At 39.7% G+C, this 72,089-nt stretch overlaps 1 long non-coding RNA gene across 1 annotated transcript; it reads right to left on the minus strand.

Moving 5' to 3' along the window:
* Positions 1 to 29,579: 29,579 nt before the first annotated feature.
* On the minus strand, positions 29,580 to 38,037 carry LOC114678663 (uncharacterized). The gene is made up of 2 exons (XR_003730121.2): positions 37,930 to 38,037; positions 29,580 to 29,903 (listed from the first exon to the last, which is right to left on the minus strand). It is a non-coding gene; the product is annotated as an uncharacterized LOC114678663 (long non-coding RNA).
* Between the last annotated feature and the right edge of the window lie 34,052 nt (positions 38,038 to 72,089).

Here is a 72,089-nt window from a genome sequence, read left to right on the forward strand (position 1 = left end):
GGGGATTATGGGAACTACAATTCAGAATGGGATTTGGGTGGGGGGTTTTGGCCAAACCACATCACCAGGGTAGGCTTTATTTTCAAAAAGAAGGACATTTTGAAAACTCTTAAAGGGGATGAGAAAATTAGTAACATCGGTATTTAGGGCAAGGGCTTTCTCAGCAGAAAGAGCATCTGGACAAAGGCCTTGAGGCTGGAGGAAGCCGATGGAATGGAAGACCTGGTGACAGGCACATCTGGAGTAAAGAGAACAGGGAGAAATTTGGTAGTGAGGGAAATAATGTGGGGTTAGGTTATGTGGAGTCTAGCAAGCCATTTTAGAAGAAGAAAAGTTTTCAGCAGGGATACCAGGAACAGACATTTACAATGAGCCACTCTGGCTTCTGTATCTAGGACAGACTCCAGAGGACGTGGGGTAGAGTCAGGGTCAGGAACGTGGAGACCAAATCCAAGGCCACTGGGAAACAGGGACATGAGATTGTGGTCCCTCAGAATAGAGTGGTAGTCCCGGAGATGGTAAGAAATAATTAGATTGCTGGACAAGTTTCAAAATAAAGCCAAAGCAATTCCCTCACTCAAAGGATTTGGGATGTGCAAAAGTGATAACAGTTGAGAATGACCCCAGGTTTGGGGGAGGAAAAAGTCGGTAGAGCAGGGTAGCTATCAGCTGAGAAGGGAAGGTTGGGAATGGGCTCAGTGTTGAATGTGTGGAGAGTCCAGTGTGAATAAAGCACCAGTGGAGATGTCGAAAAGACAGCTGGACAAAGGAGGCAATGGCAGGAGGCTGCAGCGTAGACTATGAACTTGAACATCAGTGTGTGAATGGTATTTGAAGCCGTGAGACTGCATAAGGTCACAAGAGGAATGTGTGTGGACAGAGAGGAGAGGAAGACTGAGCTCTGGGCCATAAAAAGTAAAAAGTCAGAGGGGAAAGAAAGGAAAACTTGTTTTGAGAAAAACCACAGGAGTGTGTATTGTGGAATCTAAGAGAAGACATGAATCAAGAGAGAGGAAGGGGTCAGCTGAGTGGAATGTAACTGGTCCCATTGGGTTTAGCATCACAAAGATCTTCCACAATGTGTTTGTGGAGTATAGGGGACAGAAGCTGGTGGAATGAGGTTAAAAGACAAGAGGGGGAGAGGAAATGGAGTTAGTGAGTATAGATAACTCTTGACAGCTTTATTGAAAAAGGGAGCAAAGAAATGGGTGACTGCAGGCAGAAGAAATGGGGTTACGAGAAGGGTCATCAAAAATGGGAGAAATGACAGCATGCTTTTGCATAGATGGTGATAATCCAGTGAAGAGGAGAAACTTGGCAATGTGGGAGAAAGTGGAGAAAGCTCTGGGAGCCGTGCTCTGGAGTCAGGGGAAAACGGGGGCAGCACACATTGCTGGAGAAGCTTGCTTCGGCGGGAGTATGGAGAGGGCGTCCAAGGAAGATGTACAAAGGGGAAGAAAGTGGAGACGGGTGCTGGCAGATGAAGAGCTAAGAGGAGGGAGTCTGGAGCATTATTTTCTTATTGTTTCCATTTCTCAGAGAGGGGGAAGCCAGGTCACATGGGGAGGAGGTGGACAGCAGTGGCCAGTGCTCAGCAAGCCTCCAGGGTACTGATGCTTCTCCAAGCCACAGGTTTGAACCCTAGAAGGCAAGCAAAGCTGTCTGCTGAATTATTGAAGAAATGCATATGATACATTTTATTTGTGAGGACCGAAATACTAATTTTTATAGTTCTATGAGCTTCAGCCAAATTTTTTGTTAAGTTATGGTCACAATAATGTGTTTTGTGTTTCATTTCAATGCACATTGTAAAGAATTGTGATAGCACACAATCAGGCCTATTTTAGCAGGAAAATCTAAGTGGTAAGTATGCTAATAGTCTCAAAAAAAGAACACGTGAACTTTTCTCTGAACTGTATTATAATAAAGATGAGGAAAGGAAAGTTCTCTCTTGTGACTAAAAGAGGCATGAATTTGGTGTCTATACTAAAACCTGGACACTTCTTGCCCAAATTATTCCTGAAAATAGATAAAGTATAATAAAAAGAGAAAAATAAGAGGACAGAAATAGAGAGATCATAATTTTAAAACAAAGCAACTTTCAGCATGAGCAAGGCAGGCTGAGAATAAATAAAAAGAAGCTACTTCAGAGTAGAAAATCAGATTACAGAGTTCATGACTCCAAGATTTTTACCAGTAAGAAGGGCAAAAAAGAAAAACTGGTTTGAGTAAAAAATAAAAAGCAGTTCCATAAATGAACCTCAGAGGTCAATGTCAGGACAAGTAAAAAGGCTATTTCATAGAATATCCCAGGAAACTATTGTTGGCAACAGAATGGTGGGCTTCACGGACCCGGCTTCTGACTAGAAAGGCAACTTCTCTCTCTTGGTTTAAACCTCAGCTATCTAGATTATAGAACTGGTGTCAGAGAGTACGGGTCATGCACTTGATATTAATAATGAATGTATAGATGGGATTGGTTTTTAACCGTGAAAATATGAAATTCATTTTCTCACCTTGCTTGAAAGTTCTGAGTACTTTAAACCCAATAACCGGCTGATCTCTGGATTGTCTTCATGGGATTCTTACTCAGAGCTTCTCTGAGCTGACAAACAGATGCTTCAACAATGGATGTCTGAGGAATTATAGAATTCTACCTTGTGAATGGAAAATTGAATAACTCAGGGTTCTGAACTTGAACTTGAAACACCCTTGAGAAAAGTGACCAGTCTGAAAAAGAATGTAATCTAAATTCCCATACTTCCATGGAAATATGCCCTCTGGGAAAGTTCAAAGAGGACCAACTGGTTTTCTACAATGAACTTCGGTTTATAAATGCATTCTAAATTTGTCTATCACCCTGGGATTCTTGTAATACAAGACAGCAAAACAGCAGGATGCCTTCTGCCTCTCTCCTCTGTGGTGGTTGTAAAGGACAACTGACATCCCTTACCACTACTTGGGATCAGGCCAGGAAGGGTCCAGAAATAGCATTTATGCTAAAGGCAATGGCTCTGAATTCATCAGCCCAGCTTGGACTTGCAATCCTTCTGCACATTTGGAGAAACAACTACCTTATTCACATGCATATATATGTTTGATGGATGTAAATAGATGACATAGATATAGACATAAACAGGTATCTGTGTGTTTATTTATTAACTTTAAAAGAAACATTTTATTGCATACTTGTAATTTGCCAAGAAAGTAGATTTTAAATACTCTTACCACAAAAAGAAGAAAAGGAGAAAGAAAAAAAAAGAAAGAAAGAAAGAAAGAAAGAAAGAAAGAAAGAGAGAGAGAGAAAGAAAGGAACGAAGGAAGGAAGGAAGGAAGGAAGGAGAAGGGAAGGAGGGAGGGAAGGAGGGAGGGAAGGAAGGAGGAAGGAAGGAAGGAAGGAAAGAAGGAAGGAAAGAAGGAAGGAAGGGGAAGGGAAGGAGGGAAGAGAAAGATGGAAGGAGGGAGGGAGGATATACTTATCTTGATGTATATATATCAAGATATGTATATCAAAATATATATATATCAAGATAATTATATCAGAACATCATGATGTACACCTTAAATATATATCATTTTAAAAACATAAAAAGATAAATATTTAATTGTTATTTCATTTATTAACTTTTAAGTACAGGGTACACGTGCAGTTTTGTGACGCAGGTAAACCTGTGTCATGGGGGTTTATTCTATAGATTATTTCATGACCCAGGTATTAAGCCTAATATCCATTAGCTATTTTTCCTGATCCTCTCCCTCCTCCCGCCCTCCACCCTCTGATAGGCTCCAGTGTGTGTTGTTCCCCTTTATGTGTTCATGTGTTCTCATCATTTAGCTCTCACTTATAAATGAGAACATGCAGTATTTGGTTTTCTGTTCTTGCATTAGTTGGCTAAAGATAATGGCCTCTAGCTCCATCCATGTTCCGGCAAAGGGCATGATCTCATTCCTTTCATGGCCTCATAGTATTCCATGTATTCCATAGTATTCCGTGTATATGTACCACTTTCTTTATCCAGTCTATCATTGATGGACGTTTAAGTTGATTCTATGTCTTTCCTATTGTGAACAGTGCTGCAATGAACATACACATGCATGTGTCTTGATAATAGAATAATTTGGATTTATTTGGGTTTATACCTGGTAATGGGACTTCTGGATCAAGTGGTATTTCTGTCTTTAGGTCTTTGAGGAATAGCCACACTGTCTTCCACAATGGTTGAACTAATTTACGTTCCCACCAACAGTATATATGCATTCTGTTTTCTCCACAACGTCACCAGCATCTGTTATTTTTTTACTTTTAATACAGCCATTCTAACTGGTGTGAAATGGTTCTCATTGTGGTTTTGATTTGCATTTCTCTAATGGTCAGTGATGTTAAGCATTTTTTCATGTGATTGTTGGCCATATGTATGTCTTCTTTAGATAGTTCAAATAGTTGGTGAGGATTACCTAGGAATTCAAAATATGCTTGCTATCTCTTTCCAAACCTGCTAAAATATTTATTTTCAAATGGCAGGTTTCCATGTCACCGCATGGGCATCTGGTCCTGCTCTCTGGGCTCATGTGTATCTGGCTACACACCAGTGAGAAGCATGAGTGACCCGAGTTCTGCATTAGAACATTTTTCTTATCTTTTAACAGCTTTGCTACCATTTTCTAAACATAACTCAGTGATCCTCTATTCAGAGTTTAATTTTATCACTGGATTTAGAATCTAGAGAAATAAATGCTCCCTAATCATTACAGTATCCCATGTTCCTGATAGAATAAAGAAAACAGCTCACATGACAGCAATGATATTGCTAAAATTTAAATGAACTTTCAGAGGTTCATGGTATGATTATAGGAATGAGTGGAGGATTATATATACAATTATCTATGCATTAATTTTTCATCCATCCAACTAACCACACCAAGCCAAGGATCAAGAATCAAAGATGTGTGTGTGTGTGTGGGGGGTGTATGCATACACATATATACAAATACATATTTATGCATATATACATATGTATCTGTGCCTGTATGTTGGTAAATATACATGTTTCTGTCCTTTGTTCTGTCTCTCTTTCTGTCATTTTATTTTGCTTAATAATCACATGATAAAATTTCTATATAGCTGCTCAAAGAGATCAGGTTAGTCAAAAATCTCTAAGCAGTTGTGAAACCCAAGGGACGTGAACAGAATCCTGCACCGCGAAACCAAGTAATCTCTGTATTGAGGTTATTCGGAACAGCCCTGCAAACTAAAGTAGATTTCACAGGAAAAGCCTATTGAGGCTAATTACCTTGATGGAAACTGAAAAGTAATTGCTCATCTCATATGATCAGTTCATTTCATTTCAGTTCATCTCATTTATTCTTCATGAAAACCGACACTTGAAGATATCGGGTTTGAGACTGTGCTCCTCTACCTCTGAGCCTTGGTTTCCTCATCTACAAAACAGCAGTAGCAATCATTCTGTTGCCAAGATAAGAGAGGGGACACAATGAGGTGATGAGAGCAGAGTACCTTTTTTCGTACCGTCAATGATACTAGTGCTGCTTGCTAATAGTCAACAGCTGTGTGGGATCTCCACAAAACATCCTTGGCCTGGACCCCTGTTTTCTACCTTTGGCTGGGCTTTAGATCAGGAACAAACACGGCAGGAATTCCTGCCATTGGCTTTGACCCAGAAAGAATCCTTAGAGCAGGGGTCCAAGCCAAGCCCTTGAAGAAGAGCTCAGCATCAGCCAAAGACCAAGCAACCAGGCCACGTGGGCAAGACGTGAGCTGCAATAAGGGTCAGAGCCAAGGCTCACAGGAGGTAAGCAGAGCCTGGTGGAACGTGGTGGGCTTGGAAGCATGCGGAGGGCACAGTAGTCAGGAGAATGAAGCTGGTGCTGACCTTCCCCAGTAGGAGAGTGGACAGTGGGTACCTCAGACTGACTCAAAGTAACCAAGTCAGGGGCAAGTTTTCTTCCAGTAAATAACGACAGTTAATCCTCAATCGCAGGCTCAGCTCCCCCTATCTACACAATCAAGTCTTATGTACCCACGACAGAGGCAAGAATTCTAGTCTAGGGCACTGGGGTGCAGGCTTCATCTGAACTCATTCTGACAGCTCCACTGTTTGGTCAGAGGACACTCACCCATGCCTGTCTGCAAAAGTAGACTTTCCACCACTGCAATGAGTTTTCTCTTTCCTATTTCCTGTCTTCCAGGGAGTCTAGATTCATGTGTTGGCACATCTTAATCTATCCTTTACTGAGTTCTGTCCTGTGTCATGATACAGGATATTTGAAACAAAATTTCTCAGATGTGCCTGAAAAAGTATTTGCCCACTTATTCTCTTCTTTGATTTAAATTGAAGTTGGCAGTTTTTTGTTTGTTTTTTGATTGTTTGTTTTTGCTCTTTTATTATGACAAGATATCTTTTAGAATATAATAAGTTTTTGTGACTGTTTTATAATGTTTCACTTTGGATTTCCTGGTCCCATTTGTATAACTGGATTCATCTACAATAACATTTTGTATCTATGCAATTAGAAGCAAAGCATCTAAGAAAAAGATGGCAGATACTATAGCTGGTCCTTGAGGGCTGATGCACTTTGCAGATCTGTTTAGACCTTAGATCCAATATTTATTCTGCTTTTCTACTCTGTCCTTGTTCTCAACATAAAGAGACAAACTTCTTGAAGCTGGAAGCCACATGTTGATAGACATGGTGATTTTTGTCAAACTCTGCAGAAAACTTAAGTTTTCCACATCCAGTTTTTTTCCCTTGTTTTTTTTTTCTTGGGGGCTGTTACACAGTCTCAACTAAAACCATGAACTCTCATTTTTAAATATTCTGACTACGAGCAGGTGATAGCAACTTCACATCTCAGATAGAAACATTATGAGTAAGAACCTGGGTCAGGCACATGCATTTTGTTCAATCGTTTGATTGTGGATGATGAACCAAGCCAGGGGGGACCTTGAAAATACTGACTGATTTTTTTTTTTTTTTCTAGGGTTTTGGTCAAACATGGAACTTTTAATGAAGTTCCATGAGCACTTTTAATGAGCACTTCTCTTGTGCTCCTGACTGAAATTGCATTATCAGAAGCAGCTATGAGGTGAGTTTGGAATCATGGTGAGTCCAACACCAGCTACTTCTGATTTTTAGGATGAAAGTTCAGTTTCATATAGGACAATTGAGCTCAGTCCATGGGACTTCCCATGTTAACAAAGAACTGCCCAAATTTTAATAATGTTTTAATCAGTCCTGGCTCAAGCATAACCAGGTGATTTGGGTGTAGTTTTTACAGAAAACTCTAGTGAAGGAGGGTAATGTGTTTCAGTTTCAGTGATGGAGAAGAGCTGAGAAGAATTACTAACCAGGATATATGCCTTTGAAATCCACTCTTTTTATTTTTTTTCCCCTGAAAAGAGATCTTTTCAATCCTCTTGGTTTGTGTCTGAAAATCTCAGTGGCCTGAGAACACAAAGGAAATTGATTCAAAGACTTTGAAAAACTTTGCAAAGGGGCTGTCATTCGACTGGCTTCCTTTGTCAGGAGCCCGAATCTGATACTGCCCCATGGAAAGGGTATGAGGGAGACGGAACTCGCCTCTGACCCAGTTCCTTTTCAGCCCTGCCTCAGAGTGATTGTGCAAAGAACAATCCCCACCATAGTCAAATCCATAATTGTTCTGGAAAGTGTTTTCCCTATGGTTTCTCATAAGTTATTTGAAGGTGAACTTTCCTCACCAGCCAAGGAACTGTCCAAGCTCCATGAGGTTAAATGATTTCCCCAAAGACTATTACATCTTAATCCAATTACGAAGCAATCTCATTTTGCTGAATGCATTACCAAAATGTTTTCAAGCCTCCATTGTATTTGTCTTTAGAGGAATAGTTTTATGTTCATCGAATTGAAAGAAAACTTTTTAAATGCCAAAATGATAGGACACATTGATATTCCTCAGGTCAAGCTCAAAAATGCAATTTAGGTTTACCTGGAAACTGAAAATATTGTTAAAACAGATAAATGCACTCCAAGAATTCAAATTATCCACATGGAAAAAATACAGAAATCTGTGCTGTAGGTTTAGAAAATAGATGGGCTTATAAAGTATAACCTTTCAAAATTGATCAGCAAAGCCCCTCTTTATTAATCCTAGTTAAAATATAACAGCCTAGGGAAGTTGTAGGGCCACAGACATATCGAATAGAGATTTTTCCTGTAGGAGCTGAAAGAAGACTACAAGTTTAAAAGAGCTCCACAGCTCTTGGAAGTCACCCTCCTGAACACACGTGGGCAGCAACCTTAGGCGCCTACACATAAACAAAGGTTGGTGAGCAAGCCTGACGCTAACTGGACCCCTCTTTGTATCAAGGGAAAGGCAACCACCTGGAGCTTTCACCAAGAGGCGCACATTGCCAGTGCCTGAAAGGAAATCACAGGTGACTAGTCCATGCGTGTTACTTTTCTTGCCCACTCAAGTAGATTGTCCTGGCTTGCGTCTCCGAATTTCTACTAAAGGAGTGAGCCCTGGGAGGTGACCTCCTTTATACACACTTGGTTTACAGTTCCCAACACTGACCCACACTGAGATGTGACCTTGGACCAACTACTTAAACACCTCAGTGTTTTAAAAACAGTTTGCACAGCACACATTTTACTGTTTCCAAACCAGAAAGGGTATCTTTCCAACAGGATGTCCTTCTTCCTATTCCCAATGGACTTCTTTTGGGGTTCCACCTCCTCACCTGAAAGACCCATCCAGGCAGCTGGTCAGCCTCTCTTCTGATCCTCTCCGGGTCCACTGCCCACCTTCCAGGGTCTCATTGTCTACTGCAGCACTGCCCAACAGAGAAATAATTCCAGCTACACAGGCAGCTTAAAGTTATTTTAGGCCGGGCAAGGTGGATCACGCCTGTAATCTCAGCACTTTGGGAGGCCAAGGCGGGTGGATCACCTCAGGTGGGGAGTTCGAGACCAGCCTGACATGGAGAAACCCCGTCTCTACTAAAAATACAAAATTAGCCGGGTGTGGTGCCGCATGCCTGTAATCCCAGCTACTCGGGAGGCTGAGGCAGGAGAATTGATTGAACCCGAGAGGTGGAGGTTGCAGTGAGCCGAGATCGCGCCATTGCACTCCAGCCTGGGCAACAAGAGGGAAACTCTGTCTCAAAAAAAAAAAAAAAAAAAAAAAGAAAGAAAGAAAAAAAAAGTTATTTTAGTAATCTTAGTAACCACCTTGAAAAATAAAAAGAAACAGTTGAACCTTATTTCAATAATATATTTTGTATTTTGTTTAACCCAATATATTAAAAATATTATCACTTCAAAATGTAATCAATGTTAAAACGTAGGTGAGATGTTTACTTCTTTTTGTACTAAATCTTTTAAATACAGTGTGCTTTATACTTACAGCACATTTCAATTCAGACTAGTCTACTTTCAACTGCTCAGTGGCTGTGTTCAGTCAGTGACTAGCACAGGAAAAAGCACTGGTCTGGAGTAGAGCAGCAATGTCTGGCTGTGCCTGCTGACCCATAGTCAGTGTCCTGTCCTATCTATATTTTGCTGTTGTTGTTGCTGTTTGTTTGTTTGTTTCGAGACAGAGTCTCACTCTGTCACCCAGGCTGGAGTGCAGTGGCATAATCTCGGCTCACTGCAACCTCTGCCACCTGGGTTCAAGCAATACTCCTGCCTCAGCCTCCTGAGTAGCTGGGATTACAGGTGTGCACCACCGTGCCCCGCAAATTTTTTGTATTTTTAGTAGAGACAGGGTTTCACCATGTTGGCCAGGCTGGTCTCGAACTCCTGACCTCAGGTGATCCACCCGCCTCACTTTCCCAAAGTGCTGGGATTACAGATGCGAGCCACTGCGCCCAGCCCCTGTCCTATCTGTTTTAACTTCAGTGTGCCATGATGATATTTTGAAACCTAATAATGCCCTCTATCTACAGCTGAACTAGTAAAATAAATGTCTCTTAGATTGATGTGAAATGTCCTTTGTAATATTAGTAAGCATTTTCCTCTTTTTCTCCTCTCTGGTTTCCTAATCTCTGGTCAAGCTTTAGCCCTAACTCACCTTAGAACATACTGCCCTCCACCCACCTGCACACCATTCCCAGAAAGAAATGCAACCAGATCCCCCTGCCTGCCAAGACCCTTAATGACCCGCATCCAGCATCCCTCCTTCACTGGACGCATCATCCCTTTACTGATGAACTCTCATCCAGTCCCTTAATGGCAGCAGGAGCAGCGTGTCGCCTTGTATTGTAGTTACTCATCTGAAACATCACAACACCGTGTACAGAGCCATTTCTGTGAAACCCTCCTAGAATGCCTAGTGCAGGAGTCATGTGAAGGTGGACCCTGAATCAAAACCCTTTCCCTTTTCTCTTCTTATGCTATGTAGAAGGGATCCTAGTGCCCTATCAGTAGACTGTCACCTAATTAGAGCTTGTTGAGCTAGCTTAGGGCACACATGGAGACCATGAGCATTTGCAGCGAGTTTTAGCATAGTAGCATATACCTGGACCTATCTGTGGAAGGGGCAAGGATATGCAGAATGGCTGCCTCATTAAAGACCTCTGGACTTCTCCAGCTAAAGGCAGAAAACTGTTGGGTTTGATTCTATCTCTTTGGTTGCCTTGATAATCCAAAGTAATCTCAACTCATTTTATTTAGTCTCTAAGAAGCCTGTCATTGTTCTGAAATCACTTGTAAGTTTTCACTGAAACTGGAGAGTTTTTCTTTGTTTGGCAGGATACATTTATAATTTCTTCTCCTACAATGAAAGCCCAGGCGAGAGGGGTCCAAGCAAGCAGATGGCACAGAAGCGTTTGTTGGGTGAGACACACCTGAAATCACCTGCATCTCCTTGCTGGCCTATAGAATGTCTGGGCTGCAGGGGTCTCTGGATGGGAGTTGTGCCTTGTTGGCCTCTGGAATGTCTGGGCTGCATGGGCCTCTGGATGGGGGTGTGGGTGCTGGGTCTGGCCTCAGTCTTCCAGATGCAGGCTGTGGTCGTCAGTCTGGTTCTCCTCCTCTGCCTCTTTCCTCTGTTTTGAAGCTTAAGACAGAACTTGACACAGTAATTCCTGGCCTGACCCTGGGTGACTCAGTACTCATTTTCATCTTTCCCTCTCCCTCATGACGGGAATCAGGAGCAGATCTCACCCCCACCTTTATTAGCTTTACTGTAAGCAGATAAAGAGCTTTCTCTGGTGCAGATGGCTAAGTTTTCCTTCTTGTTTTTTCTTCTCAATGACACGTGCTGTTTTATTCTTGTTACGAGCATATCTGAACCTTTTGCACCATTCAGGAAAGAGAAAAGGGGAGCTCAGGCGAGAAATATAGTTTTACTATTTATTAATTAATTTCTTATTAAGTTCAAGTTTTGTCAATTCCTTACCTAAAGTCTAACAACTCTCCCCATGTTGCATCCAAGCATCCTCCATATTTGCTTTAGATGGCAACAGCAGGATGACGAATGGACCCTAGATTCCCACTGCTGGGTCAAACGATGGCCCACTAAGCAAGTACTCAATACTTATTAACAATAATTGAGAGAAAGATGGAATATGGAGTATTTGCCTTTTAGGAAATAGAGTGCTCAGGTTAATATTTTTCTAAAGGAAAGAAAAAGCCTGACAGAGCTATTCCCAGACTTCCACAGTTTAAATTTGGGCCAGAGGTCTAGGAGGTCTTAGGGGTTTGGTGGAGGGAGATTCCTGAGAGTAGCCCCTGCTCAAATATAAACTCTTTGCCAAGGATTCCATGCAAGTAGTTTGTGTCACTCTCTTGCTTCAGGTATTTTTCTATGCAGACTAGGCTTTTCTTGCATCCTGATCTATTCTCAGAATGAGGAATAAAGGGACCTTAAACAAACACAGGTATCTCTCACCTCACAAGAAATCAGAAGTTCAGTAAAATAATGGGAATGTCCTCTAACTTCAGAAGTTGGAGTAACTGGACTCGTAACAAACTGGGTTCAGATTTTATCAAAGCACTTGGCTTGTTTGCTCTGAGTCATTCAACAAGGTTACCAAGTTTGTTTCCTTTAGAAGGTAATGCCAAAGCAAGTTCTATTTGGTTGATTAATTGATTGGTTGATTACATGTTAATCACAGTGATCCTAAAGTTACTTCCTGCCTTTGGGATAACTGCTGGGAGCCGGAGGAGTGATCAAGATGTTTCAGAGTCACTTAAGTCCCTGGGCACATGTTCAGCCTCAGCAGCTTCTGTTCTGCTCAGGGTCTGTGCAAAGTCCTTCAGGATGACAGAGCAAAGCCACCGGAGGATGGTTGACTTCAGGCTCTCTGCACTCCCTCCCAACAGGGGGCTCTGACACTGGACACCTCATGATCAGGCCCTCAGGGCATGTGCTTCTCCCCATGGGCAGCAGCATCTGACTGGTCATCCCCGTACCTTGGCTCCATTGCTTCATTGGTCCCAGTAGGAAGCCGAGCAGAAGCACCTGGTTTCTAGGAGCTGATGAGGGCTGCTGGCAAATGAGCAGATAGTTTCCCAGAAAAGTAGTGGTCAGCGATCATAACATGGTACTTAATGCTTGGAGGCAGGGGGCACACCGTTATTCCAGTGAGCTCCACGACCTCAGCAAAGCTGATGCAAGCAGCGGAGTGTTGGCGGTTTGACAGTGAAGGGAAGCAACACTAGCACCGGCCCATCCCGAACAACTACAAGTTGTAGCTGCTCATCCCTGGGGAGGGCTCCCCCTTCACCAGGCGCTGTGCCAAGTTCTTTGTGTGTTCTACCTGGTGTACTCCTCACAATAAGCCAGCTGAGGCAGATACTGTCATTAACCCATGCTGCAAATAAGGAAACAGAACCTTACAGTAATCACTAAGTGACTTGTTAAATTCACAGCCAGTCAAAGGCAAACCTGGGGTTTGAATTCAATTGATCTTTCTGTCTGCTGCTTATGCTAAAACTCCGCCACTGTTTCCTTTCCCTTATTTGCCTGTCTTAAAGCTCCAATTCAATCATCACCTCTTCTGTAGAGTTTCTCTGATTTATAGAGAGGTCTTGGAGTTGAGCCGCTCCAGTCTCACTTCCACACTGGTACCGCAGTCAACTTGCTATGGTTAGAATCACCATAGCTCTGCGGCTCTAGAGACTCTGAAGTCCTGGGATACCTGGACTATATGTTTCTGATGTGATGATTGCCAGCAGTTAGTACCATACAGGTAACATATATATGATGAAAGGAGGAAAAAGAAAAACAGACAGAGGAAGGAAAGAAATAAGAAGGGGAAGAAGAACAAAGGAAGGAAAAAAGCAGACCCTGTCATTCTTTTCATATGATTTAACCATAGCCATTTATCTGAAAAGTATTAATTACTTCTATTGTAGAAATTAAAAAAACTAAAAGACAACTGAAGGTGGCCTGAATTTTTTCATTGTATAAAAGTTAATGGGGCTCTTATCATTAAATGACCACAGGAAGGAAGTATCATACACCTATTCACAGGGAATAAGATGTCAGAGAGGAAAAAAACCTCTGTTTTCTATCAATAGCCAATTTCTGGAATTTAAATTTAACACATTTTAAGAACGATATCCTGAGACTTATGTTATCAGTGATCACGTTTTCCTTATCTTGAACTAAGATAATAAAAATATGTAAAAAAACAAAAAAGTCCATTTTCTAACCTAAAATCTTTGGAATATTCACCCCCAGCATAGAGCACGGGGCAATAATACTCAATGAATTCTTGTTGAAAGCATGCGTAAATGCGTGAATGTACGAATCCATAAGAAAATGAATCTCTCTGAACCTTTGTGATAAAACAACAAACATTTAGGCAGTCAAACTGGAGATGGGAGTGGAGAACAAGATATAGTTGAGCTCCCCAAACAATTTCCACATAGTAAGATAGCACTGAGAAAGACAACAAGAAGGGAGTTTATTTTTAAAATACGGAAAACTAAGAGATACAGAAGATAGACTGAGAGACTCCAAACACTCTTAGTGGCAACTCTAGAAGAAAAGACGATGACGCAGAAGTGAATAGTCTAAAAGTTAATGGTTATTTTCCAACTTAAAAGCTCTGCGTCTTCTGTACGACACTTAATCTGAGTTCAGAGTGAGTTAAGGAAAAAATCCATACTGGGACATAATCTAGTACGATTAGAATAGCAAATTAAAGAAAAAAAAGTAAAAGTTATAAAAAATGTTTTGAAAAGAAATATCTGCAAGAATAACCACAGACACATCACTGGCAAATTGATGAAGAAACCAATGAAGTATCCTCAGGGTACTGAGGGAGGAAAATCAATATTGAATTATGTTCTAATCCATGACCATTCGAATTTATGATGCAATAAAGACATTTTAAGTCTTATTTAAGATAGTTTACAAGCTTTCTGCATTGAAAGGAAGGACTACGTATTAAAAAAAAAAAAAAAAAGCAAAGTGCCTATGGAGGCATGGCGGGGATTATGAAACTATGCCCAGTAAAGAGCCTACTAACATCTATGTGTTCATATAACCAATTCTGTGTCTAAATTTGATTTCTGTGTATTAAACAGTTGTGGTTAAAATTCTAGACAACAGGTTGAGTGGTCCTCTAGTTAACAGCTAACGAATACCATGCCGCTTGTCCTATTGTGGAAGGAGAATACAGGACCTAAATAATTTTTGACACTGTTGAAAAAATTTAGAATAAGTCCCATTTATTTAACTATGAATAAACTTAAAGAAAGTAAAAGAGAATAAAATGGCTGTTTTAATATCATAAAAGGTAATATCAGAAAACATAAGGAAAGAAATAAAAAGAAGAAAGAAGAGGGAAGAAAGAGAAAAGCTTTACAGCTAAAAATTATGAAGTTTTTAAATCTTCCTAACATTTCTCTCCAGTGGCTGTGAATTCCTCATGTTGTGAGCTGGTACTCTGCCCTCATAAGGAAGAAGTCAGCTCTCACTTTGCATCCTCCCTTGCAGCTAAGGTGCAAGCATGTGACCTTGGCTCTAACAGTAAGCATATTTGAATAGGCATGAGTGAGGCTTCTGTTCAGGGACCAAAGAATCTCAAAAGCAGGTGCTTTGCAGCATCCTTTGTGGTGAGGGTAAGGGAGGAAACCTCCTCTGCCAGGCCAGCCATAGCACCCAGGCCCAGCACTGTCAGTGCTGTCTATAGGGGTTATGCCCACAGCTCCGTGTTCCTCTGCTGGGGCAGTCCTGCTGGGCCACGTGGGTGTTCTACCAAAGGATGGTTCTCTGGCCTTCTGTGACACACTCTGAGAGTCTCTAGTATGCCTAAATAAGTCTCTTTCCTGCTTAAACTAGAATTGATGTGTAATGTATAGCCAACAACTCTGAATGGCATTATGCATGTTGAGGAAAATACAGTTTCACCATGGTACTACAACAATTCATCCAAGCAGCCTTCTTCAGTGGACACAAAAACTAATGAATGTAAGTTTGCTAAATAATAATATTTACATAGACTCAATGTTATTTGCTTTTTTACAACAGGAATAAAAACTTTGGGATGGGTTAACTTAACACAGCCTTAACCAAGTGATCCAAGTTAATATCCTCAATAATAGGACAAATGGACATCATCTGCCTACAGTTATGATGCCCTGTGAAGGAAACATCACTTCTTTAATATTTCTGCCAAAAGAAAAGAAAAGCATGACCTCATAACCTGAATTCAATCAGGAGGAAACATGCAACAAACCCAAACTGAGGAACATTCTCCAAAGTAATTGGGCTGAATTCTTAAAGTCAAAATCATAAAAGATGAAAGCTGAGTAAATTTCCTGGATTAAAGGAGACAAACTGGACATGGCAATTAAATTTAATGTCAAATTCTGAATTGGATCCTGGCATGTAACAAAGAAAGGTAGCTACAGAAAACATTATTGGGAAAATTAATAAAATTTGAATATGAAATATGGATTAAAAATAGTATTGAGTCAATGTTACATTTTCAATTTTGATTACTGTACTGATATGTAAAATCCCTTTGTCTAGCTGAGAGGATGTATTGAGGTCATCAGAAAAGATCTTACAAATATATTGTTAATTTAGTCTCCACTCATAGATGATAATTTTATCCTGAGGACCTTTTTAACCTAATGGAAATATTGGAGATGAGAAACAAGTTTCTCTCTCGAATTTGAAAATTCTGGCACTTCCATATTCCCTCTAAATTTTGATTGCAAAATGCTCCATTCTTCCTCTAGCTCATCTCTTTCTTGCAATACCTTATTACACTTAGCTCTAAGAGCCAGCTGAACATTCAACATTCTGCTTCAAAATTTAATTTTTGAATTTAATTGTTCAAATTTAATTGTTCAAATCCAAAAGTTTATTAAGTACATTTGCTGTCTCCCAAGTTAGCATGCATGAGGGCTTTACAATTTGTTCCACCACCACATGACATGGGTCACTGTAACTCCAGACTCCTGATTTTCCTCCACTTCCTCCAACCTTGACCACAATGCAATGACACAAATTTCAGATTTTTGTTATAGCAGCACCAGCACCCCAATTCTGCATAGCATTTCTGCCTTAATTACCTATTGTCATGATAATGATGTTTTAGAAACTATCCTCAGATGCCTTAAAACAATGTAAATTTGTTATTTCTCATGCATTAGTGGTCAGCTGGGCAGTTTTACTACTCTCACCTGGGATCTGTGGTCAACTGCAGGTCTCATCTGTGGTTAGCTGCAGGTTGGGTGAGTGCCTCTGCTGATGGAAGCTGGGCTGTCTGACATGTTTGGGGTCAGTGGCTGTGACTGGTTTATGATGGTTTCAGTTGCAATGGCTGAGATGACTGAGCTCTCATCCATGGGCCTCTCACATCCCTCAATCCCTCCACACATGTCATCATGGTAAATGCAGACAGCCAAATCCCAGCAAGCCCAATTATGCAAAAAGGCACATGGAAATGTAGTGTACGTTGAAATTATTTTCTCCACATCCAATTGGTCCATATAAGTCACATGGATGAGTCCAAGGCAGAGGTGGAGAGAAGTAAAAATTATAGAACTGAAGCAGCGGATATGGGGAGACTTATTAAGATCTTTCTACAACCAACCTACCACATGGTTACCTGGTTTGTGATGAAGAAACTACTGATAATCAGCGGGATAAGTCTTAGAATCGCCATAAGTAGCACTAGGTGAATCTGATATCTACATTGAAAAAATGAATTTTGACCTCTAACTTACATCAAAGAAGAAAATTGATTTAGTTGGACCACAGAACTCAATGTGCAAAATAAAACAATAAAGCTTCCAGACATGTCCCTGCTGATTTATTACCAGTCTTATGATGGGAGTTGCCTTTTGAAAACACAGATCAGTTCACAAAGTCCCCGTCTCAGAAATGTGACATGGCCCCACTCTCTTCAAAATAAATGTCAATCCTTTTATCGTTGCCCTTAAAATCCTTCTAAATCTTACCTCAAGCTACATCCCAAAAAGGACCTACTCCCCCAGACATGCCAGGAGCTGCTCACCCCGGAAACCAGCTGTGTTTGCAAAACCGTGCACTGGCTCTGCACACTCCCACTCGCTTTTCTGGTTGCTCAGCTTTCTGCTCCCTCTTTATTGGTAAAATATAAATTGCAATTTCAGGACACATTTTTTGAAGTATTAGGCTCTTGAAACTTTCCAGAGTACACAGGCAAAAAAAACTCCCTTTCTTCTGTGTGCTCTCAGAATTTTACTCAGTCACGTTGCTCGCTGCTGTGCACTCCTGCAGGCACGTCTCAGTGGACTCTGCACTGCATCCCCAGAGTACAGTGTGTTTCCCACCTCCCGTTAGAGATCCAATACATATTTTGTTTGAAAGATGAAACTGACGGAAGAGAGGAAGGAAAAAAGAGAAGAAGGAAAGGGATAGGAAGAAGGGGAAGGAAAGGGACAGGAAGGAGGAAAAGGAAAAGGAAAGGAAGGAAGAGAAAGGAAAGGGAACTTGAAATCCTACAAGGTCTCAAAGTCAAAAAACATGTAAGTCAATTATCACAGACAATAAAAGAACTGCTGCAAGGGCAGGTTACTGGGCCAAATCCGTCACTATTACAACATAGTATGAGTGTGTTCATTTTTGGTCATTGTAATCATTGTTGCTTTGGTTATGTTCATCTATTTTATAATTTGTGGTGTCCATTTAGTTATCTTTTGAAAAATATATATATATATTGTGCATGTGTATGTGTGTGAGAGAGAGAGAGCGAGTTTTTCACAAATGGAAAGTAAAGATACAATTTGGATTTGGGAGGAATGGAAATTTATTTTAATGTCTGTTGACATTTGTTTCACAATGATAACCACATTATCTCCCACTATTAATTTTAGAGATTGCTAGGAAGAAAGATGTTGCATTCTTAATAGATCAAGTATTTTAACTTCCAATAATTGTTTAAGCTAGATTTTCCACTCTGCTGTTGTTTAAATGTTTGTGTCTCTCAAAAATTCATGTTAATACTTAATTCGCAATGCAGTAGTATTAAGTTGTGGGGTCTTTATAAGGTGATTAGGTCATGAGGACTCTGGCCCCATGAATGGCATTACTGCCCTTATAAAAGGGTTTGTGGGAGTCTGTTCATCTCTTTTGCCATGTGAAGACGTAGCTAGAAGGTGCCATCTTTGAAGGAGAGTACACTTTCACCAGACAATGATTCTGCTGGTACCTTGGTCTTGGATTTCCCAGCCCCTGGAACTATGGTCAATAAATTTCTATTAGTTATAAATTTTTCAATCTAAAGTATTTTGCTATAGTAGTGTGAAAAGGCTGAGACACACTGATTCTTTTACTTTTCATTGTCATCAAGGGGTAAAATATCTTTTAAAGGTAGCGGAGAGTAACCATCCAGTGATCTTTCTAGACCTCATGACTGATGTTGGCTTGATGACCCAGAAGAAATGCTTTGAACCAACATTAGTTTTATGCTTAGAGCACACCCATAGGTTCTTATTATATTTGCAACTGGTTACACTTTAATCAATCCCAGGCAGCTGAAGTAAGTCACACAGTTTATGTCTCTTGCTTAACATAAGCTGAGATATATTTCCTGGAATATTATTAGTCCTGAAGTGATTTTCCAGGCAGCCAATGCCAAGTTTTATTTATTTTTAAAGAAGTCTGAATGCTATCAATATTTGGCTTTGCTAAAAAGACATTTGAAGAATTTCTTTATTTTTTTCTTTGCTTATGATTTAAATAGAGTAAAAGCTTAATATTTTAGAATAACATGATAATTTACATACAAATTAGATTGAGGTTACCTTACCAAATTCATTTGTTATGATTCAAATACATACCGTTTTAGTGGTCAAAGGTTTAGATTCTGTTCCTTCTAATTGATCAGTTGATTGCTTTGCTGGTACAGAAGCTACCTCTGCATGAGTGTCTGCATTATAGATTTCTGCAGAGGAGCAGATGAGCTGTAGATTCGGAGAGTAAGATCTGACAATTTGGCTTATAGATCTCCACCCCTCCCGCCATACCAGCTCCTTCTTTACTTTTAGGTGCACTTCAAACACAGCATAAAGATGGTTTGGAATGTAAATAAAACAGAACTTTGATGAAGGTGTTAGTGGAAAAGGCAATACTTAATAATTATCTTTAATATATTAATTATATTAAGTTATATAAGTTAATATAAGTTGTTATATAAGTTGTTATATTAATTATACTTAATAATAATAATTTGGGCATAGACTCAATGTCAATTTCCCAAAAATTGTAGCAAAATTCTACTTATTAAATGTGATCAATAATTGCCTAAAAACATTCTGTTGTACTTGGAGAATGTATCCGTCTTCTAAAATGGTGTTTTAATTTTTAGGATTGCCGTTTTAGAGAATTGAAGATCTTTCATCTTCAAGAATTTGAAATCTACCATGGTCTTCACATGTAGCAAAACACAATGGGATGTAGTCATTTGAGAGTGCTATGAAGGCAGTATATGTGTGCACAGAAGCCCAAAAGGCTAAAATTGGGTGGAAAAGGAGAGAAAGTTGTGTAAAACATGAAATCGTCATAGTTGTGTGGACAGATACTTGACCAGTGAGCCAGACACATCACCACATGACCATGACAAAGCGGCAGACATCACTCCATCCTCAGTCCCATATTTTAAGAGAGAAATAGTAATAACTGCTCCAATTTTATCTCCTGCATATTTGTTAAGGGATAATCCTACAAAACATTCACAGCAACTTGGGAGTCGTAGATGAAAGCTAACTAACTATAGAGCACTAAATGTTTAAACTCCAACCCAAAGACAAATAGACTTTGTACTTTACATTACTGTGATGTGGGATGAGAAAAGAGTTCAAGTGACATTTCAATTTATCATAGCTAATCATATGAACATTATTTTATAAATGGGGATTCTAAAGTGCTAGGTTTTAAAAAACTTTAAAGGATAATTTTAAAATACCCTCAAAAATGTATAAAGCCATGCATGCAAATCCTTAACGTCTCCCAATTTCTTACAAAATGTCAAAACCAATGCAATATGAAAAGAGATTATCAAATTTGTAAAGTATAAAGAGCATCTGGTTACGTGCCTGATACATGGAACAGCTTTGGTAGAAGACTGAGCAGGCACAACCTACTCACTATTGGGAAGCCTCTGTAGAAATAGGGGCAGTGCCTCTCAGCCCCCGAATTTCCAGGGCCCATGAGAAACTCTTGGGTCCAGGTGTCTGAGGACCGAAAACGAGCTGAGTGAGCAGAAATTCTTCTTGGTCATATTCACCCAGAGTTGGGGGAGGGTACACTCAGTCCATTACCAAAGGAGTGATGTCAATTCTTAATGTCTTCATCAATGAATGTAAGCAAACTAAAATACTAGAAATACAAAAACACTAAATACCCTATTAAAAATAGAAATATTAGGGGGGCTGTGGTGTGCACCTGTAATCCCAGCTACTCAGCATGCTGAGGCTGGATGATCTCTTGAACCTGCGAAGTGGAGGCTGCAATGAGCCTAGATCATGCCAGTGCACTCCCACCTGAATGACAGGAGTGAGACCCTATAAATTGAGAGGGAAAATAGAAAAACTTAAATCATCAAAACCACCATACTAAGCCTGCCACAAGCACAAAACAGTATGGAAGAAACAAAGCATTCTGGGAAATAAAAAGCTGACTTCCAAATTTTGAAATGTAATAGAAGTAACATACAAGCTACCACAGAAAATCTAATTAATGAATTAGAAAGTTAGTTTAAAAACCTCCTATTATTTAGAGAAGAGGTAGAAAATAGCTTTCATCTTGTGCACCAATTATTACCGATTGATAGTGGTTGCCTATGTTAAAAAAGATTCTGAGGTACTGCTTTGGTACAATTCCAATTCCATGGTTTGACTTCTAAATTTCAATTAAAAATCATTGAAAGACCATTTAATATAAAGAAAATATATTTAATATAAAGAAATTTAATTTGATATAAATTTAATATAAACAAATTAATTTAATTTATTTTATTTAATATAAAGAAAATAAAACATACATCTACTTGGAATGGACAATTTTCTTGCAAAGAAACCAGAATCAGATTGGTTTAGATGTCTGCAGTCATATTTACCTAGTTTGAAGGGAAAATGATTATGACTGTTGAGTTCAACACTCAGCTAACCCTCATACATGTGCAACAGCCAAAATAAATTAATTAAAAGTTAAATAAATAACATAGGAAATATATCATTTAATACCTCTTTTAACACACGAATTTTTTAAATTTTTTTTATTATTATACTTTAAGCTCTAGGGTACATGTGCACAACGTGCAGGTTTGTTACATATGTACACGTGCCATGTTGGTTTGCTGCACCCATTAACTTGTCATTTACATTAGGTATTTCTCCTAATGCTCTCTCTCTCCCATTCCCTCACCCCACAACAGGTCCCGGTGTGTGATGTTCCCTGCCCTGTAACACACGAATTTTTTTTTTTTTTTTTTTTTGTATTTTTTAGTAGAGATGGGGTTTCACCATGTTAGCCAGGATGGTAACACACGATTTTTTTAAGTGAACCAGGATAAAGAAATCAATAAAGAGGAAAGGATGGTACAGAAGAAAGATATCTGAGAAACGGACAACATTAAAGCATTTATTTAAACAGAAACAATTGCCATGCATGTATTTTTGAAGCTTAATGCAAATACTTTAAAAAACATTGTTGCTTTATACTTAAAATTTAAATTTGCACTGAAAATGTTGTATGACTTCACTCCAAACTCAGAAATGGTAACTGGATAAAGGAAGAAGAGTAATACTCATCCAGGAGGTATTATTTCACTCTTGATGTTAATTAAGAAATCGAGATTTGACTATATGTTCTTTCAAAATGTGAGTGTGAAATTGCAGAATGGAAAACCTTTTCAAAAAGTCCTCCAAGGAAGGCCGAGCCTCTGCTGTTAATGAAGAACCAAAATGAAGGATATGGAGTGAGGCGACAAGATGGCGACCACATATGATTTGAGTTCTAGCCGCCCAAGTCCTGATGAATTCTTTCTTTTTAGAGGTGCTTTCCGCAGGCAATTCTTGGTCAGCCTCTCGGTAAAAGAAGAAAACACCCGTGTCAGTGACCCTTCCCGTAATTCTTTCTGCTGCCTTCCTGGAATAAAACTAATCTATCGTTTTGGGGAGACTCTTTTCATGTGTTTGCTGATGTGCATTTAAAGGGTTTCCTTTAAAATTGTTTTTTTAATATGGATGTTTCAGTGACCAAAAACAGAAGAGTTCGGTTTCTACTACTGCAAAGAACATGTTCACCTTGTGGATAGCAAAATGGTTGAGCCTTTTTATACACTCCCCAAACCACCTCCAATCATTTGTGCAAATTAACACAGAGCTAAACTTGGAAACCTGATCTAATAATTCAAAGTAAAATAATTAGGAAATAAGCATGGTTGTTAATTATAAGTAAAATGAAATATTTTCATTTTAATTTAATGCAGAATTTGTTCAATAATAATGATACATATTTACAGAAACTGATTTGGAAACACAGGAATTATAAATAATGGGAAAAGAAAGTTTTCCTTTTTAATCTAATATGCTTAGTCAATATCTTAAAGGTTGGCAAAGTCAAGAGCTGCAGACCCAAGGCAGCTGGCAATCTGCCTATGGAACTTCTAGAGACAAAAGGAAATTACTTACTATTTAAACACCAACCACTGGGGCTTTGGGAAAAGAAGATTCCTGTCTCTGACTCCCTCTGGGACCTTCCTAAGCCTTCCCAGGGTGCTCAGTCAGAAAATGCACAGAGCACTGTGCACCAGGATGTTATTAAAATAATTTAAAAATGTAAGCCCCAGGGAGCTGTGAATTGGGAGAGGAGTCACACACTGATAATACATAGTTTTGTAAAGCTTAACAGAAGAAGAAAAACTGCCCTGAGAACAAAACTGACTAAAATTTCCCCTTTCAATTTTAATATTGATCAAGTAAATTTCTAAAATCTGAGAATATATGCTCAGCTAAGTGTACATTAAGTGTACATGAGGATGTGTGCACATACAGAGGCACACGGGAAATTTCCCATGCTACAGGAAGCTTGACGAGAAAAATAAGAGAATGGAAAGCGGATGAGACCATGAAACATGGCCAGTGTGGGAGAAGACGCAGTTGGACTGAACGAGACAGATACCACCTAGGCTATGGAGCTTCTGTCTTTTCTGGAGTGAGTTAGCTCTGATCTGGATTTGAACTTGCTACTCTAAGGCACCTCATATATATTTTGCTACAGTTAACTGTGCAGCCAGATGTTAATTTTTTTTCTGGTCTCACCTGAGGCGTCAAAGCTGAGAAAAACATGTCTCAATCATTCCACATTCTGAAAAGAGATGCAGAACTGTGCATATAGTCCATGTGGTGGCCCAAAACTGGTTCTGAGACTATTCACTCACCTCTGGAGTATAATAGAAAATGTTAATGATTTACAGTGAGAAAAAGGTTGAGGATTTATCAGGCAAAGTTATTGGAATGCTCTACATTCCTTTCCCACATCAAAACAAACAAGTGTCTTGGAGAGAAATAATCAGAGAGCAAAGGTGATCTGCTGGAATGAAGACTCACATCTATCTCCCTACCCTTACGCCTGCTGGGGGCTTTCTGAGCTGCAGAAGCTCCCTGGGAAGCCCTAGGGGAGTTCTCTGGGGAGAGCATTCAATGTGCGCCTCCCAGAGTTTGTAGGAGACCAACACTGACACTAGACGCTCGCCTGGGCAGGTAGGAGCAGCCCCTGCTGGCCAGCTGAGGGGAGCTCTTGTGCCAGTGGTTAGGGCATGACACTGACCTGTCCCATGGCCCAAGAAGATGCTTCCAGAAGTAGCTAGGATTGCATCATGGGGAAGGCCCTACCAAGAACCCTGCCTACCAGTGGATGCAATTCTAGCAGAAAGGAACTTTGGGGTATCCTGGAACAGAAGGCACAGGGTGCCACAATCGAGTATAGGAGCAGAGCTCAGACCTTGCCAGGGAACAGAGTGGACAGCAGGTCTGTGAGGTTTCTGTAGGTACCGTGAGAGAGAGAGACAGAGCCAACATGCCCCCACTGCTTATCAGGAACATGGCACTAACCCAGATGGCTGCTGTCTCATCAAGAAAGAGTTTCTAACCCTTTATGTCTCCCCTTTCCAAGTCCTGGCCTCCACCCAAGAGGAGGAGCGAGGAAAACCAGGCAGGCTGGCATTCTCCTGCTCCAAATTCTCAAGCTGGTGATAGCCTCTCCATAGGGAAGGATGGACGTCTTGGGTGTCATGAGAAATTGAAATAGGAAACAGTCTCAACTTTCTAAATTGCTAAAAAATGAGCATGTCCTACTGAAACTAATGGAAAAGATGGGAAACCTGTTTGACAAAGTGTTCAAGGGTGAGACGGGAGATTTGATAAGCTAAGAATGTGTCCAGAGGTGAGGCAAAAGACAGCGAAGTTAATTTTTTGCTTATGAATGGAAGTGAGATGTGCACCATGATTACCGTAATGTGGGGTAATCATTCATAAGCACATCTGCATTTGCCTTCTGTAGATTCTTAACAATTGTCCCTTCTGCACAGAGCTATAGCTGCCAGGGGTCCTGTCCTGCCTGGCTATGGCGTTAGGGTTTTAGCACTCACAGTGGAGAACACAGGAGAAGGTCATCCTTGCCCAAAGACTTGCTCCAGCCTGTTTGCTCCACATTTAGCCGGCATAAATGTATAAGAGATCAACTGGGTTGTTGACTAAGGAGGAAAATTCCTATCATAAAGAATAAAACTAGCCGGGCATGGTGGCTCATGCCTGTAATCCTAGCATTATGGGAGGCCGAGGCAGGTGGATCACTTGATGTCAGGAGTTCAAGACCTACCTGGCCAACATGGTCAAACCCCATCTCTACTAAAAATACAAAAATTAGCTGGATGTGGTGGCAGGTGCCTATAATCCCAACTACTCGGGAGGCTGAGGCACGAGAATCGCTTGAACCCGGGACGCAGAGGTTGCAGTGAGATGAGATGGCACCACTGCACTTCAGCCTGGGTGATAGAACGAGACTCAGTCTCAAAAAAATAAAAAATAAATAAATAAAACGAAAGAGTCAATACTTTAGAGCAAGTTACAGATATGGGAGTGGAAGGGGAATGTGTCAAAAACACCTTCAAGGAGTCACGTTGAATCATTGATAGTGGTAATACCATTAAGAAAATTAGAAAAAGATCTATAGAGAACCTGTCTGGAGAGGCCCCTGACAAAGCGTTGCTTATATGTGTTGACTGATGCCACAGACATCCAAGCAGATGATAGGAGCAGAAGGTTAAAGAAGTTAAAGGTAAAGGAGTAAAATCCAAGGAGAGAAAGAAATAAGCCAACACTTAACCCATTTATGAAGCCTGGGTGGGGAGAGAGAGAACTGATTCCTAAGTTTAGGTCCTGTTTGTCATTACAAAAGCTAGACTCACACCAAGTGTTATAAATATTACGAAGTAAATCCTACAGGAGCACAAATGAGGAAGTGATTCCTTCTGGGTGGGAGGCAGTCAAAATTTAGCTGACTCTTGAAGGATGAATGACAGATATGAGGACAGATTCAGGCTGAACCTCAGGAGAGAGCTTCCAGCAGAAGCTGCGATGTGATGTGATGCCAGTTGTAGAGGCAGGAAGCCCGGGGCGGCTCACGCTGCCAGCCTCTGGGGTCTGAGGAGGGCACACAGAAAAGCAACTTGGTTGCTTTTGGATAAATGTCACCAGATCAGATGGGAGACAGGGACTTGGCTCTGCTACTAATTTTTGTGAAGTAATGGATCTGTTTGTTTATGGTGCTAAGAGAGGCAGAGGGCTTTGATGAGAACTGAAGGTTTTTCGGAACGAAGCAACAAGGTGATAAGGATGATAGACGGGAAAATGAAGAAAGAGTCCTCCTCCTCTCCAGAAGGGTTTCTGTGGGAGCTCATGGCAGTGGGAGCTCATGGCAGAGTGATAATAAGAGCATAGCCAGCCCTGTGGCAAAGGGGAGGGCGAGGGAGAGGCACACAGGCTCGGGGACAGATCAATTGCCAGACGAAGGAAACAAGGTGAAACTGAAGACAGCTCCCAGTTGTTGAGCCTAAACGTCAGAATCATGGTGAGGAGCACAGATGGTTTAAGAAACAAGGAAAGACTCAATCTTGTATTGGACATGAATACAAGGCATTGCTGGGACACCTAGATGCACACCGGGAGCCAGCTGAACGAAGGTAGAGAGAAAGTTGAAACTGCACTCGAGATGGGAGAGTTGAAGCCACAGATCTTAGATGGGTGGTTCTCAGACTTCAGCCCACCGCCGCAGCACCTGGAGGGCTCCTTACAGCACAGACTGCTGGACCCACACCCAGAGCTTCTCAGCCAGCAGGGCTGGGAGGAAATTGGCACTTCCTGTGTAGGAGATACTGGTGCTGCTAGTTGTCCGGGGACCACACTTTAGAACTACTGCCTTAAAAGTCACTGAGGAGGCAGTGGCTCAAAGTGTGGTCTCTGGACAACTAGCGGGACCAGTTCTTTCTATGGGGAAGGAACTGAAAAGAACTGAAAGAAAAACAGGCCCCCGCCCTCAAGAAGGCGGGAAAAAAAGTCAGCTCTTTTCCCCTGAGAGTCTGGTTTAGTTGGCCTGGGCCCAGATGATGTCATCGGTATTTTTATTGCTCTCCAGGTGGTTCTGACATGCTTCCAGGGTTGAGAAACACTGATTAAGGAGAAGAAAAGAAAGCAATTTATTTAAAAATTTTTAAAAGAAGCAGACAAAAAGCCCACCTTTTTTTGGCACTGATCTAATTCTCTTTTCTTTCCTAAGGAAAAGCAGTTGAAACACCATTAGTTAACAGATTGCCCAATGAAGTCGATGACAACTGTGATAAGAAATTACTCACTATCACAGTGTCTCCAAGAGATGAACAGTGGATGATGCTTACAAAGCACAGATGTCCCTCTCCTCCTCAACCTTCTTTCCCCAGAAAGATGTCAACACCGTGGAGATTGTGCCATGAAGACACCTGGTGTGGCATTGCAATAGATGAAATATTAAGGGCAATTCTACAATTTTTGGAACAAATAAATGGATTTAACTTGAAGTTGAGTTTAATTTGATTTCAAGAAAGATTATATTTCTGGTCCTCCTATGATCATGTACTAAGAATTATTTAACTGCAGATACAATTCTCTTTAGAACTAGAAGGACTCATTTTAGAATTAAAATGAATGACAACCCAGACAGATAAAGTCGAGTCGTGATCATCCCACTGCGGAGGCAGAGCCAGTGCTGGCCGTCCCCCTACCACCCCAACACACTCCAGGTCTCACACATTTAATCCCTGTCTCTGCCAAGGGAGTTTTTTCTTTCCATTTATTCTTAGAAATAATTAAGGGAGTTTTAAGTTAAATACGTGCTGCCAAATTGAATCCAAGGAAACTAAAGTCAAATGCATTAGCAAACACTTAATGTCCTCTCCATTTTGACATTTCTCCCTCAATTCCGATTTCTGAGTAAGGGCTGTTCAGATGAATGAAAACATATTTTCAGAAATCTGAGCTCCTAAGACCTACAGGACTGTGAAGTCGCAGACTGTGCGCTTTCAGCAGTCAGCAACTCTGCTGGGTTGAATTGGCATGTTTCAAACTATGTATTTTTGTTAAAAAGGATGTGTAAATGCACTTATGAAATAAGTTGTACTCTTTCCTAGTAATTTATAGTTGCCTTCACAGTACCCGGTTCCCGATTTCACACCAAGCCCTGCTGAGGATATGAGAGTAATAAAAAGGGGAGCCCTAGCTCTTCTGCTCCTGCAGTGTCTTTCCTGGAAGTGGACTGCGAGAAGAGCTTCAGCCACCTTTTTCCTGCAGACAACCTCCATGAATTTGCCTTAGAAGAAGGCTTCAATTTGAAGAAAGTCAAATAAAACCAGGTAGGCTATCATTACTGTAGATGCAAAAGAAGGTGAACCTAGATTCAGATCTTAAGTCAGCCATTCTGCAGGGAACTCTTAGGTGTCCAAGTCAGAGGCTCTATTCAAACTACCTCATCAGTATTGGTACCTTAGTTGTTACAAATATACCACACTCATGCACACTGTTAATAATAAAAGGGGAACTGGAGAGGAGGGGGTGGTGTATATGAGAACTCTGTACTTTCTCTGTAATTTTTCTATAAACCTAAAATTGCTCTAAAAATAAAGTGTATTCAGAAACAACAACAACAACAAAATCATCTATCCTGAGTAAATATTACATAAGATTTATCTACGTTTTTACCTACTTCTTCAAATGTGCTGACCTTCACTGAAAATATTTTATTCATTTTGAACATTCTTGTCACTCCATCGAAACGCAGTCCTCCTGGTAATTTTGTTTTGTGCTGTATATCCAGTGTATTCTACATCGGCGAAAGCTTTAGGGTAAGTTTCCCAGCCAACCAACCCCACTAAATGCCCGCATGCTGAAAGCATAGTAAAATAGTCTCTTTAACATCACAGGTTTCAATTGCACAGGTTTTTATATGTGGATTTTTTTTTTCAATCAATATATTGGAAAAATTTTGGAGGTTTTTAACAATTTTTAAAAACTCACAAATGAATTGTGTAGCCTAGAAATATTTTTACAATTACAAAATGTTAGATATGTTATGAATGCATAAAATATACACATTAATCTACTGTTTATGTTATCAGTAAGGCTTCCAGTCAACAGTAGGCTATTAGTGATTCAGGTTTTGAGGAGTCAAAAGTTATGCATGGATTTTTTTTCTATGCAGGCGTTGGCTTCCTTAATCCCCTGCTGTTCCAGAGTGACCTGTACACATTTATTTCTCTCTCTCTCTGTCTCTCTCTCTCATACACACACACACACATCCACACACAGGCACGTCCACATTACCAGAAGCCACATCAAAGAAAATTAAATGGAAAATCTCAGCAAATGGTATGAGGTGGGACTCTAGGATATTTATTTTTAAAATAGTATTGAATGTTGTGTATATGATAATTCAAAGAATAAAATGGCTAACATAGAATGTGGAAAGTCATATTAAACGAATTCATTTCAGCCTATTGAACTGGAGTCACAAGAAGAAATTTTTAAAGACTACTCATATATGCCCCTTTTTTATTAACCCTAATATAATAGAGATAGAATTTAAATTTCTGTTAGATTCCATATTTCACAATTGATTATCAAGTCTTAGACTCCTAAGTAGGGGCTCTGTAGACTCAGCTTTCTCTTTTTTTCCAAGATGGGATTTCTCTGCTCATTAGGTCATTGTGTTTGCAATTGATCCATGGAGACAGCAATATCTGCGAAGCTTCCATGCCACGGGGCTTCCAACTTCACATGTATCCCTCAAAGGTATCCTGAAACCACCCTGTCCATCCAAGTACTCAGTTGTAGGATTCAAAAGCAAATTGCAGGGTTTGTTGCCTGGCAGAGAAGCATAGACACAAAGCATGAGAGCAAAATCTATGAGTTGACCATATCAGAAAGAGATAGTTAAGAATACCAGCTAAGAAATAGGCAATAAACTTAAACAGTAGGCTTCTGAGTAGACATAGCAAGTGCTGGGTAGAGATGACAGCTTCATGTCCTATTAGAGCTAAGTCAGAAAGCTGGGTCGAAGTGAATGTGAGGGAGCAAAGGCCATTAAAATATTTAAGGAGCAGCTCCAATATTTTTAAAACGTGAAGGAAAACTTGCAAGCAATCTCCGGGACTGGAGGGAGAGAAATGCAAAGCTCCCTGAGCCTGCTCCACAATTATCTTACGCATTCCAATAACGGACATGCTGCTGAATGTTATGACTATTTGTTTATTGTTGACTGTTCTTGGCACTGCCCAGTGTAGCCGAAGATTCCTTGCCTGCAATAAAGGCTTACTCAGACAATAAGCCAGGGAGAAAGAAAACTGTCCTTGAGAATAATGGCATTTCAGAGGGAAAGGAATTCCACCAGAGGCAAAGAAACCCCCATGCACCGCAGAATTCGAGTTCAATATCTCCTATGTCTATCTGTGAAAGCCGTCATGGAACCCCAGGGCAGGAGGGGGTGGTACACAATGGTTTGTGTTGTAATTCCCTGTTTTCAGACACATTTTTCTGAAAGCATAAACTTTGCTGGCTAGGATTGTATAAACCTAGTGGGATTTTTTACTTCTTCTTGGAAGGCATTTGTCTCCTAGCATCATAAAACTTAACAGTCTGCTTTTCATGGTAACAGTGTGGCCTTGTAGTCCCTGATCCTAAGTGTGTATGTGTATAATGTATAATTTCCCTTTGTTTCCTCTGAATTCTCCCTCTCCATCCTTTGTCAGTCTAAATGGACTTTAGTCTCTAATTTCTCTCTCTATTTTCTCCAGCAATGTACTAATTTTGCTTCTCGATTACTACTGTGCCTGGCTTTGAGGTTGCCATTTTAATTTTAGCAAATGCTTGGATTTATGAGAACCATCAAAATGGCGAGATCACTGGGCTCATTGCCCTTCCTGGGACTCTCTTTTCACTTTGGTGTTGGCTGTGTTAGTGATTTGATATCAGACCAATCCATGAACCCTTCATTTTAAACCAGGAGCCCGAGGGAAATGAATAATGCCACCAGAGAGAAATGAGAACTCCAAAGCTATTATTAAATGAAAACATACTCTCTCTGAGACCTGGCAATCTGTACTAAGACATTCAGATTGCGTATCTAAATGTTATTCAACACACTCACAGCCATAGTCCTTTGATGCCACTAAGGTGGTACTTAAAAAGGAGCAGGTTCCACGTCAGCATTCCCAGCATCATCCCAGATAATCAAGACCATGCATCCTCTTCAGGATCCTGTTTCCCTGGCTGCTTCTCACCCCTGAGCCTCACTGCCCCACTGTGCTCTTCAATACTCTTTCACTAACATGCAGAAACAATGTTTTTCTTTCCAGTGCCTTTAAAATGTGGCCAAATTCTCCACCAAACTTCAGGAATTATTCATTACCTCACGTCCTTTATCCAGAACAACAGCTGAGCATGTGTTTCAGTGAGCTGAATATTCTGGCCCAGCCCTGCTGTGTCATGCCCGAATGACGATTTTTTAAAATGCCAAAAACGAGGAAAGATAAAACACTTCTAGGGCCATTTTGAGAGCTCAGCCCTGTGACCCTTCTCAGCCTCCTCTGACCCTTCTTTCTTTCTCCCGCATGCTCTGTGCTCTGCCTGTGTCTGGTCAGCCTCCTTCTTGACACTGATGCAATTCCATGACCCAGAACATTGGCCTGGCTTCCCGCTGCACAGGACGGGAGGGGACACCTGGAAGTGCCTATAAGGTAGCTCTTCTAAGGTGGAGGGAGGTAGGAGGAAGCAAGGTAGATGGAAGAACCCCTCCCTCCCTCTCCAGAATTTTCTGAGGTGCGATGCCTCCCATCAGCTCTCCTGGAGAAGTCCTGTGGACCATAGGGCTGCCTGCTAAGAGGCTGGTGGGTCTCCTGGGAGCGCCTGGAGCAGGGGCAATGCTGGACATCACACCACTTCTACTTCACAGTGTTCTTGTCTCACCTCCCTTATCCTCCACCCTCACCACCTCATGAAGGACTGGCACCTACTTCTCACCCCAGGCTCTGCTTTGTGGAGGATGCAGGCTGGCTCAAATGTCCTTCCTGCAGGACATAAAGGTCAGCCTTGGAGAGCTCAAGGGACGTGAGCATTGAGCTGTCCAGCAATGTAGAAACATGCACACTTCTCTGAGCTTCTGAGTGTCCCGACCTGTTGTGGAGTTTGGGGTGGAAAAAGGATGACCGACGATGAGACAGGAACCTCAGAGCCTGTCAGTCACCAAGAAGGCAAGTGGACTTCTCCTCTGAGGAGCAGAGAGGAGAACCACCTGTGTGGCCTCTTTCTCAGGTTTAACTTCATTGGAATAAAAGCTGCATATGGCACTGTGTATTGATCAGGGTTCTTTAGAGGAACAGAACTAATAGGACAGATGTGTCTAAAAAGGGGAGTTTATTAAGGAATATTGATTCACACAATCACCAGGTGAGGTCCCACAATAGGCTGTCTGCAAGCTGAAGGGCAAGAAAGTCAACCCAAGTCCCAGAACCCCAAAAGTAGGGAAGCTGACAATGCAGCCTTCAGTCTGTGGTCAAAGGCCCAAGAGTCCCAAAGCTGAAGAACTTGGAGTCCCATGTTCATGGGCAGGAAGCATCCAGCACAGGAGAAAGATGTAGGCTGGGAGACTAAACCAGTCTAGTCTTTCCATGTTCTTCTGCCTACTTTTATTCTGGCCATGGTGGCAGCTGATTAGATCATGCCCACACAGATTGAAGGTGGGTCTGTCTCTCCCAGCCCACTGACTCAAATGTTTATCTCCTTTGGCAACACCCTCACAGACACCCCCAGGAAAAATACTTTACATCTTTCAATCCAATCAAGTTGATACTCAATATTAACCATCACACACTATGACATCCAAGTCTTGACCCATTGAAATTCAACCCTTTTAGACAAAAACTCACTTCCTGATTACAGCCCTTTCTTCATGCACAGCTCAGGGAACAGAGGAGGTGAGTGAGAGGGTATCTTCAGGAGGAAGATGCTCTGGCTCTAAGCTTCTTCTCTGGAGCTGGGGCTCAGTCAAAATAAAGTGGTGGTGTCGGTCCTGCTGGCTGGCTTTGTGTTCCCAAGTGTTTTACCATGTACAAAGAAACGCAGAGAGGTGTACCTATAGAACAACCCAGTCAGATTTGTTTCCAGCCTGACATCTCTGGGGACAGGCCTGCAGACTCTTTTGTACTCATTGCATTTTCCTTGTCCCCTTTATATTCCGGTGAGTCCCTCAGATCCAGATCTTTCAGGATCCAGTTCTAATGCCCTTCTGCAGACAGGGTTCTCCGACACCTTTTCTATTCTGGTGGCATTGCTGCCATCACTGTTGTGTGGATGGAGGTCCTGCCTTCTGCCTTCCGTGCTGTGTCATCCTCTTTTCTAATGTGTCATTATTGTCCCCTATCCTGCACTGTCTGAGCTTATCACTCTGGTATGGATGGAGTTTTAAACCCCTTTTGCTCCTGATGGATGTGAAGTTACTTGTGTCAAGTAAATGATCTGGATTAACTTAAGAGTTGCAGAGTTTGTATCTATTCCTGACAGTGGTGTCATCTGTCACTTTTTAATGTAGTTAAATATCTTACCCTTTTAGGGAGATGCTGAACCTAAATCCATGAATCACTGTCCATATCCACAGAGGTGCTGAGGAATCATGTTGACAGCCACACAACAGTCCTGGTGCTCAGTGAAGGGCAGCCACATGGCAGCAACTTCACAGAACATTGTAAACATAATGTCACTCAGCAGAAACAAGTTGCCTTGTTGGTGTGCAGTTCCCCATGCAATGGACTTAATTGTGTCCCCATGAAATTAATAAATTAAACCCCCAATCTCCAATGTGATGGTATTGGGAGGTGGGACACTGGGATTTAATTGTGTTTACATGGGGTCCCGAGAGTGGAATTCTGATATGTTGGATTTGTGTCCCTGCCCAAATCTTTTGTCCAATTGGAGGACAGACCTGGTGGTAGGTGATTGGATCATGGAGGCGAATTTCTCCCTCGCTATTCTCATGATAGTGAGTGAGTTCTCATGAGATCTGATGGTTTAAAACTGTGTGGCACTTCCTCCCCACTCTTTCTCTCCTGCTGCCATGTGAAGAAAGTGCTTGCTTCCCCTTCACCTTCCACCATGATTGTAAGTTTCCTGAGGCCTCCCAGTCATGCTTCCTGTTAAGCCTGCAGAACTATGAGCCCATTAAACTTTTTCCTTCACAAATTACCCAGTTTCAGGTGGTTCTTTATAGCAGTATGAGAACAGATTAAATACAGGTACCCATGACAGAATTAGTGCCCTTATAAGACGAGACTTTGGAGAGCTCACTCTGTCCCTTCCCACAAGCAAGAAAGACCCATAAGCAAGAAGGTGGCTGTTAGCAAAAGCCAGGAAGAGCCCTCACCAGAAACCAACCAAGCTGGCACCCTGATCTCAGACTTCCAGCCTCCAGAACTCTGAGAAAATGCAATTCAGTTGTTTAAGCCCACAACCTATGGGGTTTTGTTATGACTGCCAGAACTGACTAAAATACCTTGTTTCTCAGATGAGGAACTGAAGCGCCAAGAGGTTAATGAACCTCCCCTAGACATACAACCAAAGATGGAAGGGGTTGAAACTTTCATCTATTTCAGTTGACATACAACCAACCAATTAAGTTGAAGATGATAGAATCATTCAATTTCTAGATAGCCTAAATAAAATTACCTGAATTTCTAGATGACTGAGTCCCATTTATTTATAAACTTTTAAAAGAAACTTTAAAAAATTCTCAATCTCATTATTTTCTTACTTTAAAATTTTTCTCATTGAAATAATGTTAAATTTATAGAAGAGTAGCAAAGATACTACAGAGAGTTCCAAGTATCTGCCACCCAGCTACCTCTAATGTCATCAGTTTACATACGTTGGGGTTCAGAAAACAATGCCTTAAAGTACAGTGCTTTGACCTGCTGGCCTCTTCGAACTAAAGGAGCGGCCCCAGAACCAAGGTCTCTATGACCCCACGTACAAGACTCTTGTCCCTCTACCACTTCAGAAATACAGGCAAGAGGACCTTATCTGAGGTTCACTTCCTGAACTAAGGGAAGTTCCTTTGGAAGTAATGCAGTTGTCAAGAGCCTGCTTCTTATAATTTCATAAAACAACGAAGATTAACTCATGGGAGAAGAGACTAGATTGGACATCACACCCACAGCCCAGATAGACTGTCCCAGGCATTTGTCTGTTCTTCAAGCCCACTCATCTCCCCTAAAAATCATTTACTTTTCTTCTAACAGTGCCTACAGCCCCTGCTTCTGTTTCCCCTATGAAAAAGGTTATATAAGTCTTGTCGGATTGTTAGGTATTGTGATGTCTCCAAGCACCTAATAAATTTATGTCTTATCTCCTGTTAATCAGTATATTTCAGTTCATTTCTCAGACTCAAGTATCAAACCTCAACAGGGGAGACAGAGGGTTCTCTTGCCCCAACATATAATTTATTGTTGTGTATTTATCAAAAGTAAAAAAATTATATGAGTGCAGTACTAGTAACTAAATTCCAGACTTCATTCAGACTTCAGCAGTCTTTCCACAGAACACACCCTTCTGTCCAGTGCAGGATTCCATATCACCAGGGTGGTTTCCTGGGCACAAAGACCGAACAGTGCCAGGACCCGGCCAATTCTTCAAGTTGCATTTATTCACGCTACCTTCATCTCCTCTGATTGTGGCAACTTCTCAGTCTTCTTGTATTTGACAGTTTTGAAGACTGCTTGTCAGGTGTTTTGTTGAATATTCCTCAACTTGGATTTATTTAATGTCTTGTCATGATTAGACTGGAGTTACGGATTTTTTGGTAAGACGCCATAATTTTTTTTACATTGACTTCATACATGAAAACAAATTACTTAAAATTATTTTAACAAATAGAGAACTCTGGCAAAACTATCATATATCAAATGGACCCTATTCTTTGCAAAGTATGCCATTTCTGTTTTGATTGGTGAGACAATAAATATTTATGGATACATTCAGCCTCTGCTGATTTGTTTTTGTTGAACTAAATTACACATAGTATAGAATTAAACAGTTTAAAGTGTAACCATTTTAAGTGTACAGTTCAGAGGCAGTTAGTACATTTATTTATGAAGTAAATAGGCAGATAATATAGGAGAAGAATTACGTCACGATTCAAAATTAACTTTAAAGCACAATATTTAGTTGTTCATTCTTTTCTTTCCACAATGTACAAATTATGTCTCATTATCCTCAGAAAAAACTGGGCATCCATTTGCCAGTTATGTATATGTATGTGTTTGTGTACATATGCATATGTGTATATGTGTATATATGTATATACATGTGCACATATATATATACACAGGTATATATGCATACATGTATATGTATGTATGTGTGTGTGTACTTATATATGTACATATATATGATGGTCATATACACCATCAAATGAGTTGCCAGGCTGCTTGTAGAAAATGTTTTCTAGTATCCATGTGAGCCGAACTTTGGTTTATAAACTTTAGTTTGTAAAGAGAAAAAGCAATACTTATTCAAGGGGAGCAACATGAAAGCATTTGTTAAATGGCATGCTGCTTGTCCTAGGCACTTCTCTCATGAATCCTTCCACCACCCACCACACCTTTGGAACTTTCCAAATGTAAATGCATAATGTTATAGTTAATTTACTTAATTTTTCACTTTGTCTTACATGTATTAATGAAAAAAAAAAAGAGCTAAACTCTGTAAAATACTTGAAGAGGTTTATTCTGAGTAAAATATGAGTGACCCTGGCCCAGGGCACAACCTTCAGAGATCCTGAGAACACGCCAAGCTGGTCAGGTTACAGCTTGATTCTACACATTTTAGGGAGGCAGAAGTTACAGGCAAAGACATACATTGATAAGTTATTGATAAAGACATACATTGGTAAGTTTTACATTTACTTAGCCTGGAAAGGCAGAACATCTAGAAGCGAGGGGACTCATAAGTCATAGGTTGAATTTAAAGATTTTCTGATTGGCAATTGGTTGAAAGAGTTAAGCTTTGCTGAAAGCTTTGTAGTCAGCAGAAAGACATACTTGAGTTAAGATAAGGGAGGTTGTAGAAGCCAAGGTTCTTGTCATGTAAATGAAGCCTCCAGTTAGCAGACTTCAGAGACAATACACGGTAAATGTCTCTTTTCCAACCTTAAAAGGTGTCAGACTCTGTGGAAAAGATCTAGTAAGGGAAGGAGATTCTCTACAAAATGCAAATTTCCCTCACAAGAGAAGGCTATGCAGAGCCCTTCCAAAATATGTCAAAGAAATATTAATATATAGTGGAGTAAAATACTTTGATTTCCTTCAGGATCTGTTTTTTGTCATGTGATGCTATACCAGAGTCAGGATGGAATTCGAATTTGGTATCTTGTTGCTACAAAGAGTCCGTTTTATCAGTCTGAAGATCTCCATTTCAGTATTAATGCTGGTCTGTTGTGCCTAAGTTCCTAAAGGGAGGAGGGCATAATAATGCATGTCTGGCTGCCTTTTCCATCATGACCTGAACTGGTTTTTGAAGTTTCTTTGGGATTCCCTTGGCCAAGAAGGGAGGTCCGTTCAGTTGGCTGGGTGGCTTAGAATTTTAGTTTTGGTTTATGTTTGCCTAGCTAGAATACGTGAAAGTTTGCAAGCAGAAGCCACAGAAATTCACCTTTAGAATTCTAAATCAAGTATATCATTTTGTAAATAATATCTTAACAGATACTGATCCCTTGCAATGACCCTCAGGAACGTTCTCCTCTGTCTGTTAAGCCTGTGCTGTCCAGTGCTGGACTTCCCTCACAGGGAGCTGCAGATTCCCCAGCAGAATAAAGGCTAGGACTATTCTGCTCCAAGAAACTCACCTTGCTTGGTCCAATCATGCGTTTCTGGAACTTGTTTGATCACAGATATCTTGGATCAAGAAACAACTGTTAGCACGCCCTTTGGGAGGGCGTGATCCTAAAAAGTTTTCTTGTGTAGAATAGAAACTGGTTACTGATCATGATGTTTTAAAGCACCAAAATAGTTTTGTTTTTGTCTTTGTTCTTTTTCATCTGTGATAAACAACCCCCAAAAGGCATGTGAAACACAATGAAAAGGTGCTTAGCACAGCTTGGTCATGTGGAGAGCACTCAAAAGCTAACTGCAAGGGCATCCCAGGGACAAAATCAGCACTTATATCATGCAACTGTGACTTCGGTTATGTTAGCTAAAATCCTGGTTACTCACTTTTCAAGTTACCCCCAAGACAAGAGTGAGCCTTGACGGTCAGAAATGGTAGAGAGGAAATTGGGTGTTTGCCAAAAGAAATGTGCAAACATGAAACAAACACGTGCTAACTGTTAATGCTTGGATTGTCAACCTAAGGGCATTCTTTAATGCACTGAAAGGAAACCAGAGTATAAACGAGGTGATTCCCTTGCATTTCCTCATTCCCTAGTGGGGGGAAAAAAAAGCAAGCATAAGCCATGCGCTTAGCGTAAGGATTCATTGTTAAGGACCTTCTTAACCTCAAAAGACAGCCTGTGCCAGTGATTATTTCCCTCCAGGAGGTTAGGATATTCATGCACAGAAAGCTGGTGTTCCAGGGGAACCGAGGGGTGGAGAATCATCGTGAAAGTGGTAAATTTTTAACTCCTGGCCAAAACAGTGTGATGAAGATAGTCCTCTCTTGAGCGCGATGACCCCTAGCTGTCAATAGCAAGCGTGTCCTCCACATCCATGGCCAAAGAAACCCCTTGAGTAAAATAGGACACAAAACTCTGAGAACCTGAAAAGGGTCCCTGGGGAAGACAGGAGTATCCTTCAGAGGATGCTTGATGACAGCAGAAACTCTGAGCCAGGAGAACCCATCCAACCCCAGCATGGCCTGGTGCTCTCCAGCTGTGACCACCACTTAACACCTCTTTGTCATAATTCATCCTCATCTGTAGGTAAGGATAATAACAGTATTATTACCAGAAAGGGGTCCTGATCCAGACCCTAAAAGAGGGATCTTGCATCTCATGTAAGAAAGAATTTGAGACGAAGCCATAACATAAAGAAAAAACAAGTTTATCAGGAAAGTGAGGAAGGATGGCTACTCCGTAGGCAGAGCAGGGTGTTCCCGGAAATAAGAGGAGGAGGGCACCCACCCTAGGTATAATGCTTGTTTATATACAGGGTAACAACAACAACAACAAATCATGGGAGATGGGCTCTACTACAAGAGTTTGTGATAAAGGATTAATTTTCATTAATTATTTTATCTTGCATGAATCAATGTTATCTTTAAAGCAAAATTAGGAATGCTTTTGTTCTCAAGATATCAGAATGTCAGGACATTCCTGAACCTGGGTCTGTTTAGTGAACATTCTTAATCTGTTCTCGTAGCTGTAAACATCTAGAGGCTGGGAATGCCAAACTCCTGGCAATGCAGCCCAACCAGTCCCAGCCTCATTTTCCCTAGCCTTCATTCAAGATGGAATCACTCTGGTTCAAATGCCTCTGACAGTTTCTCCTTTAAAGGGTGACTGGTGGTGATTAAAGAATTAATAAACAGAGTCTCCGGCAGAGAGTGTGTGCTGTAGGACTGTTAGCCAGAGTTGATCATCAGAATGGAGGGTGTTGTGTTCCTGGTACACTTAGGAGCAATGTGGCCAGGTCTGACTTTAAGATTCTCTGGATAATTAGGGTTGCTTTTAACCTGCCTAGAGTAACCTAATAGGGAGAAGAGAACACAAGAGCAGTGGACCTCATGGGAAAGAGGGGAGAACTTGAACTTCACACATCGCTGCTCTTCCATTCACTGCCATTGCCCTACACGTGCTCCAGGCCTTGCTGGCTCTGAGGAGATGCTGGCATACAAGCTGGGGGCCTCAGGATGAGCTTTTCTACCCACGCAATGAGTGGGAAGTTGTATAGACAGGAAGCAGGACCACTGAACCTTTAATCACCGAACAGGGGCTGCTGTGGGTGACATCACCACCATGCTGGTCACTCCTGTTTATTTTTCAGTATTTATTTAAAACGTTGGCTTTGGACAAGTTGCTTCAGTATGTTCAACTTTGGAAAAAGTGGATACTTTAGAAAATTATTTTTATAAGCCAGAGTGTCAGATGAGCACAACCTGGGCAACATGGCAACAAAAAATATAAAAATTAGCCAGGTGTGCTGGCACACATCTGTAGTCCCAGCTACTCCAGAGGCTGAAGTGGGAGGATCACTTGAGCCCAAGAGGTCAAGGCTGCAGTGAGCCATGATTGCGCCACTGCACTCCAGTCTGGATGACAGTGAGATCCTGTCTCAAAAAAAAAAAAAATTGAGAACACCCCAGGGAATATGGGGACCATTTTCTCTCTCTTTTCCTCTCTGTCTCTCCCCACAGTGGAGTGGCTGTGTATTTGTGTGTGTATTGTGTGTTTGTGTGGGGAGAGCTACTATACCTGTTCAGGCAAGATTGCCACAACCTCCACTTTTAGCACAGGGTGAGCTGGTCTGTGGCCATACCTCAGCCAAGATCCTCAGTGTGGCTCCACCACCCTGGGCGCTAAGGAGTTCACTCTGCTTGGAAAAAGGGGGAATCTCTCGGCTGGAGGGAAATTGAAGTCCCAGGATAATATATAGCAGGGAGGCTCAAAAAGAATTTGAGAGACTACAGCAGTGTGTTGTGTTAACCTCAGTTAGTCAGTGATGAGTGTGGTCACTGGAACAGTAGAAATACCACTTGAGGTCAGAAATAAGTTATGTAAAGAGTGAACAATTAACCGAGGTCGAGAATTGGTTTGAGCAACACAGGTCACCCAGGCATTGTCCCATCAGCTCTGGGTCAGGTAGGATGTTATTTCACAGCGTCCATCACTGCTCATCATGCAAAAGGGAGACCAGTTTGCTTCATCACATCTTGGCTGTCTTATGTCCTCAGTTTCACTCCCATGTGCCTGCAGCCTTCATGTAAAACCCAGTATGAAAACTGGCAATGTGCAGAGGGACTTGGACACTTAAATCTACAAGCTGAGCATGCGTATTTCAGTTCTTGATGTCCAAGAGAAAACAATGGTAGTTAGTACACTGACAGTGAGCAAAGTAATAACATTCAAAACAGCTACCCTATTATGATGACAAACTGTAAGGAACACATCAATTCATTAACATGGGAAGAGTTAACATGTGAATACCAATATAAATAAAGAAAAAACATATTGCTCTTACTTCAACTATTAACAAGGCTTGAAAAAGTAAACATTAATTCCTTCTGTCATTTTAGGAAATTATTGTCCTCTTTGTGTCCTAAGATATCTATTCTTATCTTTATAGATAACTGTGAGTCATTCTGGAACTAAGTTTTAGTCTTCTAACCTGGAAGTCACATATAGGAGAGTTAATCACTCCTTCTGTTCCTAGGAGTAGTAGACTTGGGTTAAACAAAACCGATATGCATTTCTTTTTCACGAAAGACAAGCTGGCCAGGAGGTGGCAGGCTACGGGATGGGCTTCGCAGGATTTTCGGAGGCTCCTGATCTCTGAGGATGGCACCCTCCTCAGCTCTCCGCACATAATTACCAGTTCATTGTCCAAGATTGTCACTAGTGCTCCAGCCATTGTATCTATTTCCATCCAGCAAGAAGGAGGCAGAAAAAAGCATTGTTCCTCTGAGGACATTACCTGTTTCTGCTCTGCTTATATTCTGCCAGCTAGAACTGGTCTCTTGACATCAACAAGCTTCAGCAAAAACTGGAAAATGTAGTCTTTATTCAGTATGGCCCCTGTGCCCAACTTAGAATAAAAAACAAGGGGTCTTATTACTCAGCAAGAAGGGAAAACCGCTACTGGGAGCTGCTGGGCCAGCTCAGTCATGTTTGTTCATCTTATGACATGAGTAGATTGTTCAAGTGTTCACGGAAGTGAAACTCATCTTGTGCTACAAGTTCTTTTTATGTTTCTGGGTTATTTGGAGCCATGACTGTGTAGGAAACTAGAATATTTCCCTTCGAAATATGTGTGAACTAAAAAAGTAAAAGTCACAAGATCTGTCAGTCCTTCACTCCCCCGCACCATCACACCATCACCTCTCAATCTTCTGACTCTCCCAAAGCGCAGGACAAAACTTCTCTGAAATGTCTGTATCTACCGAGAAACCAGACATGTCAGAGGGAAACACATTTGCCTTCCCTGAAATTTCATTAACCGGAAAAGATTAAAACTCGTGTCACAGAGGAAGAGATTGAAAATTAAAGACCACACCCAGATCCCAGAGAGACTTTGAGCTTTTTCTGTTCACGGGTCTCTTTCAATTCCCAAAAATAATTGTTCACAAGATGATGTCTGCCCCATGGGTCCAATCATTCTCCCCAAAGGTCATTTGCTCCTACAGCCCCATCTCCCCTTTTCCTGTGATGAAGTGCATGTAAGAATCCATACCCCATTGGGTTATTGGGTAACCACATTCCTATGATTTCTCCATTCTATGCACATTAAAATAAGTTTGTACCTCCTGGACATGGTTTGGCTGTGTCCGCACCCAAATCTCATCTTGACTTGTAGTATCCATAATCCCCACATGTGGTGGGAGGGACCTGGTGAAAGGTAATTGAACCTTAGGGCAGTTAAGTTACTCCCATGCTGTCCTCATGATAGTGAGCTCTCACAAGATCTGATGGTTTTATAAGGGGCTTTTCCTCCTTTCCTTGGCACTTCTTCTTGCTGCTGCCATGTGAAGAAGGATGTGTTTGCTTCCCCCTCCATCATGATTGTTAAGTTTCCTGAGGCCTCCCCAGCCATGCTGAACTGTGAGTCAATTAAACATCTTTCCTTTATAAATTACCTAGTCCAGGATATGCCTTTATTAGCAGCATGAGAACAGACTAATACAGACTTTTTTTCCTATTAATCTGCCTTTTGTGGGTTGATTTTCAACCAACCTTCAGAGGGTAAAGGGGAATCTTTCCCTTCAGTCCCACAGATTTGGCACAGGGAGCAGGGTAGACCCAAACCATTCTGCTCTTCTGGAAGCCACAGTCAAGGGAACCCAGGATGTGACAAAGAAACAAAAAAAAGATGATAAGTTCTCACACTCCCAGTCTCTGTCTCTGTGAAATCTTTCTCTCTGTGAAATATCATCACTACACATCTCTTTTTCTCTTCCAAATTTAAGATTAATGAAAGAAAAGCATTGTATGGCTAGTCTTAGGGGTAGCAACTCTGGTATACTTTTGGTATGAATACGTATATGGTCTGAACCTTTTCCTTCCAGAAATAGTCTTCGTTTTTCTTTTGTCTTTGTCTTCTTGTCATTTTGTTGTAAAGAGGGATACCTTAGGAAAACCTGATAAGGTTTCCCTTCATCTTGATTGATACCCTGAGTACGTGGCTTTTGTAACCAAGTGAGAAGTTTCTCCCCCCAGCCTCTGCCAGCTGGAAGCATGACTTCAGATTTCATCTAGTGACCATTCTGAAAGGACTGGGAATCTCGAGACATGTAAAATTGTAAGCAGCACTCTTTGTTCTGAATGTGCCAAGCTCTCAGGAGAGTTTGTCTTAATAAGTTCCACCTCTATTGTCTGGCTAGTACTGGAAAAGTTCAGTCCCAGAAGTGCCCGCCTGGCAGCCCAGGGGAGCAGGCCTGTTACTGGAGCCACCTTCACATGCCCCTGCATCCATGTGATTCTGAGACCAGAGGCATCACTCACACTACGCCATCCTTAACCACCCAGGGCAGCAAAGTCCTTTTGCTTTCTTAGCCTGGAATTTTTGAGGATCGTAAGGACTGCCCCTTCTATGCCCTCTCCAGGAATGCCTCTTGTTTATATAGTAAAAATGTATCCTAAGCCTGGAAGGTGACCTCCTGGTCTTTCTGTAAAGAGGCTTATTAGATTGAGTCACTATTGAAATAAGTACACCACTGGAAGGTCTAATCATCTGTGACCAGAAGATAAATTATTTGCATTAGAAGACCCCTCTATTTTAAAAATTTTGTAGAAATCTTTCATTCTAAGCAAGGTCTTATTTATATTTATGGAAGGATCAAGTTAAAAGAAAGATGCATAATAATGTCATGACTAGCCTTAAAATTCTCTTGACAAAACAGAAGAACAAAAATCTAACCTGAAACAATAGTTAAAATCCTTGAATGTTCCAACTGTCTTCTTTGGATTCCCTGAGGGATTTGTCAAAAAAGGCACCTACCCTTAGACCAGTGGTTTAAACTGGGCACTTAAACTGCTGTAGCCTGAATGCGGTTCAATTCCCTGATTCCCTTTCGGGGGGCCAGTCCCTTGGAAATGTAAGTCCTTTAACTCAGGGGATAAAAAGAAAGCATTTATGAGAATTAGTTTAAATTATTTGTATGTTCCTTGACCTTTGGGGTACCCATTTATTATCATTCTTTCTTCCTCCAGGGATAGCTTTTGATTTCCTATTTGTTTTACTGTTTGTCTCTTTGAATTTTCCATCCATCATTGTACAAGCTTGTTGGGTTTTTGAGTACAGGTAGCCAACCAAAAAGGTGAGAGCCCTGGAGAATATGGCCAGAGATGTGGGCCGCTCCCCATTTGCCACCAGCAAACCTTCCCTTCTTTCAGCCATCATTGTGAGGGGTCTGGATCTTCAAAAGCCTGCAGCTTTTGCTTCCTTTTTAGAGACCTTGGTTAACCCCATAAAGGGCTTCTTGGTTTTAGTATCACATGTGCTTATTTGTTTTGGTTTTAAGTCATTTGTTTAGGTATACCTCTGGTTTAAAGCTTTGGTTTATATCTAGAGTGCGATAGTATCTTTTTTTTCATTTATTTTTCTTCCTCTAATGGGCCGAAGAGACATGCCTCCCACCACCTCTGGTATCTGAATTGGTGAACAGATAAGCTGGGATCCTCCCAGACAGGGGACTGGGTGGGGGAACATTGCACTCACAGCTGCCATTCCTTTGGCTCCAGCAGAGGCCAGCTGCTTCTGTGACAGAAGGTTTTCTACTCATATATTTAAAAGAATTTTTTAGAGCTCTACAGTCAAATGTCAGCTTAATTAAGAGCTCTGATTCTTTTGTGATCTCTTTTAAATACTATATCTTCAGTGGGAATGTCTTAGTCAACTAGACAAATTTTTTTCTAAGCCTTGTTAGCTAGAACATTACTGGCCTTTTGGAAAGCTTAACATCTCCCCTAATTGGCTTTTCTAAGACTTGTTCTGATTCTTTTTCATGTTTTGTTTTCCAGAGTTTATACAACTTTTTTTTTTTAAGTTATCTATTACTCGCAGCAATTTGGTATACTTTTGTAAACAGAATCAAAGTATTTATCATTCTTTCTACCTGATCCCTCCAGAATTTAGAAGCTATTCATGGATATTTTTTATGACACTATAGTTATTTGCATATATTCAATATGAATCTGTTTTCTTTTATAGCAGGACACAATTAGAAACACTGGTTATTTTACCACAGATTAGATTGGAATATCATATTTTCATATGTGAACAGACTGCTTTGAGGGATTGAGGTTAACCTTCATGGAACCAATAAAAAGCCTCTTGGAAAGACTGGCCTGGCACCTTTTCTACACAGTTTTCTTACAAGATTACTGACACCATAGTTAAGTAAATAATGTCATTTTCTGACAGGCCTAGGAACCTCAGGATACTTGGAAGACCTCAAGAAGAGAGTAATTAACCCAAGTTAAACAGGCAGTGTGGGGCAAGTCAAATCTTTGGGTTGGCTACTTATTCTAGAGAAGCTTCTAATGGTTTGATTTGAGATTCCTTATGAAAAAGTTTCAACAAACCCAACTTAGCAAAGTTCTGTATCATACATCACTATCCTTGCTGAACTTATATATATGAATAATCAGAACAAAGACTAATTTTGCAAACAAATTGGTCCTACTGTGATTATCTTTGGTAAAAATGAAGAGACTAGAAAAAGAAAAATCATGTTTCAGAAAAAATAAAAAACTGTACTGTACTTGTTTGATTCTAGCGTTGTCAGTTTGTTTTTGAGTTTTTGTCTTTAAAAAAAAAATCTGGATTGCAATCCTGAATTTGTAGTTTCTTCCAATATCTGGGCTTGCTTGACCCTCCAGACTAATGTTTTCCATTTTTCTCCCACCATTCTGGCTTGGAATCACTAAAAAATGTTTTCCTGAAGTTGAAGCTAGTCAACTTAGCTTTTTAAAACAATCACTTCGAATTTTGTTTTAAACTGTTGTCTGTTTGTAGGTCCCATTTAATTCCCAAAAAGAATCATCCACAAGATATTTCTGTCTTCTGGGTCTGTTCATTCCCTTGAAGATCACTTGCTCCTACACCTTTCAGCTTCCCTTCCCCTAGGCAGATGAGTACATAAGCATTCGTACCCTATTGAGTTACTGAGTGACCATATTCCTGGGACTCCCCCATGCTAAGCACATTAAAATAAATTTGTATGCCTCTTTTCTCCTATTAAGCTTCCATTTGTCATTTGATTTTCAGTGAACCTTCAGAAGGTAAAGAGTAAACATTCCCGAGGCCCCACAACTGGATGCTTGTTTTCTGCTTTTCTGATACTTGAACTGTTTCTAAAAATACCGCATCTTAACATGCATTGAAATGTGTAATTCAACCATTACAATTCCCTTTAAGTGCATTTTGGAAGTACAACTAAAACTTTAGTCCAAATGCCTGTTGTGTTGTCATTCTAAGTTTTTATCCTAGACTTGATAAACTTGTCTAACAATCTATTGGGAATTATCCTTTTGGAATAGACTTCTTGACCAGCCCATGAGGATCACCAAAATCACAGTATCATGCCTTCACATCCGAGGCTCATAGACCATAGGCCTTCCTAATTTCTGGACAGTCCCAGTGACTGGCAGACTCCACATGCTGTTATCTTATCCAGGAAACAGCATGGTCATTTTTATACGGTTTCTGTGAGGAATCCAAAAGATTTCTTTCTTCCAGTTGCCACTGTGGACACTCACCACTGTAATACGTGTGTGTGTTAACTTTGCATGTAACAAATTATTTTTTCTTAGAGTAAGGTAGGAGACCACCCCTCATATTATCTTATGCCCAGTTTTTGCCTCTAAAGAAAGAAGAAGTAAAAACTAAAAGGCGGAAGTGAAATCCACAGGCAGACAGCCCGGAGCCATGCCCTGGGCCTGGTAGTTAACGATCAACCCCTGACCTAACCGGTTATATCTATAGATTCCAGACATTGTATGGAAAAGCACTGTGAAAATCCCTGTCCTGTTCTGCACCTTTCTGATTACTGGCGCATGCAGCCCCCAGTCACATACCCACTGCTTGCTCAATCAGTCACGACCCTCTCACGCGGCCCCCTTAGAGTTTCTGTGAGGAATTGCCCACTCACGGAGCTCGGTTTTTTGGAGATGTGAGTTCAGTTTTTTGGAGATGTGAGCCTGCCCATGTTCCCAGCTGAATAAAGCCCTTTCCTTCTACAACTCGGTGTCTGAGGGTTCTTGTCTGCAGCTCGTCCTGCTACAAGAGAATCTAAAAATAGGTAGAAATATTACCCCACTCCCTTCAGATATTGAGGCTCATAGATGGTAAGTAACATAGTAGGAGATGGGAAGGAAGTAACATAACCTCACAGGCATAGTTCTAGACACAGTCCACTGTAGTGCCTGGTCAGGCAAGGTGGAGCCTCACACTATATCCTGAGACTTGGTCAAACTAAAATGCATTTTTAGATGAGATGGCGGTAAGACGCTGCAGACTTTGCTTGTACTTAATTCCCTATAAGCATAGACAAGCCAATTTATTGTGGTTTCAAAACGAATTTAGTGGCTACTTTTCTTTACACGGCTAATGTTTCGAATCCAATAACGGGTTTGTTAATATGAATTTATATGCCTCATTCTTGCCAGTTTTCTCCCCAGAGATGAATTGTTATGTTGAGACTCTTAGCATTTATATGAGTATTTTATTTTATGTGGTATTGGGATATTGTGGTTTATAATAAGAAACATTTATTTGGTCTCTGTCCCTGGTTTCTGGCACACAGCAATTAAAATCCTTGTAATTTTTGAGTGACAGAAATGCTATGTGCATCTTCTGTTCGAATATTTGTTCATTGACCAAAGTTCCTGACATATAGCCCCTAATCCCATAGAATTTTCTAGCAATAGGAGCATCTATTTTTCCTATGGTTTGGTGTGTTCCTGGATGGGGGCTGGTCACCAGAAACACAAAGCCATGGCTAGAAGCTTGGAACTTTCAGTCCCACACCCCTATCCTGTAAGAAAGGGAGAGGGACTGGAGACTGAGTTAATAATTGATCGTACCTATATGGTGAAGCCTCCATAAAAATCTTTGAACTGGAGTGTTCAGAGAGCTTCTGTGTTGGAGAATACATCTATATGCCAAGGGGGGTAGGGCATCCCAACTCCATGGAGACAGAAGCTTCCGTGCTTAGGTCTCTTCCAGACATTGCCCTATGCACATTTTCATCTGGCTGTTCTTCTGTATTCTTGATCATATTCTTTCTAATAAACCAGCAATGTAAGTTTTTCCCTGAGTTCTGTTTGCCATTAAAGCAAATGATCAAGCCCAAGGAGGGGGTCATAGGAACTTCTGGTTTATAGGCAGTTGATCAGAAGAAAGGAGAGCAGCTCTAGGGACAACATGGATTGTGATTGGCATGTGACGTGGGCAGAGCCTTTATCTTATGGGATCCAACATCAACTCCAGAGAGATAGTGTCAGAACTGAATTTGATTGTAGAACATCCAGTTGGTTTCTGGAAAGTTGAGGAATGGGTTGGTGTCGGGGAAAAAACACACACACACACACACATCTGGTCACACAAGTGTTGTATATGAGTACAGAGGAAAGCCGTGTCTTTCTCTGATAGTCAGATATTAACCAAACCCTGTTGATTTTCTACTTATGGTCCCTGGGACTATAATCTGGGAGCTCCCTCAAAGCCAGCTTTACCCTCACTACCTGTAATTCATTTAAAAAAATTTTTAAATTCGTTTTTAAAATTCAATTTAAAAAAAAACTATTATTACCTGCTGCTTTCTGAAAGCGTATTTGAGCTCTAGAATAAAGACAGCTGGTGGATGAGATACCAACAGTGTGGAATAAGCCCTTTCCTGCCTTCTCCCTCTCTTCCCTTCCACCTTCCCTTCCCCTAATTCCCTTAATACTTTTCCCCTATTACTAATAAGGCCATCTAAATTACTAGAAAAATGATGATATAAAGGTATACAGTTCTAGGGAAGATTGTAACTATCAATAGCATAATATTAAATTACTTAACTTTTTGTGCCATTATACAGTTTGGCCTAAGTCATCTTCTGTGATTTTCACAGTCATAAGTGTAAAATGGTCAAGAAAGGAATTATTCTCGGGTACAAATGTGGATATTGAGTCAAAATTATTATGCAATTTACATTAGTTTCTATAACTAGCAACTCAGAATTTCAAAGGCAAATGAAAGTCTTATCTCTTCCTCATTGTCTTTCTATACACAGCAGGGGACCTTAGCCCATGAACTTGACCTTCACATTCATTTCCTCACTTTACCATCATGCCAGTTACCTTGAAGGAGCCCAAAGAGGAAGTGGAAATAGGTTTCCAAATACTTTGATAGGTTTTTTCTTTTTCTTTTTAAATGAAACTAATACACTTTTAAAGTTTTAATGATAAGAGAAGTTAATTCCAGTTGAATTTATAAACACTGTAAATAAAGAATAAATAGTACCCTAAAGAAAAACTCCACCAGTGTTTCCTGACAAACTAGCACATATTAGGTATCAGATATTATGGTTTTGCAATCCCAGATGCTGGGTTGATAATTCCCCAAAACGGTGTAATAGTCAGCATTCTCTAAAGGGGCAGAACTAACAGGATATATGTTTATAGAAAGAGGAGTTCATTAGGCGAATTGACTCACATGATCACAAGGTGAAGTCCCAAGACAGGCCATTGGCAAGCTGAGGAGCAAGGAAGCCAGTCTGAGTCCCAAAACCTCAAAAGTAGGGAAGCCAACAGTGCAGCCTTCAGCCTATGACTGAAGGCCCTGGAGCCCCTGGCAAACCACTGGTGTAGGTCCAAGTGTCCAAAAGCCGAAGAACGTGGACTCTGATGTTTGAGGACAAAAGCATCCAGTATGGGAGAAAGATGAAGGCTGGAAGACTCAGCAAGTCAGCTCCTTCCACCTCCTTCTGCCTGCCTTATTCTAGCCACACTGGCAGCTGATTAGATGGTGCCCACACAGACTGAGGGTGGGTCTGCCTCTCCCAGTCCACTGACTCAAATGTTAATCTCCTTTGGCAACACCCTCACAGACACACCCAGGAACAATACTTTGCATCCTTCAATCCAATCAAGTTAACACTCAATATTAACCATCACAAGTCCACCCCTTGTCAACTTGAACGCATACACATCTCCTGAAATCAGACATAATCTTCAGTGAAGATAATAATAAGGTCATAATTACATCTAACATAATACAGCTATCCTTCATACAACGGAAGCACGTTAATCCTTAACCTAAATGCTGTTACATAAAGATAACAACACTTAAATTCTGATATAAGTCAATAAATCTTATGTCACATAATAAAGGAAAAAAGAAATAAATATATTTTTAGTACAAGTTTATACATACACAAACAGGTTCTTAACAAAATAAGGAGGAAACACTCATGACAATTACAGTCCTAGTTTCTGCAACTGGTCATGCAGTCGTAGCTGGTATTGATGACTACCTTCTTCTACTACCCATTCTGTATTCCCTTTTCCTTCAACAAGCACCTCAGCAGGCAGTGTTTTTTTACCTGCTGGGGTGACCCAAATCTTCATTCCTGAAGCGTATCTCCTGTATTCCATGCATAGTCTTCCTTACCTCTGTTGTGGAGTAGTAGACTGATTTCGTCTTGATAGTCTGGATCAGTCACCCCAGCCAACACTGTAACTCTCTTCTTAGCCTGTTGACTTAAAGGCAGGAGGAGCCCAAAGTGTCCAGGTGGCAATCTTAACTTCCAGTTTAATGGAATCATTGTCGTGTCTCCTGGTGGCAGCATTCCTCCCTCTGGAACCAAGACCTCTAGGCCAGCAGAACATAATGTTGCAGAATAGGAAGCAAAAGTTTTGCTAGTGGATTACTAGGGGTGACGGTGAGTGGTGCCACTTCCACTTCCACCCTACTATAGTCATTGGAAAGGTTATACAGATAAATAATCGATATTCATAGAATGGAATATTACATAGCAATTTAAGTAAGTAAACTGGGTCTATAAGTATGAATATGTATTACATCAATAATAAAATGTTGGGATGTTAAGAGAAAAATGGTGGGCCTCAAAAGTCATTCCATATAACAAATGAATGGTTGACAATCTTTATTTGGACAATTAATTCTCAGGAGGTTAAATGGCTCTTCCAAGATATAAACCATGGTTCCCACAAATAGACATCCAGGGCCAGCTGACAGTGCTTCAGACATTCTAGACTGATTATCTCTGTCCTGTAATGCTCCATAAAGCATGTAGGAAAAAAAAAGGATTCACAAGTATTCCGGATTTAAAAAAAAAAAAAAAAAAAAAGGATATGCTTACACTATTACAAATGACAGTTCTTGTTTTACATAAATGCATTAAGTTCTGTGACTATCCCAGATGGCCCAGTGACCAGGACTAAGTTTGCATCTGAAAGCATCATAGTATGGAAGAGGGAGAACTCTGCCCAAGGGCCTGGGTAAGATTGATTTGTAGGGTTCATGTAGACAGCCTAGAGTGCTCCAAGCACCCCCACAGACTGCTGGCTCCTTTAGTCACCCCTCTGGCCACACGTGGCTCCTATGCCATCTGAAGCCTGATACCCAGAATGTTTCCACAACCTTCCAAATAGAAAACTTTCATTCTTGTTTTGATTCCATCAGCAATGTAGTGGTGGCACTTGGGACCCTTGGCCAACATGGGATCATAGATTTCATTGGCTTCATGGATGCAGGTTGTATATGACTTTCACATGTTGAGAAGTATTCTCTTGGCTGCAAGCATATTCATTTTACCCTTTCCAACACGAATTTCTTATAAAATATTTCTTTGGTGGCTATAATCTCCATAAGGACTTGGAAATGCCAGTAGGCTTGCTAATTCTGGCCTCTCTTCATCCTGTGCTTAAGTGCAAGGATAGATATGTACACTCACCTGCTGTATTTTTGTTTGTTTTTCACATTCTGCCCCCTTTCCAAGAAATTCTCCGTAAAATCTATTTTCATACCTCAAGAGTTCTTAGTTCATGTATTTTTGAGTCAAACTTCAGGATTTTACTTTTGTTACTTTATATTGTGTATGTTTTACATACTTTTCCATGTTAAAAACTTGCCAAAAATAATGCTAGAATGTAATTATCAAATGAGGAGCACAACATTTGGGTCCAACTTTGTTACGTAGCCCTGTGCCAACATGAACTAAGAGCCCTGTTTTCAGAGAACAAGCCAGGCATAGAACTGAGCTCAGCAGATCAATCAGCCTAGCACTTACTGGCCTCAGGCAGGATCTTGCCCAGTTCTCTGTACCTCAGGGAGGTTTTTCTTTCTTGCAAAGAAAATGTGTTCATTACATAACTTTGATCTACTTGTGGGCAAATCTGAGTTTCAAAGATTATGCTTTAAACCTTCTCTCCTACTATAACTTCCGTTGGCAAACTGTGCTTGGCTACTCTCCTTAAAATGAAAAATTCTTAAAGTAGAGGCAAGTAGCTTTCATGTATGTGACCAGTTACAAAACTGTTCCAGTTTTTATCCCTTCTAACTGAGAATTGTGTACTGACTCTATCTACTTGACTGGCAAAGTTGGAGATGAGGAAAGGAGGTGGTACTCAGGAGCACTGGTTTTAGTATTTGCTCCTCAATTAGCTTTGCCAACATGAGCACATCGCTCAATCTCTCTGAACCTCAACGTAGCTGTAAAAATCACACGGTAACTCCACCTATGCACATCATAAGGCTGACATCATGAATGGAAAGCCTCTTGTAAGCTGTTCACAGTTACACAAATATCAGTGTTTCAGTTTAGGTTCCCCCAAAAAACAGACCCCGACATAAAAATTCAAAGGCAAATAGTTTATCTGTCAACAGATGATGGGAAACATCAGAAGAGAAGCAAAGAAAAGTGGTAAGTGTTCGAGCCAGCCAGTTACCAATCGGGGAACCCTGAGAGTGAGAATGAAGCATATACCTCAGTGTATGCCCCCCAGAGAAGGTTGAAGGGCACTGAGGTGTCCACCACCAACTTCACTAAGTTATTGGTTAGAGGGTGGGTGTGATTTCCTCTACCTCCTATGTTCCCTGAATGAGCAGCCTGCGGCAGAGTGAGCCCTTGGTGGAAGAGAAGCTGGTGCTCAGCAGCTGGAAGTCAGACTAGTCTGCTTTGACATCATGGTACAGAGGAGATGTGGGTGGGGCAGCAACAGCATCTGCTGCCACTAGCATTGTCATGGAATCCTCTGAAGCTTGTGCACCATTGATAGTTCTGTTACCTAAGAGAGTTAGCATCTTACTGTTCTCTTGATCAGTCAATTGTGCTATATATTTGATTGATACCAAGTAGACTTACATTTTTCATTGTGAATAAATGTTAGCATGTTTAATATTTATTTCATTATATTTATTTAGATTTAAGGTATATGAAGTTCTTGTTAAGATCTTTTGCCATTTTTCTACTGCATTCTTCCTTGTTTTCCAAATGGATTTTCTAAAACTTTATTACATTAAAACAATTAAACCTCCAGCCTGGGTGACAAGGTGAAACTCTGTCTCAAAAAAAAAAAAAAAGTAAAGTAGAAGCAGCAAGATTAAAATTATTTAATTAAAAGTATATTCTGGCCAGGCATGGTGGCTCACACCTGTAATCTCAGCACTTTGGGAGGCTAACATGGGCAGATCACTTGAAGTCAAGAGTTCGAGACCAGCCTGGCCAACATGGTGAAACTCCATCTCTGCTAAAAATACCAGGCATGGTGGCACATGCCTGTAATCCCAGCTATTCAGGAGGCTGAGGCAGGAGAATTGTTTGAACCCAAGAGGCAGAGTTTGTGGTGAGCCAGGATTGCGCCACTGTGCTGCAGCCTGAGCTAAAGAATGAGACTCCATCTCAAAAAAGAAAAATAATGTATATTCTACAACAGATTGATGCCAGCAGTTGATACGATCACTACTTAGATACCTTTTTACACCATCTCAGCAAATCAGGAAGCCACTCGAGCAACTTTCATCTAAGAGTTCCCTATAGAGCATGTGCACATGAAGACAAACTATAGTTCAGTATGGGTTCGACAGATATAAAAAGAGGATCTCAGTTGTTCTGTTAGTAAAAAAGAGCTTGTCCCAGTCTTTCCTAATAAAGTTTTTGGGATATTCATTTAAAACACTTACAGCCAAGAAAAGACCAAGGTGCCTCAATGATTAAATGTAACATGATATCCGGAGTGGGATTCTAGAATAAAAAAGAACAGTAGGTGAAACTAAGGAGATATGAATAAAGTAAAGGATTTAGTTAATAATAATGTATTATTTTGCTTTATTAGTTGTGACACATGTATAATACTAACCTGAAATATTCACTAACAATAAAGGAAACCAGGTGCAGAGTATAAGAGAACTCTGTTATCTTTACAATTTCTCTGAAACTCTAAAACCATGCTAGAATCAACAAGTTTACTTAAATAAAAAATACTTCCAAAAATATAAACAAAACTTAGAGTTAAAAATAGTCATTAAAATGGAAATTAACAACAGATGGGAGAAACAATATGCTGGCTACAAATAAATAGTTAATACATTAGATAGTTGTACTAAAAAGAATTTTTTAAGGATTAAGTCCAGAGTGAAAAAATAAAATAAAAACAAGATGAAAAACAATAAACAGATATAGAATCTAATTAGATAAGAAGATTTTGATACAAAATAGGAAAAGTAGTTAAGAACTATGTAGGGCAGATTGACAGAAATAAGGACATGTCTAAATAGGATCGCCAGAAGAGAGCAGGAAAGAGTGACAGAAAGCCAACATTGAAACTGGCGATGGCTAATAGCTAAAGGGTTTCCAGAATAAAAGAGACGTGAGAATCCAGATTCCACGTGTACGTCATATGCTGACTAGAATAAATGGAAATAAATGTGTTTTAGAAAACCTGAAAACTAAAAGTCTTTTGCTCATAGCTTCACTGGCTGTGCACTGCACATGGACTGTTTTGTAATGGCACTTTTTAGTTTGTAAAGTATATAACATGAACGACTGTGTATGGTGGTTCTGCAGGAGAGAAAATAAAAATACCAACAATGGAACCACTGTTAAATTGAGAGTAGGCATCTCACTACCAATAAAATCTGCCAAAACAATGCTCTGAGGGGGAAAATTCTATCAACCCAGAAGTTCATATTGACTGGAGAATAATTTAACTTTAGAAAATTAATAGAGCTCATCACATTGTGGTATCAAGGGATTAAACAAAATCTACTTTAATAGTTTCACAAAGTTTTTTATAGAATTTTATACAGTATAAAGTTGGCCTTCAGTATCCTCAGGTTCCACATCTATAGATTCTACCAACCTCGGATCAACAGTCTTTGAAAAAATAACTAACAATAAAAATAACAATATAACAATTTTTAAAAATATAAATAAAGAGATATACAGAGGCCAGGTGTGGTGGCTCATGCCTGTAATCTCAGCGCTTTGGGAGGCCGAGGCGGGCAGATCACTTGAGGTCAGGAACTCGAGACCAGCCTGTCCAACATGGTGAAACACCCTCTCTACTAAAAATACAAAAGTTACTCAGGCATGGTGGCACATGCTTGTAGTGTCAGCTACTTGCGTGGCTGAGGCAAGAGAATTGCTTGAACCCAGGAGGCAGAGGTTGCAGTGAGGTGAGATCGGGTCACTGCACTCCAGCCTAGGCAACAGAGCAAGACACGGTCTCAAAACAACAACAACAACAAATGAGCAATACAGTATAACAACTATTTAGATGGCATTTACATTGTATTAAGTATTATAAGTAATCCAGAGTTGTTTAAAAGTATACAGTAGGATGTGTAGACTGTTATACATGCAAATACTCTTATCCCTTGGTATTCATGGGGGATTTGTTCCAGGACCTCCATGGATACCAAAATCTGTGGATGCTCAGATCTTTTATATAAAGTGGCACAGTATTTGCATAGAACTATGAACATCCATATAACTTTAATCAACTCTAAATTACTTGTATTACCTAATGCAATATAAATGCTATGTAAATACTTATACTGCTACTTTTTATTTGTATTAATTTTTATTATTGTATTATTATTTTATTCTTTTTTAAAAAGTATTTTCCATTCACAGTTGGTTGATTCCTCTTGTTCAGAACTCTCAAATACACAGGGCCAACAGTATTATGTCATTTTATATAAGGAACTTGAGCATCTGTGGATTTTGGTATCCACTGGAGTCCTGGAACCAATCCCCTGTGGATACCAAGAAACAATTGCATACTCCGGATCCACACTTAGTGATTGACTAATGCATGGCTGTTGTTATAAATAATTTGGAATAGTAGTGTTATTCTTGTTAAAGTTTGTAATGAAGCAAGGTTATTTGCCATTATTTTTGTAATTCACATTTTTCTGTAAGCAATAAGTATTACTACAAGACCAGAAGGAATATGAGAAGTCACAAATAACAGAAAGTTTTAGCAGTAAATAATCAGTATTTATAAAACGTACATTTGTGTGCTGAAAAACACAAGAAAATCAAGACTGGTTAAAAAAAAATAAATGAAAAAACCCCAGTGCTTCTAAAAATTAGAAGTAACTGCTTAGAAAATGTTATTGGAAAACAATATTAATAGGAGGCACAGAATTTATATACAGGACTTTTGTGAACAGAACTATAAGACCTTTTCAGAGGACATAAAGATGTGAATAAATGGAGAACCTCCCGTCACTCAGTGGGGAAGAGGCACCAGTGGGAGGTGAAGAGTTTGGGAAAGACGTTTCAGGGGGCACCATAGCCAAAACCCATGCAGGAAAACATTGATAGATCTGAGAACCCATGTGCTTAAAAGATTTAGAAGAAAGCTAAAAGTGCATTGTCCACTGGGAAGAAAATGTGTGTAACATAAACAGTATAAGAGAAAATGTTCCTATTTTAATATTAATGAGCTCCACCTTAGTTTACCTGGGCTGCTAAAATAAAATACCCTAAACTGGTGGCTTATAAACAACATATTCATTTCTTATGGTTCTGGAGACTGGGAAGTCCAAGATCAAGACACTATATCCCATATCTGGTGAGGGTCACTTTCCGGTTCATAGATGGCCATCTTCTCACAGTGTTCTCAGCTGCTGGAAGGGCAAGCAGCTTTCAGGGCTCTCTTTTATAAGGGCACTAATCCAATTCCCAAAGACCCCACCTCCTAATACCATTACCTTGAAGGCCACAACTTCAACATATGAATTTGAAAAAGATATAAACATTCAGACCATAGCAAGCTCTTACAGATTAATTAGAAAAGGCTATTCTGTCTTAAAAATAGTTTCACAAAGTGAATTTTCAATGGTCAGAATTCCAAATGGTATTCTGTGCATCATCTTCACTTGGCTTTCCTGACACCATTCCCATTCCCAATGATCCCAGCCTCTTCTGTCTCAGCTCTGGAGTGTAGGCACTGACTCTGTAAGGTTCTGGTCTGGTTCTGCCCTTCATCTCTGTCCCCGCTTGTTCTGGTCTTGGCTTGCAGCCCTGTCTACCCAGTGGCTTGTGTTCCCGGATTCCCTTTGGGCTGATTTCCCCAGTGGGCATTGTCTCACATTATTTACCTGTTGGTTCTTACCTCAAGCCAGCCCTGCCTTTCCTCTGCCCTGCAGAAACTCTTCAGTGTTTCTTGTGTATGCATGGCATATTGGATTTCTTTTCCCATGTGTCAGTGCCAAGGCCAGTTTTCTTCCATTTACCCCATTCTTCTTTTCACTTACTAGAAATTCAGGAGGCAGTAAGGGGGGTCAGATCTTCATCCAGAACCTGACCTGAAACACCAGTGGCAAGGCTGTAACTGATGCTCAATCAGTAACAGTTCAATAGAAAATCATAAAACAAATGTTTGTTTGAGATGGAGTCTCACTGTCTCCCAAGCTGGAGTGCAGTGGCACCATCTCTGCTCACGGCAAGCTCCGCCTCCTGCCTTCAGCCATTCTCTTGCCTCAGCTTCCGGAGTAGCTGGGACTACAGGCACCTGCCACCACGCCCGGCTAGTATTTTGTATTTTTAGTAGAGACGGGGTTTCACTATGTTAGCCAGGAAAAACAAATGTTTTAGAAGTGGCAAGAGAATTTTATTTGAGCTGAAAAAATTTAACAAAGGTAATAGTGCTGGATGTATTAAATTGGTTATATTTAATAAACCAAACACATTTGTTTTTCTTGTATTGCTGAAACAAAATTAACCATTCTTTATATGCCTCTCTAAGTCATTGTTTCATGGAAAAACAAACAAACAAGTTATATTTTATATAAAGTCTAGTCTTTTTAACCATTCTGTTAAATTAATGAAGAAAAAGTTGTAGATATTTAATGTGTAGCTCTTGATGAGTATACACCTACGAAGCCACCACCACAATCTGTGCCATGAACCTATTCCTCACCTCCAAAACTTTCCTCCTACCCTTTTATTTATTATTATTATTATTGTGATAAAAACACTTAACATCTTCTACTCTCTTCATGACTATAAAATCACGAGGTCAGGAGATCGAGACCATCCTGGCTAACACAGTGAAACCCCGTCTCTACTAAAAAATACAAAAAAAAACTAGCCGGGCGAGGTGGTGGGCGCCTGTAGTCCCAGCTACTCGGGAGGCTGAGGCAGGAGAATGGCCTGAACCCACGAGGCGGAGCTTGCAGTGAGCTGAGATCCGGCCACTGCACTCCAGCAAGGGGGACAGAGTGAGACTCCGTCTCAAAAAAAAAAAAAAAAAAAAAAAATGTATAATAAAGTATTATCAACTCTAGGCACTACGCTGCATAGTAGAGTCACAAAAATTATTTATTTTGCATAATTGAAACTCTGTATCTTTCAACTGTCACCTTCCTATTTTCTTCTATCCAGTTCCTGGAAACCAGCATTCTATTTTCTGATTCTGTAAGTTTGACTATTTTAGATTCCATATGTAAATGAAATCATATAGTATTTGTATTTCTGTGATTGGCTTATTTAACTGAATATAATACCCTCCACATCTATTCATGTTGTTGCAAATGGAAGAATCTTCTTTTTCTTTTTTAATGTGGAATAATATATCGTTTTGTATATATACCGCAATTTTTTTCTTTATTCATTCATCGAAGGTCATTTAGGTTGCTTCCATGTCTTGGCTATTGTGAATAATACTTCAATGAATATGGAAGTACAGATAACTCTTCAATACACTTTTTTCAGTTCATTTGAATAAACACTTAGAAGTGAGATTGCTGGGTGATATGTTTCATAGTTAATAGTTAATTAATACTAATAGTAAATATTTTTATTTTTCTGAGGAATCTCCATACTGTTTTCCATAATGGCTGTATTAGTTTACATTTCTACCAACAGTGTACAAGGACTCCCTTTTCTTCTATTGCTTCTTTGATCTATATGTCTGTGTCTACAACAGTACCATGCTGTTCGGATTACTGTAGTTTTAAAATATATTTTGAAATCAAGAATTGTGATGCCTCCAGCTTTATTCTTCTTGCTCAAAATTGTGGAAACTCTAGTTTTCAATCAACATTTGAAAATGTTTTCTGTTTGTTTAATCCTTTAATCTCTAAACATTTTATTTTCTGGTTGTTAATTTGCAAGCATCATCTTTTTGGTTATTAAAAACTGCCACTTGTTATATTAAAATTATTCATTAAGTATGTTTGTTATTGTCATTGTTTACAGTGGTCTGTCTTTCTCTTTGATGACCTTGAATAAACACAATGAAACTTAGCAATGTGACTGAAGGTGCATTTTTTTTTTTTTTTGGTTCCTTTAGGAGAAAGTGTAGGATAAGGCTTCGGGTTTTTATCATAGCAACGGTGAAGAAAGAGGCGAGAGCCTGAGGTCTGCAAATGCCCCTGAAATATCAAGGCCACTTGTCATGAAAGGTGTCATATTTTAATGAGAACGGCTCCAGTATTCCATGAACCATATTTGATTCTCATAAGTACCAGCCTGCAGGGCAACATAGACACAGGGCAGGAGGAACTGAGTTGGGAAGACCCCCAGCCAGTGGCTGCCCTCCAAAGATCAGGAGGCATATCTTTCTTTCATGGTTTATTGTCTTTTTCATATCTTCTTTTCTTTATTACTAAAATTCAAATTCATTTTGTTAGTAGATTGTGATAAAATAAAATTAGACCCAGGAGCTCTGAGTCAAGTACTATATTTGCCACTCCCTAAATGATAAAATAATGTTCTCTGGTTTGGGATATTTTAAGTTTTCCTCTTTGTGAATGGAAAATACTAACCACCCAACAGAATTGGTGCACAACTTACATGAAATACACTAGAAATGAGTGGCTCTCGACAAGTGTTAGCCAAATCTGGAAGAGTCTCACAGTGCCACTTGAATTAATTCCAAAGTTCCACTCCTTAACAAACGTAAATAGTGGTATTGAAGAGTTGAGAAGCTCTCTCCTCTAACTCCAGACATATGATCAGTCCTCCTCTTACGTACAATTCAAACTCATGTGCAAAGTGGCCAGACTTCTCTGTTCTTGGCAATAGGTCTCCACCTCTTCAGAAACCAAATACTGGACAGCTGGTGACAAAGGGTGACAAAAAAAAATGTTCATCTTATGTGGTGTGATGAGAAAAAACATAGATTGAGTTCCTATATAAAACCTGTGCCCAATATCTAGCATGAACATCAGTGTTTGACCAGAAATAGGAGGCTAAGACTAGAAATAAAATAAAATAAAGCAAAAGAAAAACATAACAAAGATGAGCATGCCTATTGCATTCTAGGAACTGTTCAAAAACTTTTCATATATTCGCACATCCAAAGCTTGTAGCAATCTTGTGAGTAGAGGCTGTAGTTAACCTTATTTAAAGATGGTTATGGAGACATGGAGTGACTTGCCCAGGTCCCACAGGGAGTGGGGTCTGGCGTCTGTGTTCCTTATTGCTGCTCTAGATAGCATCTCTGTGCTCCAGAACAGAGCTGTGGTTACAATACTCTGGATTTAGGCACCATCTGTCGAGAATGGAAGAACACAGAATTTAGGGCCTACCCTTTAAAGAAAAAGAATGTGAGAAGAAGAAATTTAGTTAGAAAAACAAAAAAGGCTGTCGTATTTGGCAATCAAGATGACATGAGTGACATTTACAGAGAAGTTTCTGGTATTTGCTCAGGGTATGTAGGATGTGGAAGGGGAGATGCTCAGGCTTTTTGCAGTAAAGAGAAGAACATTATGATAGTAGCTTAAGCACGCCACGGACTCTGAAAACCCTTTTAATGGTAGGAAAGAAGTGGGTGCGTTCTTAAAAGAGAGAGAGCCACGTAAGAGGAAAATACAGAAGAAACAGGAGAGAGAACTGAGGTACCAGCAGCAAGAATCCAGAGGAAGCTAGGAGTTCAGGAGATGGAATCCAGAGCATGGATAGAAGAAACGGCATTGATAGAGAGGAGGAGTGCTTGTCCATCTAAGACAGAAGCACATGAGAGGAGCTTGGAACCAGCGACACCACCTGCAATTCTTCCCCAGCTGCAACATCACTAATGTGATGAATGTGCCCTTAAGTTTATCTGACACATACATAAAGTTCATTGTGTGGATTGGTGAGGCAAGAGGACCACCCTAGTCAGTGGGTGGCAATATGGGATCAGCTCATTCAACTCGTCAGCCCTATAGTGTAGACAGTTCTACTGAACACTTGTGGCATACTTACTCCTGAAATTCTGTGCCCAAAAAGGAAAGTTAAAAGATGTTTCTCGAGATGGTGTCTCATGTAACAGCGAGACATAAGCAGTTTCCAAAAGGTGTTGTCAAGACTCAGAATCAGAATGGTCTGGCCAGCTGTGTGCCTCACATGTAAGCATTAACGAGTGTCTTGTGTTTATGATGCTTTGAAGTTGTTAAAAGAGATAGATCATTAGATTAACACATACTGTACAAATATTCCATTATCCTCCAAATTCCCCACTGAGAAAAAGAGGCGACTGCAAATCGTATTTGAAAGATTGGTTTGAAGAAAAGCTATGGCAAGCTTCCCAGAGTCTTGTGGTTTTCTGGGTCTCTGACCCTGCATTTGTCTCCTGGAATCACCTCAGCAGTGTGAGCAGGGCCACCAAGCCCAAGCTGCCGGGAGCAGCTGGAGAACACCTCTCCAGATTCCTCAAGCGACCAAAAGGAAATGAATTCAGTCACCATACATATTCATACACACATGTGTAAAATAAATGTGCATTTTTATATTCAGCCTACTTAATTAGAGAAGTCCCCTGGGCTGTGACTGTCACTGAGTTAATAGTGAGCTTTCTTAGGATTTGCCAAGAATAAAGACATCAAAATACATAGCAAGTCAAGGAAAGATAAGCATTGTTTAAATAGAAGGGCTTATGCTTCAGTTCTTTTATGAATCACTAGCACTTTCACATTTTGTGATGTTTTCTTTAGAGATTCAATACATATGTAGAATATAGCACATGATAAAAATGTGGTAGCAGGATAGAAACATTGGATTTTTAAAAGAGATGAAAAAATGAAAGAAAGAAAAGCAATGAGGCTAAAATTACTAATTAATGATTCATTTAGAGGTCAAATAATGAGTATTGGATAGACAAAGCATGTATGTTCTATTTAATTTCATTTATTGGTTACCACTGTGCCTAGGACAATTTATAATCACCTTTCTAAACCCAAGACATGGATAATCTTTCCACGTCTCTGGAAAGATTGCCCCTTCCAGGGCTAACTAATTGCCAGATATATTGAAGGACTTGCCTGCAAATGTACCTTCCATATGCAAATCAACCAATCCAGAGCTTATAGCTTGGACCACCAACTTTGACACTTATACTCAGGGCTGCTACTTTCCTGTCCTAATTATACCAGCATCAGATGGCAGATAAGGGACACCTCTTATCCCCCAGTGTGTGCTGAAATTATTAAAACTAGCCAATTCAAAGCCTGTCTATACTGTCTCACCCTGTTCTTTCCTGAAGAAACCACAATGCAGGCTCTTGCTCATGTTTGCCTCTTACTCCCTCTGCCTCCTAGCTAACCTAGTATTTCCCCATGTGGACCTCCATGGTATGGCATTCCTACTCCTCTTGGGATCTGTGAGTAACAAACTATCTTTTCAATGACTATTGAATGACATTTCAATGACGATTCACCATACCTGAATAACAATAATAAAATACATGTTTAGATAGAGAAAGTGATGACAAATAAATGGAGACATCATGTATGCAAGTCAGGCTTCAAGAAGAATATAGCATTGGCCCAAATGTATAAAACACTGAAAGCATTTGAAAGGCAGAGAAGGAAAATGCTGTGTCCAGAGAAACAGCACCAGAATCGAAGTCAAATTAAGAAATTTTGCTTGATCAACAAAAAGGTCAATGAATGGAAGTTAGACCACATGAAGCTTTGTACAGATGAGTGAAATGGTAGTGGAGATTAATTCTATAGTATAGATAGGAGAAGATAGTGCCTGAGTGTACTACAAAAGTCACAATGGAACCTGAAATAAATCAACCTTCCTTGATAGATAGGTAGGTAAGTAGGTAAAAACAACATTTAAGTGTTTTTTGCCTTTACATAAATTGCCTTTCTCTTTTATTTTTTTCCACAGACATGTAAAATTGTTAGTCTCATGTCCCATTTACAGATAGGAAAATGAAGAATCCCAGAGTTAAGAGACTGCTCAATGTCCAAACATGGTAAAAAGCAGATTTGTTAGCATCCAAATCTAACTTAAAAGTTAATACTGCAGAACATTCCAGTTAAAGTGAAATTGAAGGGCATATCAAAAGTACAAGAAAAATAAGAGAGAGAGGTGGAGCGAGAAAAGAGAGGAAAAAACTAACATAACCAATGTAAATCTAAGATGGATAGATAATCTGCAAGGATTTCTACTCATCAAAAGGACAAACACCACCACCAGTTTTTCAATGACCATTGAATGACAGTTCAATGATGAGTCATCATACCTGTATAATGATAATAAAACACATTTTTAAATAGAGGGAGTGATGACAAATAAATGAAGACATTTGTTTTGTAGTCAGTATTCCACCTGTTCTTTGCCTCTTCAAATAGTACTCACATTTAAAAATGCTGGAAAAATACCATGTTTGTTTCCCACTCCATGTCACATGATTCAGTATCGCCAATTCTGTAACAGCTCAAAACCTAGAGACCTATTCCTCTACTTCCGGCATTGTTTTTCATAGTAGACAAGCACCTTACTCCACACCTCTGCAATTCAATTTGGAGATAGAAGCTTCCAGAAGAGGATAGGCTTGGAACTAGCTTTTGAGCATGCTACATTGCATTTCTGGAGATCTGGGTGGGGAGGAAAGGCAGGAGATGGCTGATGAATACAGGCTGGATGTTGTGCTAAGCCACACATCCTACCAATGCAGAAGGGCACGCAGCATGTCTTTGTGTTAGGAACATACTAATTCCACTTTTCTGTTTATTTTGAAGTATACAATAAATTGTTGCTAACTATGTTGGTCCTATTGCAAACACATCTTATTCGTTCTATCTGACCGCATTTTTTATGCCTATTAACCATCTCTTTTTTATCTCCTCCTCCCCTTCACTCTCCTTCCCAGTCTCTGGCAATCATCATTTACTCTCTGCCTCCAGCAGTTCAGTTTTTTTGGTTTCCACATATTAGTGAGAACATGTGATATTTGTCTTTCTGTGCCTGGCTTATTTAACTTAATGTTATGACCTCCAGTTCCATCCATGTTGCCATGAATGACAGGATTTCATTCTTTTTCATGGCTGAACAATATTCCATAGTGTATATATACACCACATTGTCTTTACCCACTCATCTGTTGATGGACACTTAGGTTGTTTTTGTATGTTGACTATTGTAAATAATACTGCAATGAATATGCAAAGGTAGACATCTCTTTGATATGCTGATTTCCTTTATTTTGGATATATGCCCAGCAGTGAGATTGCTGGATCATATGATAGTTCTATTTTCAGTGTATTGAGGAACCTCCATACTATTGTCCATAGTTATTGTACTAATTTATATTCCCACCAACAATGTAGAAGGGGTCTCTTTTCCCTCTATCCTCACCAGCATCCATGATTGCCTATATTTTTGATAAAAGCCATTTTAACTGGAGTAAGATGATACCTCATGATAATTTTGACTAACGTTTCTCTGATGATCAGTGACGTTGAGCACTTTTTTATATACTTGTTGGCCATTTGTATATCTTCTTTTGAGAAATGTCTATTCAAGTGTTTTGCCCATTTTTAAATTGTATCATTTGGGGCTTTTCTCCTACCAAATTGATTGAGCTCCTTATATAGTCTGCTTATGAATCCCTTGTTAGATGGATAGTTTGAAAATATTTTCTCCCAATCTGCGGGTTGTCTCTTCACTTTTTTGATTGCTTTCTTTGCTGTGCAGAAGCTTTTAGCTTGATGTGAGCCTATTTATCCATTTTTACTTTTGTTGCCTGTGCTTTTGATGTCATACTCAAGAAATCTTTGCCCAAACCAAAGTCCTGGAGAGTTTTCCCAATGTTATTTTCTAGTAATTTTGAAAATTTAAGTCTTAGATTTAAGTCTTTCTTTCACGTTGACTTGATTTTTCTATATGGCAAGAGATGGAGGTCTAGTTTGGTTCTTCTACCTGTGGATATCCAGTTTTCTAGGCACAATTTATTGAAGATACCATCCCTTACCCAACGTATGTTCTTGGTGCCTTTGTCAAAAATAAATTGACTCTGAATGTGTGAATTTATTTCTGGGTTGTCTATTTTGTTTCATTGGTCTATGTGTCTGTTTTTACACTGTTTAGTTTACTATTGCTCGGTAGTAAAATTTGAAGTCAGGCAATGTGATGCCTCCAACTTTGTTATTTTCCCTCAGTATTTCTTTGGCTATTTTTGGGTCTTTTGTGGTTTCGTATAAATTCTAGGATTTTTTCTATTTCTGTGAAATAGAAGTAATTGCTATTTTGATAGGGATTACATTAAATCTGTAGATCACTTTGAGTAGTATGAACATTTTAAAAATATTGATCATTCCAATCCATTAACATGAATATCTTTTCAGATTTTTATATTCTATTCACATAGTTTCATCAATATTTTATAGTTCTCATTTTGGGGATCTTTTACTTCTTTGGTTAGTTAATTTCCAGGTATTTTATCTCATTTGTAGCAACTTTAAATGGGATTACTGTCTTGGTTTCCTTTTCAGATTTATTTGCTGCAGGTATAGAAAAATGCTACTGATTTTTGTATGTTCATTTTGTATTTTGCAACTTTACTGAATTTGTTTATCAGTCCTAATAGTTTTTTTTTAGGTAGAGTTTTTAAGTTTTACTAAATATAAGATCATATCATCTGTGAACAAGAAAAGTTTGACATCTTTCATTCCAGTTTGGATGCCCTTTCTTTCTTTCTCTTGTCTAATTACTTTGGCTGTGACTTTCATCATTATGTTCAATAAAAGTGATGGAGGTGGTCATCTTGTATTGTTCCAGATCTTAGAGGAAGGGCTTTCCATTTTTCCTCTTTCAAAATAATACCAGCTGTGAGTTTGACTCACACTCCACTTTTAGAATGGGACAGAGTCTAGAAAGAAAATAGTATAAATCCATTTCCACACTGCTCTAAAGATGCTACCTGAGACTGGGTAATTTATAAAAGAAAAAGGTTTAATTGACTGACAGTTCTACATGGCTGGAGAGGCCTCAGGAAACTTACAATCAAGAAGGAAGCATGGACCTTCTTCACACGGCGACAGGAGAGAGGACAGCATGTGAGAGTGCAGAAGAAACAACCAACTACAAAACCATCAGATTGCATGAGAATTCAGTCACTATCATGAAAACAGCACAGGGGAAAATCTCCCATAATCCAATCACTTTCCTCTGTTGACACATGGGGATTACAGGTCCCTCCCTTGACATGTAGGGATTACAATTCGAGATGAGATTTGGGTAGGGAAACAGAGCCAACACATATCAAAAATCAACAAAGAAACACTGGACTCAATCTGTACCATAAACTAAATGGGTCTAATAAACAATTACAGAACATTGTATCCAACAGCTGCACATTATACATTCTTCTCCTCAGCACATGGAACATTCTCAAAAATAGACCAAATGTTAGATCACAAAACAAGTCTCAAAAAATTTCAAAAAAAAGAAAAGAAAAGAAAAGAAAAACGTGAAATCAGTCAATTATCTTTTCTGACCACAATGGAATAAAACTGGAAATCAGTAACAAGAACTTTGGAAACTACACAGACACATGGAAATTAGACAATAGGCTCCTGAGCAACCACTGAAACAATGCAGAAAATAGGAAGAAAATTTTTAAATTCTTTAGGAGTTGGTGGGTGGATTACTTGAGCCCAGGAGTTTGAGATCAGCCTTGTCAAGATGCTGAGACATTGTCTCTACGAACAATTTAAAAATTAGCCAGCCATGGTGTCATGCAACTATAGTTCCAGATACTTGGGAGGCCAAGGCAGAAGAGTCCCTTGAGCCCAAGAATATGAGGTGGCAATGAGCTATAATAGTGCCACTGCACTCCAGCCTGGATGACAAAGTGAGACTCTATCTCTAACAATTATAAACAAATAAAAATAAAAATACATAAGTAAATAATTTCATGAAAATAGAAGCACAACATCCTGAAATGGATAAGATACAGCAAAAGCAGTACTAATAGGGAAGTTTACAGCAATAAACATTTAAATCAAAAAGTAGAAAAAACTTCATGTACACAACCTAATGAGGCATCTTAAAGAATTAGAAAAGCAAGAGTGAATCAAACCCAAAATTAATATAAGAAAATAAATAGTTAAGATTGGGACAGAAATAAATAAAATTAAGGTTAAAAACATGATACAAAAGATTAATGGTATGAAAAGATTTAAAAAAAAAAAAAGATTCAACAAATGACACACTTTTTGCCAGACTGACTAGAAAAAAAGAGACATGATCCAAATAAATAAAATTAGAGATAAAATAGGAGGCATTACAACTGATACTATAGAAATTCAAAGGCTCATTAGGGAATATTATGAGTAACTCAATGCTAATAACTTAAAAACTTAGAAGAAATAAATACATTCCTAGCCATATACAACCTATTAAGGTTGAACCATAACGAAATACAAAACCTGAATAGACCAGTATCAAGGAACAAAATAGAAGTAGTAATAGTTTCCCATCAAAGAAAAGCCTAGGAACTGATTGCTTCACTGCTGAATTCTACCAAACATCTAAAAAACTAAAACTGATCCTATTCAAACTATTGCAAAAAACTGAGGAGGAGAGAAGAACACTTTCAAACTTACTATACAAGATTAGTATTACCCTGATACAAAAGCCAAATAAAAAATGCAACAAAAAAAGAAAACTACAGGCTAATAACTTTGATAAGCACAGATGTAAAATTCCTCATGAAATTAATAGTAAACCAAATTCAGTAATGTATTAAAAAGATCATTCAACATAATTAATTGAGATTCATGTAAGGGATACAAGGATGATTCAACCTACAGAAATCAATCAATTAGATACAACATATCAACACAAGGAGAGACAAAAAATTATATGCTCATTTCAATATCTGTCAAAAAAGCATTAGATAAAATTCAGCACCTCTGCATGATAAAAAAAACTCTCAGACAACTGGATATAGAAGGAATATACCACAACATAATAAAAGCCATATATGACAAACCCACAGCTATTATCACATGAACAGGGAAAAATGGAAAGTTCTCCTTTTTCAATATCCCATTTCCTCTGATTTTTAAAAATAATTTTAACTTTTATTATAGATTAAAGTTACATGTGTAAGTTTGTTACATTGGTATATTGCATGACACTGAGGTTTGGGGTACAAATGATCCTGTCATCCACGTAGTGAGCATAGTACCCAATAGGTGGTTTTTCAGACCACACCCCTCCCTCCCTCCCTCTTCTAGTCGTCCCCAGTGTCTATTTTCCTTTTTATTTCTATGTGTATTCACTGTTTCACTTCCACTTATAAGTGAGAACGTGAAGTATTTGATTCTCTGTTTTTGTGTTAATTTTCCTAGGAAAATGATCTTCAGCTCCATCCATGTTGCCGCAAAGGACATGATTGTATTCTTTTTTAAGGCTGCATAGTATTACAGGTGTAGATGTACCACATTTTCTTTATTCAATCCGCCATTGATGGATACCTAGGTTGACTCCATGTCTTTGCTGTTGTGAATAGTCCCGTGATGAACATGCGAGCGCATGTGTCTCTTTGGTAGAATGATTTGTTTTCTTTTAGATATACACCAAGTAATGAGATTGCTAGGTTGAATGTTAGTTCCGTTTTAAGTTATTTGAGAAAACTCCAAACTGTTTTCCACAGTGGCTTAACTAGTTTTTTTTTTTTTTTTCCCACCAACAGTGTATAAGCATTCCTTTCTTCTGCAGCCTTACCAACATCAGTTATTTTTTGACATTTTAATAATTGCCATTCTGACTGGTGTGAGATGGTATCTTATCGTAGTTTTGATTTGCATTTTGCTGATGACTAGTGATATTGAGCATTTTTTCATGTTTGTTGGCGCTTGTACATCTTCTTTGAAGAAGTCTCTGTTCATGTCCTTTGCCCATGTTTTAATTGTATTATTTGTTTTTGCTTATTGATTTAAGTTCCTTGTAGATTCTAGATATTAGACCTGTGTCAGATGCATAGTTTGTGAATATTTTCTCCCACTCTGTAGGCTGTTTATTTACTCTGTTGGTAATTAATTTTGCTCGTTCGTTTCATTAGGTGCCACTTCTCAATTTTGTTTTTGTTACCATTGCTTTTGCTGACTTAATCATAAATTCATCCCTAAAGCCAATGTCAAGAAGGGTATTTCTTAGTATTTTTCTATAGTTTTTATAGTTTGACGTTTTACATTTAAATATTTAATCAATCTTGAGTTAATTTGTGTCTATGATGACAGTTAGGGGTCAAGTTTAATCCTTCAACATATGGTTAACCCATTATGCCAGCACCATTTGTTGAATGATTTATTTTCTCTTGAATATATATTATACCAAGTAATGAGATTGCTGGGTTGAATGCAGAAGAATGAAACTTGACGCCTAACTCTCACCTTATACAAAAATTAAATTCAGGTCCTTTCACCATTGCTTAATTGTATCAATTTTGTTGAAGATCAGATGCTTGTAGGTGAGTGGCTTTATTTCTAGGTTCCCTATTCTCTGCCATCGGTCTATGTGTCTGTTTTTGTACCAGTACCATGCTGTTTTCGCTACTGTAGACTTTTAGTATGGTTTAAAGTTGTTGGGTAATGTGATGCCTCCAGCTTTGTTCTTTTTGCTTAGGATTGCTTTGGCCATTTGGGCTCTCTTTTGCTTCTGAATGAATTTAAGAATAGATTTTTCTAAATATTATTTTTTTTGCAGCATTACATAGATATACACGTGCCATGGTGGTTTGCTGCACCCATCAACCCGCAACCTACATTAGGTATTTCTCCTAATGTTATCCCTTCCCTACCCCCCAATCCCCCATAGGCCCTGGTGTGTGATGTTCCCCTCCTTGTGTCTATGTGTTCTCATTGTTCGATTCCCACTTATGAGTGAGAACATACAGTGTTTGGTTTTCTGATTTTGTTATAGTTTGCTGAGAATGATGGTTTCCAGCTTCATCCATGCCGCTGCCAAGGGCATGAGCTCATTCTTTTTTATGGCTGCATAGTATTCCATGATGTATATGTACCACATTTTCTTATTCCAATCTATCATTGATGGACATTTGGATTGGTTCCAAGTCTTTACTATTGTGAATAGTGCTGCAATAAACATACTTGTTCATGTGTCTTTATCGTAGAATGATTTATAATCCTTTGGGTATATGCTCAGTAATGGGATTGCTGGGTCAAATGGTATTTCTCATTCTACAGCCTTGAGGAATTGCCACACTGTCTTCCACAATGGTTGAACTCATTTACAGTCTCACCAAGAGTGTAAAAGTGCTCCTATTTCTCCACATCCTCTCCAGCATCTGTTGCTTCCTGACTTTTTAATGATCGCCATTCTAACAGGTGTGAGATGGTATCTCATTGTGGTTTTGATTTGCATTTCTCTAATGATCAGTGATGATGAGCACTTTTTCATATGTCTGTTGGCTGCATAAATGTCTTTTTTTGAGAAGTGTCTGTTCATATCCTTTGTCCATTTCTTGGTGGGGTTGTTTGCTTTTTTCTTGTAAATTTGTTTAAGTTCTTTGTAGACTCTGGATATTAGCCCTTTGTCACATGGATAGATTGCAAAAATTTTCTCCCATTCTGTAGGTTGCCTGTTCACTCTGATGGCAGTTTCTTTTGCTGTGCAGAAGCTCTTTAGTTTAATCAGATCCTATTTGTCAATTTTGGCTTTTGTTGTCATTGCTTTTGGTGTTTTAGACATGAAGTCTTTGCCCATGCCCATGCCTAATTGGTATTGCCCAGGTTTTCTTCTAGGATTTTTATAGTCCTAGGTCATATGTTTAAGTCTTTGATCCATCTCGAGTTGATTTTTGTTTAAGGTGTAAGGAAGGGATCCGATTTTAGTTTTCTGCATAGGGCTAGCCAGTTTTCCCAACACCACTTATCAAATAGGGAATCCTTTCCCCATTGCTTGTGTGTGTCAGGTTTTTCAAAGTTCAGATGGTGGCAGATACGTGGTGTTATTTCTGAGGCCTCTATTCTGTTCCATTGATCTATATATCTGTTTTGGTGCCAGTACCATGCTGTTTTGGTTACTGTAGCCTTGTAGTAAAGCTTGAAGTCAGGAAGTGTGATGCCTCCAGATTTGTTCTTCTTG

This window comes from Macaca mulatta, chromosome 6 (assembly GCF_049350105.2).
Source record: "Macaca mulatta isolate MMU2019108-1 chromosome 6, T2T-MMU8v2.0, whole genome shotgun sequence".
NCBI classification, from domain to species: Eukaryota; Metazoa; Chordata; class Mammalia; order Primates; family Cercopithecidae; genus Macaca; species Macaca mulatta.